Source organism: Artibeus jamaicensis, unplaced genomic scaffold (assembly GCF_021234435.1).
Source record: "Artibeus jamaicensis isolate MK-2021 breed Jamaican fruit bat unplaced genomic scaffold, CSHL_Jam_final scaffold_474, whole genome shotgun sequence".
NCBI lineage: Eukaryota > Metazoa > Chordata > Mammalia > Chiroptera > Phyllostomidae > Artibeus > Artibeus jamaicensis.
In genome coordinates this window covers 42,047,384-42,111,992 of record NW_026522046.1, presented here as the reverse complement: position 1 = coordinate 42,111,992, position 64,609 = coordinate 42,047,384, and the positions used below count along the sequence as shown (strand labels likewise).

General features: G+C 55.4%; 1 protein-coding gene across 5 annotated transcripts; it reads left to right on the top strand.

The window, feature by feature from the left end:
- The first annotated feature begins 5,761 nt into the window (after window positions 1-5,761).
- On the top strand, window positions 5,762-51,256 carry SLC37A1 (solute carrier family 37 member 1). 5 transcript variants are annotated; one of them, XM_037144588.2, is made up of 21 exons: window positions 5,762-5,850; window positions 6,529-6,711; window positions 10,140-10,366; window positions 16,898-16,979; window positions 19,048-19,180; window positions 19,839-19,917; window positions 21,719-21,854; window positions 23,629-23,705; window positions 24,804-24,970; window positions 28,387-28,424; window positions 31,691-31,765; window positions 35,099-35,233; window positions 35,934-36,024; window positions 37,219-37,281; window positions 37,772-37,857; window positions 38,497-38,545; window positions 39,656-39,729; window positions 42,359-42,437; window positions 47,967-48,064; window positions 49,751-49,815; window positions 50,265-51,256. In XM_037144588.2, the coding sequence occupies exons 3-21, from the start codon at window positions 10,311-10,313 to the stop codon at window positions 50,278-50,280; spliced, it is 1,599 nt and encodes a 532-aa protein (XP_037000483.2). In that variant the 5' UTR covers window positions 5,762-5,850; window positions 6,529-6,711; window positions 10,140-10,310; the 3' UTR covers window positions 50,281-51,256. The 5 variants fall into 5 exon arrangements, with proteins under 5 accessions (XP_037000483.2, XP_053513717.1, XP_053513718.1 ...); XM_037144587.2 differs by having other exon boundaries at window positions 5,777-5,873; XM_037144589.2 differs by lacking the exons at window positions 5,762-5,850; window positions 6,529-6,711 and adding an exon at window positions 7,444-7,526.
- Window positions 51,257-64,609: the final 13,353 nt, after the last annotated feature.

The following is a 64,609-nucleotide window of genomic DNA, read 5'->3' as shown; positions in this document are numbered from 1 at the left end:
CTCACGTCCTCTCACAGACGGGCACCGAGAGAAGTGACCTCGATGTCGTCCTGGCCGTCCTCTGGTCAGTGTTCTCACTTGATACCCGAAGTCCTCCCGATTTCCCTCCAACACCAGAGGCCACGTCCCCTGTCTCCACTTTCAGCTGCTGCCCTCTCCGCTGCCACAGTAGGAACCTGCGTAAGGACTCTCAGCTCAGGCCTTTCCCCCTGCAAACCAGTCCGTCTCCAGGTGGTACCTGTTCCTGACTAAGGCTCGTTCCTCCTGACAGGTTTCAGATTCCTTTTCTGCCTTGAAGGGACACATGTCCCTGAACGTGTAGCCTCCTTTCCTGGATGTCCCTACTCCCATCCTCTCTTCTGACTTCTTGAGAGACTGGGACCCCTTCTGGCTGGGACTCCTCGAAGAGATGGAGGATTCCAGGTCCAGAGCAGAGACTGATGAGAACATCTTGTCACAGTAGAAAACAAGGACACTACGAGAGATACGAGGGACATGTCAGAAGCACTCAGATGATTATAAGAGGCTCCCACTGACCGAAGATGGGCAAGTGACATTCAGGAAGGGGCGTCACTGCAGTGGGTCATGACACATCAATGGTGACTCAGTCCCCCAAAGCATATAATAAAATACAAAAGAAAATGCCTAACTTTGGAAAAATACTAGAAACCAACTCATTATTTTTGAAAAGTGACAAATAAAAGAGGGAGTTCACATTTATCCTGCTCTTCCTATGCAAACTGTACCTCAGAGTTAACTAATTGATGTTAAATAACTGAGGAGGAGGAGTTCCTCGTTACAGAATTATGCTAACAGAGAAAGAGTGAAAATAGTTCAGCATAGTTTTACCACTTCTGTGATTTCTGACTTCTCATGAATTAATCAGCTCAGACAAGGAACATCTAAGACTTCAGAAGCAAAGCTCACCAGATGCTGTGTGCTTGCCAAATCTGATCAGGCCTCGCAACTTCATTGCCATGTTCAGGGAAAACAGGGAGAAAGAACATGTTAGACCATGTCATGAAGTCAGAGTGGCACAATGCAGAGCATGGGCAACTGCACAGTAAACGGCTTGGCCTCCCGTTGCTGGGGCGGGCGAGAGACCTTGGAGACACAGCACACGTGTGGCCTGTTTGGAGCCCCACTGTAAGACCAAACAGAGCCAGAAGGTTGACTGGGACAGGGAAGTGAGAACATGGGCTGGACGTTGGATGCTGTTACACAGCCGTTCTTGTTGCCGGGGAACCAGGATGATGGTCTCGTGGTTACATTTAAAACCGTACAGTTAGAGATAACATACTGAAACTTTACAGGTGAAATATTATCATGTCTGGAATTTACTGCAAAATAACCCTGGGGGTAGGGGGAAGAGAATGGGTCAAAACAGAAAGGAAACAAAACTGGCCACGGAGTGATAGCCAGCGTGGCTGGGTAACAGGCACACAGGGCTGCACTGTACCGTTCTCTCGACTTCCGTCTGTTTGCAAGTGTCCATACGCTAAAATGCCCTTCCTCCTCCCCCAGGCCCTCTGCAGCGTTGGTCTCCTCTCTCCTCCCTCCTGACACCGTTGTCCCCTCCATGCTGCCTCTTCTTTCTCACTCCCCGCTCAATCCCCACAGCAGTCTGCTGCTCACCCACCCCGCCCCAGCCCAGCCCACCCTGCAGAAGCATCAGCCCTCATCTTCTGGGTGAAGCCAGCAGACCCTGACTTCTTCCCAGTGCCCAGCTCTACGTCCCACTCTCTCCCCTTCTGGAAACACCGCCTTCGTTGGGCTTCTTGGACGTCACACTGTCCTGGCTTTTCCCACGGGTCCACCTTGGCTTCCAGCCCCTCCTCCCTGCCTGACCCGGAAATATCAGGGAACTCAGTCTAGTCCCCTGCTGTCATTGCCAAACACTCAGCAAGTGCGAATTGATTCCTAGCCCAGCCCCTCCCCAGTCCGTTTGTCCTTTGTATGTTTCCTCTCTTCCTGAAGACTCCATTACCCACTTAGCTGTCCAAGCAGGACACCTGTGGATCAACCCTGGCTCCTCTCTCTCCCTTGCCTGAGGCCTTTCCCTCCCCTTCTAGACCTTTCTGGAATGTGCACTCACCAGCAGCGTCTGGGGTCTGGATCGCTGCAGGAGCTCCCAGCCCTCCCTGCTCCACGTCACACACCTGGCACGTCAGCACTCCCCAGACCAGCTGGCAGCTTGCCTTGTGCTCCTTGCCAAGTCCTCCTATGCTCCTCAGATGTCACCTCCTGTGACCTTTTAGTCTGGGTGAGGGGACCCTCTCTTGCACCCAGTGGAGTGCCCTCTATTATAATACGTAAGGCAGTGTTGGGATTGCTAGTCACCTGTCTGCCATCTTCGCTTGAGGGAGGGGCACCAGTGGGGCTGTAGGTCTCCACCTCCCTCTGGGGTTGGTTGGTGCCAGGGCAGGAGGAAAGGAAAGTCAGGCTGTTTACTCTGCCCCCCCCCTCCATTCCTTCTCCCCTTCCCTGCTGCGCTGTAATTTGACAGCCAGCTGCCTTCCCTACCAAAGACACCCCCCCACCCCCGGCAGTTCTGCTGCTGCCTCAGCTCTCCAGTCCTTGGGGCTTTAGGAAGCTAACGACTTCCTGATGTTGCTGGGGGGGGGGGGTACATTTTCCCCATTAATTTCCCCACACCCTGTTTAACCTGATGTAACAGCTCAGTACTGGGTTAAATAGTGTCCCCTACGAAATTCATTTCCTTCCGGGGACCTCAGAATGGGGCCTTCTTTGGAAACAGAATAGTTGCAGATGTAATTAGTAAAGTTGAAGTCCTCCTGGAGGAGGGGGCACCTTAAACCCAGTATCACTGGTGTCCTTAGGAGCGGAGAGACAGACACACAGACACACAGAGAGAAGACAGTGTGAACACAGACACACAGGAAGACACCACTGGCTGGCAGAAGTGGACCAGAGCGCTGCAGCTACAAGCTGAGACACCGAGGGCTGCCGGCTGCGCCAGGAGCTGAGGGAAAGGCCCGGGAGACACTGAGGCCGGAGCCTGCGGTGGGAGCCGGCCCTGCCAGCACCCACCCGGTCTTGGACTTCTGGCCTCCAGAACTCTGTGACCACACCTTTCCATTGTCTTAAGTCACCCAGGCTGAGGACGTTGTCAGGGCGGCCCTGGGAGATGAATAGAAGCCCCCTCCTCACTGTCACAGCAACTTCCCTCTGAATGGACCACCCGCCTTTTGTTCTATGAACTCTCCAGAGGCAAAGACAAAGACCCCTTGCTGACTTTGAGGTCTGGGTGCTGGCGCAGGGCTGGCCTCTGCGGGCATCGCGGAGACACCTGTCGGAGGGACCGTGCCTCTCACTTCATCTGTTCCTCTCACTGAGGTGAAGTCAAAACAAACTCAAAGCCCGAGTAGAAGTTTCGGGTGGAAGCAGGGTCCCGCCCAGGCAGTGTGTGATCCGGACAGCCCTGAGTCTGGGCACCTGGGCTCACGTCCCTGGGGCCTGGGCCCTGGCTGTGTCCGCGGCCGCGCGAGGGCACACCGCCAGCCTGGCACGCTCTGTCCTGATTTTGAAATATTGAATAGGAAAAGTCCAACCGAGTTGGAAATCCACTTGATTCTTACCAGAAAAATGCGCGTGATTGTGAAGAACGGCTTCAAGCTCTCTCCTTGCGTGGAGGTGTCTTGGTGGTGGCGTCCCACCTGCATCCTGAGTGTGTGTGGCCGTTTCACGCACAAAACCTGGATGCTCATCAGAACAATTACAAGTTTTCATTCCAGAATGTGAACTGTTTTATGTAGAAGTTTACACAAATTTACTTTCTCCTCTAATACATCTTTAAGTGTCTCATAATCATGTAAAAGACTGATATTTGATAAACGGCCAACACCTTAGTCTTTATAAAGTTAAAAGACTAATATTTCCAGCTAGCGAAGATGACCCGGGCCACGCCGGGTGCCCTCTGGTTTCCCCAGCATGCCGCACACGTGTCACCGCTATCTATGTGAGAATACGGAACCGCACCAGGATGCCCTGTGTTGTGCCACACAGTTTGCAAACATGGGTCCTGCCCTCTGAGTCGGGACATGTCCCAAGAATCCCTCCAACCCCTGAGACAGGTTTAGAAACAGCTAGTCCCCACTCACATGACAAGTCAGGATACAGAGGTGTCTCCCGTGCCCCGGAAACCCAGTGAAGGTTGCTGGAGAGGACAGACAGCTGGCCTGGGCCTCAGAGTTTGCACTCACTAGGAGAGGCCTTGTTTTCCAGCTGCTGAAGAATTTGGTCTCATTCCTTCAGGCAGTGGGGATCTTGAAGGGTATCCGTCAGGAATGACAGGATCTGCCCTGCCTTGGGACAGCAGTTGGAGGCAGCTGGAAAAGTGGGTTGCCTGGGGGGCAGCTTGAAGCGGGGAGGCTGACGCCCAAGTTCTGGGAGAGAGGAAGAGCCCTGGGCAGACGGCACCCTGAGCCAGAGACTCAGCTGGGGAAGCGTTGGGAGCCAGACTGGGCTGGCTCGGAGATGGCCAGGAATGGGGCGTGAGGAGAAGGAGTTGGCTGAGAGAGAAGAGGTCCGCGGAAAGAGACCTCGCTAAAGGTGGAGAGAAGCCCAGAGACCCTGGGCCAGCTCCCTTGCAGGATGGGGGTCGGGAGCGGGGCAGCCGTGAGGCTTCCTGTTGCTGTACCTTAGGCCTTGGTATCGTGAGGCCAGCAGGTATCCTTTCTGCGTGAACCCTTCTCAGAAGTGTAAAGAAGGGGTGCATTTGACATGACCCAACTCGGTGTACAGAAAACAGTGTTAGAGTGTTCTAGAAATGGGATTGGTAAAGAGTGAGAGGTCTTCCCAGGCCTGTATGAGGGGCCTCTGAGCTGGGCAGGGCAGGGCAGTGTGCCCACCAGATGCCCCGGGCACTGTCCATATAGACCTTTCGGGGCATTTACAGCCGGCCTTGGATTGGTTGTAGCCATTAAGAATTGTTTCAACCAGGGGCAGTCTTCTGTCAGGAGCTTCATTTTCAGTGTGTCTCTGCCTCCCTTCTCTAGTCCTGGGGCTGGGCCCCCGGGGTTTGGACGCGGTGTGCACCAAGTGCAGGCTGCAGACACTTCAATGCCTGGCTGCAGTCCCACCCTTCCCGGGGCTGCCCAAGGTCAATTTTTGACAAGAAGAGTGGGACTCGGAGGAGGATGGTTTGGGGATGCAAAGGCACCAGCGGGGGGGGGGGGCAGTGTCAGGTTCAAGTGAATGGGGCCAGGCTGGTGTTCTCCAGCACAGCCCTGGGAGCTGCCTGTGACAGAAGATGGTTCAACGCAGCCTCTGCTCAGGGCCTACTGTCACCTAATGGAACGCTGGCGTCATGATTCTGACCCCTGAGAAGGAGGTCAAAGCCAGGTAGTAGGAGTCAAGAGCAGGCAGGGACTCTTTAGCTCAGGTCCTGCTGGGCAATGTGTTGCTTTGCAGCTGTTGGGTGAGTCCTACCTTGACGACACCAGCCCTTGGGGAGCAGCTCCCGGTTTGGCCAGTGGAGAACAAGCCAGTATATGTCCCTGCGCTGGCTGGAGAGCAGGTGCAAAGACACAGGAGCGCGCTAAGAATCTCGGGCAGGCGATGGCGAGTTGAGAGCTGGGGGTGGTGGATGGCAAATACCAGCCCACACGGGGGCGCCCCCAGGGCTTTTTGGGATCCTGGGCTGGCTCCGATGGGGGGTGGGGGGAAGGTTCAGGGAGGAGATTATCGGGAAGGGGAGGGGCCCAGCCTACAGCCACCGCCTGGCCTGGCCCCCCACGGCAGGAAAGTGAAAGGGCCGCGGGGCCTCTGCACGCACCGCCCCAGGAAGTCGCGAGCAGGAAACGCCCATGGAGGCCCGGCAGGGCTGCGGTGAGTGGGCCCGGGCAGCGCAGGTGAGGCGCAGGGTCGGCGATCGGCGGGGACCCTTTCTCACCGCCCACACCTGCGGGGCTGCGGGAATAGGGCGCCGCGGCCATGCCGCACCTGCCACCAGGGCCGACAGGCGGGGTCGGCGGGGGATGCCCATGGGGACCGGATCCCTGAGCCCTGCTCCCCCTCAGCCTGTCTTTGTGCTTGTCTCTGGCCTGGGCTGGGCAATCTCGAGCTCCCCCGGCCATAGGGAAGTCTTCGGGATAAGGGGTCTAGAGGAGCGGCCGGGCGCCCCTTCCGGCGTCCGGCAGTGGCGGCGCAGGCGTTCCTGGCGAGTGGAGGTGGGGGAGCCGGCGCTGGGCCGGCAGCCGCCAGCTGGAGCCCTGGGCAGGAATGAGATGAGCTGTCCTGCCCGTTCTCCTCCCCAGCCGCTCGGGCCGCCGTGATGACAGCTGGGTGTCTAGGGATGGGGCCGGAGGAGACCCGCTCATTGTCCGCCGCGCCGTGGGGATGTGGGCGTGCCCGCCGGGTCCACCTGCTCTGGGGACCAGCCAACCGGGAGGAGCCGGCGCGCGTCAGCACCCTGGGCCTTTGGGTTGTTTGTCTGTTGGGCAGCTGGTTTCCGAGCCCGTGAGCTTCATTGCCAACTGGAGTGACGGCGACCTTCTGTATTTGTAGGACTTAAGGCACCAGAAAGTCCCGCAGCCGTCGGCCACCGCCATCGGGCACCTTTTTCCTCTTTCTCCCGTCCTCCTGCTCTCCAGGCGGTCTCTTCTTGAGCTGGTGGCTGGAGCTCTCCTCCAACCGTCAGGATTTGCATTTGAACGGAAGACACTGGAGAGCCGGTCACCCCACCCCCAGGTTTGAATTTCTAAACGTGGTTTCTTAAGCCTGTCTTTCCTTTGGTCTGCCGGAGGTCACTATCTGGAAGGGTCGTCTGCCCTCGAACTTAAGTAGTGTGAGGTGGTTTGAGTGGGTAACTAGCTGGGATCTCTCCCCTTGCTCCCTGGTTAAACTCTCCTGATGGAGCTTGAAATCCTGCCGCTCCAGGGCGATGTCTCACCGCACTGGCGGGGACTGTGCTGGCAGGTGTTGGGTGCAGATCAACTTCCGTCCCCTGCTGGTCCGAGGAGAGAGGAGTGGCTTTTGTGTGTAAGCCACAGGGTGACCCTTGTCATTCATCTTTCATGCCGATTAGAGTGTGTAAAGCAGGAACCGTGGAAAGTGTTTTGCTTTGTTTTTTCCTGGAAAGGGAGTTGTTTCTCAGAGAATGTTTTGGGGGGTTTACATTTCCCACCCACTTTTGCCTTAAAATAAGAGCCACTTTAGAGAATTTTTGTTTAAGTATATTATTTAAAATACTCATGAGGTTGCTTTGATTATTCTGGAAAGATCCCTTCAATATTACTCTGACTATGACTTATTTATTTTTTTAACTTTTACTGACTGGGGGGTGGGGAGAGAGAAAACATCATTTGTTGTTCCACTTATTTTCCCATTCATTGGTTGCGTCTTGTATGTGCCCTGACCAGGGATCAAACCCGAAACCTTGGGAATGGGGATGACGCTCTAACCAGTGGAGCTACTCGGCCGAGGTGACCATTACTCAAGGCTGAGTCTCGTTATTTTCACCTCTGAAGAGCACAGGGCTGGTCTAGGTATCTCAGACCACCAGGGTGAGTCTGAGGGTAAGGCTCTGGGAACGCATATTTTTCTCTAGTCATTCGTAACGGTTGGCTGGGTTGGGCCTTCAGGCAGAAGAGTTCAGAGGCGTGTGTTACACAGACTTCCATAAAGACACGCTGATGGGCTGTTTCCCGGGTTGCCGTCTTTGACAGTGGAAGGAAACCGGATCTTCTGACACGTCTCCTGTTTGGGTGGTGAGGTCCAGTGCCGGCTAGTGAGAGCCATTAAAAAAAGTCTTCTTACATACCTGGGCTGTGTGCCGAAAAGAGGATTAAAGCAAGAGATTGGATCCAGTTCTGCTGCCCTGCCTTTGAAGGGGCAGGGCGGGAAGGAGTGAGGTGGGAGGGAGGAGGGGACGGAGGGAAACTGGCCTGACCTGCTTTGGCCCCATGGACTGAGGTCCAGCCACCGGCCTCATTGTTCTGCTGTGAAGTGAGCGCAGCCTCTCTCTCAGAGTAGCCGTGGCTCCCACAAGGAGACCTCAGATGGAGGGACTCCAGTTAGTGGAATGCTGTTTGGTGGGCGCTGCCCAGGCTTTGGAGGAATGGGCCTCATGGTGCTGAGCTCTCAGCATCCCACATGGAAACCCACCATCTTCGCATGTCCTAGATGCACTCACCTGGAGAGGTTATAACACTAACTCCCCCCCATTTCCTGGGGGGAGGGTCGTGCAGGGGCAGGACGAGCCTATCTCAAAGGCACTGGGGACTTTCTTCCCGTCGCTTTTCCAGGGCCTCCTGGATTGTTGTTGGTGCTATAGCTTTTACCAGAACTGAGTTGAGGTTGATTGATTTATTGACCAGTCGGTTGATTTAGTAGATGGCAGTAGAGTATGTCCAGATAAGCTGTGCCTCCAGAGGCAGTGTGGGGACTCAGGAAGACGCTGGACTCTGGCCGTCCTCGGTCAGACCCTGTAACACCTAAACCAGACCCTTTCCTCCGCAGTCCCCATCCCGGGATCATTTCCTGAAGTCTATTTACACCCTAAGAGAAGCCCACTCGTTTTGAGCATTTTAGTAAAACATACTTTAAGGCTATTTTAGAGATTTGAAGAGTTGTAGAGATTTATTCAACGCATCTCTTGAGCACTCACTCTGTGCTGGGTTCTGCACCAGCTCACAAGGCCTCACCCAGGCCTTTCCTGGGTGCATGTTTACTGAGCACCTGCTACCCACCGAGCTGGTGCGAAGGGCTTTCTGTGGATAGTGTCATCCTCTTTATAATAACCCTACAGTGTAAGTGCCGCCATTCCACTTTTTAGCAGGAAAGAGAGCCAAGGTCAGCTGTAGGGGCTGGTGACCCTCCAGGTAGAGTAACAGCTGAGGCCATGTAACCGTCAAGGCCCTGGTGGGGCCCAGGGGCCTGGCTGGTGGGATCAAAGGGGTGGCTCTGGCTGGAGCAGAGGGGCCCTCTGCACTGCCTCCTGCCCGAGGGGAGGCGCTGGGGTGGGGGTTGAAAGCTTGGCAAGGATTTTGAAGTTTTTTGATTTGGTATAAAGGAAAATCATTGAAGAGAGAGCATTTTTTGAAAGCTCACTCTGGAGGGAGGGCTGGAATGAGCCTGGGGAATGGTTCTAATTGGGAAGACAGGCACTTACCAATCAGTGTAAATCCTCCAAATCTGAGCTGTTTGTCACTACTTGTCCCTATCCTAAGGAAGCTGTGTGAGGACATTAATAACGTCAGCTTCTTTAAATCAAGATTAACATTGACTCAAAAGTAACTTTCTTTTAAAACAATTACGTGACCAGCGAATTTTCAGTAAGGATGAGACGGAACAATCCATGCTCTGTGTATCCCGGAAGTTGTGTTATTTAACGCATTGGTCAAAAGATTCCTTGCTGCCAAGTGTAGGAGAAAAACTGAAAAACAAGACAAGTCATGAGGCTGGCTTTGGGACAGGAGGTGTGCCGGGGCCCCTTTTCGGTTCTCGGGTCCCCCGCCCGCTCCTGGTCTTGCTCTGCCTTCAGCTCTGACTCCAGAATGGGGTCATTTCCCTGGCCTCTGAGGGGCCACAGGAGATGGGAAGTGGGGAGGCAGCTACGAGGTGAAGTCCATTCCCACAGCATTAGGTGCGTTTAGGTCCCGTTGCGAAGCCACAGCTGAATGGTGGGTTTGATGGCCTGCCATCTCACCCAGGCCTGCGTTCCTCTCTGTTACTGTGGCTCAGCCCTGGGCCGGTCGGAGTGGGTGGAATGGAAGACGTCTGGTCCCCTGGTGTGCTCTGCTGATGGAGCACGTGGTGTGACCGCTGGGCACAGACCAGTCTCACTTAACGTTAATATTCCGCAGGGCATTGTGGTTAAGGGTGAGCGGGTTGATCTCTAGATGCCTTCCAGGTGAAGATGAACTCAGTGGTTCCTTTCCTATCATCAGAACATCACATGAAATTCCTTTCAGTGATCTCCGAACAAGCACCTCCCACCCCCGCCCCAGGGCAGACACTGCTGCCACCTAGTGGCCCAGTGGTGGGCATGCCCGAAGTCCTGGAAGGCCAGCCTGGGGCTGGGCTGGGTAACAACCGAACAGGGAGTATGTTCTGCTGGGGATTCCAAGGTACCACTGCCAGAATACCTGACTTTCAACTCCTCTTTCTCATCGTAGAGAGCTAAGCCTCTGCAGGAGGGAAGAGGGGACGAGAGACCCAACAGGACACCTCTACTTACGTTCCAGCCTACGTGAGTGCTGGGGCAAGTGGGAAACTCGGAGGCAGGGCTACCAACCTCTTTATGAAGCGTCTGATTTCGTGACCAGAGCTCCGTGGTCCGTGTGTAAATGGCTCGACTCCCTGCCGGCATTCGCTTCATCATCTCATTCTCCCGGGATCAGTGGTGAGTCCTGGGCCGAGGGTGGGTGAGGACCACTGTGCCTCTGGCTGCCCCCCCCCCTCGGGTTCGTGACAAAACGCACACGGATGGTGGCCTCCCCGTAACCACGGAATCACTTCTCAGTGGTGGAAGTTCTGAGGAGCATGGCCGAGTTGTTCTCCGTCTCTGGCTCTGGAGATGTCAGGTAGCATGTAGACTCCTTCCAGGTCTCCAGTGTTTTCTGTAATCACAGCGGCCCCCACAGACCGCTGGCTGCCGGCAGGACTCTCACATGCCGGTGAGTGAAAGCAGTACATGAACTCTGAGCTCAGCGTGCGGCCCAGCTGGGGCAGAACTTCAGAGAGAAGGGAACATCCAAGTAAGTTAGATGCCGACCAGAACACAGCTTTCTGCTCCGAGAGCACCTCTCTTGCCTGCTCTGTGAGAGCCCTTCTCTGGGGAAGGTGGCGGGGGGTCATGAACCCCGTCCTCCTTGGAGGAAGCCAGGAGCAAGGGCAGAGTCAGACTGGAGCCGGGCTCTCTGGCCTCTGGCGTGTACCCTCAGTGGCGTCTTCCCTGCTGATCTCAGTCGGGAAGGGTAAAATTTTCCTGTGCTCTCTTAGGTTCAATAATTGGGGGCATGCAAATTAAACTGACAAAAGAAGAGAATTGAATCACGTTTATGCAGGAGTTTACAGAAAAACATGACTCACAGCGGCTGTTATGCCAAATTCTTGATGGGGGGAAGAGGAGGAGAAAGCACTGATGGGAAAACAGGTTTGGAAAGGCAAATGGGCCTTAGGACGACACATGAGCGCTGTGTCACTGTCCTGACGGTGGCTATTAGGGTGCGGTGTGGACACTTCTGGTCTTCAGTACCGAGTCCGCCTCCCTGGTGCTCCCAGGGAGCCACTCAGAGCAGCCGAGTTCTTGAGGGAGGCTCTGCTTTCAGACGGAGAAGAGATTCTAGGAACGCAAATGCTTTCTGCTCAAAATAATTTTTACACCATAGCGGCCCATTCTGGAACCCCTTCGTCTCCGTCACAACCACCCACTGGTGGCCGCCACACCCTCGGCATCTTCTCAGGCCCCTCTAGATGGTGGAGCACCCACTGGGTCTCGTTCTTTCCAGAGCTGTTCCCTTGTTGACTCATTTCAAGTCCGCTGCAAATCTAGCCACAGGTGTTTAAACACTTACCTTTTATTTCCAGAGCGTTCATCTTTAGCTTCTTTGTTTTACAACTTTATTTTGATGCAGTTTTCAAACTCACAGAATTATGAGAATGTTACAAAGAGCTGCTGTAAAATTCCTGTGTATCACAGACTCTTATTTTTTTGAGGTTGAGAGCTACAGAGACAGAGCAGTGCATCTCGAACTTGAGCGAGCGTGCGACTTGCCCTGAGAACTCGTTCGAGTGCACGTTCTGACTCAGCGGGTCTCCGGTGGCCTGAGAGCCTGCGTTTCCCAGGTGGTGGTGCCCTCAACCTGCTGACCGCATTTGGCGTAGGAAAGACACAGAGTTTGTCTTCATTCCATTCCCTCCGTGCCTCCAACTTGCTCTTTGACCTTTAAAACTTATTTTTAGCTGAGCTTTAGCAACCCTAAAGAGACTGGCGTTAACATTCCTTGGAAGGACATTTTTTGTGGTTCCACGCAGCACACCTGCCTGTTCCTGGCAGCATTTCGCGTTCCCGTTGGGAACTGACTCCCCCCTCTGAGTGCGGCTGGGTAGGCAGGCGAGTCTCGGGACTCCCGTCTCACCGCGGCAGCTGGCGGAGGCCCTCGAGGTTCTGCTCCCAGGAGCCTCCTGGAACAACGCAGGTCCAGCGGGAGGCAGGGTGGGAGGCAGGAGGGGCTGCAGGGCTCCTCGTGGGGCTTTGACTCTTGAGTGGGTGAACCAAGGGCAGAGAGGCTGTTAGCGTGCGTGTCATCCAGCCGTGGGGCCTGGGCCGGGCCGGCAGACGAGTCCTTAACATCACGCCTCATTTCTTCTCCGTGTGCGTGCACACACATGCACATGTTTCTTAACAAACTGTCTGAGAGTAAGTTACAGGTGCCATGTCCTTTGATTCTAAATTCTTCAGTGTGCATTTCCTCTAAACAAGAATTCTCACCTAACTGCATACAAGGACCCAAATCAGGAAATTTAACACTGATACAATGCTACCATCTAGTCTGAAGTCCACATCAGAATTATATTGGGCGTCCCCTAATGCCTTTTACGGCCCAGGGTCCAGTCCAGGGTCACGCCGCCCTGTGGGCTTAACCTCCTTTCATCCGAAACTGTTTCTTGGCCTTTCTTCGTCTTTTATGACCTTGACATTTTTGATGGGAACAAGCCATTTTTTTATGGACTGTATTTGGTTTTGGATGTGTCTAGTATTTCCTCATGCTTAGGGTCAGATTACGCATTTTTGACGGGAATACACAGAAGGGAGCCAGCTTCTCACTGATGGCGAGGGAATTAAAAATATGGGGAGGGGAGGGGCTGAATGAATCACATTGTATTGGATTGGAATTAAAGAAAGCAAAAAAAACTGGTGAGAAATCAGGGGAGAAGTGGCTGTGTGTACGTGGTATGTGTGTAGTAGGTGTTACCTGTGTGTGTAAAATACCACACCCCTGCCCTGTCCCTGCCCACTGAGAGACCCTGGGGACAGCAGCACCTGCAGCAGTGAGCACGCCTGGTGCCAGATCTTGGTTTCTGTGTGCCGTCCCCACGCAAGGAGCTGGCGTCTTCGGGGACTAGGTCAGCCCTGGGGCAGGGGAGGTGAGAGGATCCGGGAATATCTTGTGCCAGAAAATAAGGAGATGCTTAAAAATGAAGGGACTCTCACCGTCACATCTGGGATGATTTGAGATCTAAAATAAACAACACTAGTAACAGATTTTAGCTCACTGGGTACATTCTGAATCCAGTGAGTCCACACAACTATAATTCAGTGCACAAGTAGGAGAAAGTAAAGCTCTTCCGCACAGCAAAACACCAGCTCCTTAGGAGAGCAGGAGCGTCCCTCAACCTCGATAGCCTTCCTGTCACCGTCAGCAGTGCTATTTCGGTGAGGGTCACCGAGGGAGGGACGCACACTGCTGTGGGAAAGTTGGAGCGACCGGTTCTTCATCTGCAAGTGTGTTCCCACAACTTCCTCATTTGCTGTTTAGAGGGGAAAGTTGTAGCTTCCCCGAGGGGCACCTGGCCCGCAGCCCCTTAACCACGTGACCAGTGCTGAGGCCACCCGGGCCCCATGCCTCCCCTCAGGAACTCTGAACAGGACTCCGGCCCGGCTGCCGTGGGTGCTTTCCTTGTTTCTAAAGGAGGGGTATTTCTGGGCCAAGTCACACTGCTCAGCACCTCTCGTCCACAGCACTTGTTCATTCCTTATTTGCATGTGACTGAGATAAATAACCTTCCCAAAAGGACACGTATTCTGCATGGAGTCTTTTAATTTGCCTCTGGGAACATTTCTAAGGAAGCTTTGAAGGTGCACAGCGACTGTCATTGCCAAGATAGGCTTTCTTGGCTGGAAACTTGAGGTTGGCTCAAATGCTCTTGCTGTAATATTGGTGGATGCGAAGAATGCCAGAGTCCGACGTGACTTCAAAAAGTCGGTGAAGCACTAATGAAGGAAAGCATTAGGTAGTTCATTTTTAATTGCGTTTTCTTAATATCCACAAGCCTGAATGTAATACCAAACACAAAAGGTACAGGATTGTGTTAGTTTCCGAGGGCTGCTGTAATAAAGCGCCACACTCTGGGTGGCTTAAAACAGCACATTTGTTCTCACTGTTCTGGAGGCCAGGAGTTTGAGATCCAGGCGTCAGCAGGGCTGCGCCCCCACCGAAGGCTCCGGGGAAGAATGCTTCCTGCCTTCTCCAGCCTCGGGTGGTAGCTGGCAGTCCCTGCGGCTCCTTGTCTGGCTGGGCCTCTGTTGACTCCTGGCCTTCCTCCCCGCCTGTCTGTGTCTTCACATGGCTTTTATAAGGACATCAGTCACTGGATTTATATCTCATTGGATTCGTGGTCACACATGAGTTAAATATGACCTCAACTTGACTCATTACATCTGCAACACTATGCCCACATTCTGAGAATTTTAGGGGGATGTGACTTTAGGGGGATGGCATCCAATCCAGTACAAGGTAAAAGGAAACAAACATCATTTAAAATCCTGGTATCGTACATGACAAAGGCAGAAAGAAAATGAAGAAAGAATTACAATACGGGCAAAGGACTTAGGAGAGTTGTTTAGGACTCTAGTCCCTTAACCCAGGATGACCCCGCAGAAGCGAAAAGGTTCTCTTTGGGAACCTAGCAACCTGCGGGCCGCCGCCTCGAGGGATTTCACTTCCACAGAGAATGAGCTGCAGATTCAGTTCAGCGTGTGCTGCTCCCCTCTGCCGCCCACGTGTGCGCGGAGTGTCCCTGGGCACGTGCTACACACGGCACCCCCTGCCGCCCTGCAGCACAGCCCTGGAACCCCGTTGTCCCCCGGCCCAGGGCCGGTGAGCGGTCCTGCAGAACCAGCAGTCAGAGAAGGGGCGGGGGCCCAGGAGTGGTGACCAGGTTCCCAGAACCTAGACAGCGAGTCTCCCTGAGAGTGCTGGTATGTGAGGGCCCGGGGCTTTTCAGATGTCTGGACAGATGGAGGGGCTCTTTATTTCCGGGTCATGTATTCCATTTTGTAAATATGGTAACATACTTGAAAAATGAAGTATTTATAACTAGAATGTTCTGTTTCCGTCTTGGTAGAAAGCATGAACATCTATCTTGGTAGAGAGCATCAACCCGAGGTTCATTTAAAGTGAAGCTACTTTCTCAAAACCCTTCTCAGCTGGGCGAGAGGACATTCGGATTCTCCCAGGGGTCATATAGTGGCGACTGGTAGTGCACCGCTTCCTCGGGGGCTGCAGATCGCCCTCCGTACTCTGAGGTGGGAAGGTAACTCCTCGTGGAGATTGGGAAAGGGACCCCTGTGCCCAAATGGGGACAGCTCAGGGCTCCCCACAGACTGTACTCGCCCCAGTAATTTACATTCGGTGAGGCACCAGTTGGCCAGCGAATCCACCTGTGTGTTGGAAATTTGGGTATTGAAGCTCACAGAGTTCCAATAGTCTATAGACTCTTCCTATGCTGGCAATTTAAGGCACCAGTAGCAGTGCGTGGGGTAACAGAGCTTTCAGCAAATAATTGAGAGACTTCCATTCTCCACCCCAACAGACGGTTTTCAGAACCACAGGACAGAGGCCTGGACTTTATAACTAAACCTCTGCACCTGCATGGTCTCTGCTCCTTGGGATAAAATACACACTTATTTATAGATTTACTTCTTTCCCACCTGGTCACTGGCATGGGCTCAGAAAGCAAAGACTGCCAGGAAAGCCATCAGTGCTTTTGTGATGAGGAGGAGCATACGGGGTCGTTTCTTTACTCATTTATCCAGTACTTCTTGGTGCCTGGCAAGTGGGTTTGGTGTTTTCCTTTCCCTAAGGTGCAGGTGTCTGATCGTCTCATCAGTCCTTTATCTCCCACCTGAAATAGGATCTTTATTTTTTTTTAATCTAGAAATATTTATTTCTGTAAAGAAGCCAAAGAGGTAGGCTCCCCTAGAGTTCTGTGTGTTATTCACTGAGCGCTGGCTGCCCTTGAGGAGTAAAGCACAACGTGGACAGGAGACTGAAGGAAGGGTTTCCCTGTCCCCCCAGTGTCCCCACCTGTCTCTGTTCGTGGGTAACTATCAGTGCCAGCCATCGCTCGACTTGAAAGTCATTGGCCTTTTCGGGCCAGATATGGGCCAGGTGACTCAGGGTGAGAGGCAGGGTCTCAGGACATTGAAGAACCTGCCCCCTGGTGGAAGCCCCTTGTCTTCACCTCCTATCAAACTCTTTTTCTCCTGACTTTTTTTTTTGCCTTAGGAAATATTTTTCCATAGTGTGGTTCAAATTTTTAGACTGGAATAAACTTCCGTTTTCTTACTAAAGAAGCTTCTTTCCTTTAGACTTCCATATATTTCAGCACCTCCCCCTTACTGCTTTTCTCATAAGCCAAAAAGAACAGCTGGGCTTTAAGCCAGCATTTTTATACCGCCGGCCTTATTCATAGCTTGTGAGCATCACTGGGTTTTTCTCATTGAGGTCAGTGAGATATTTACGTTCTTGCCTCGCTCATGTGCTTCTGAAAAGTTGCATGGAAACTAAAAAGGGAAAACTATGATCTTAAATGCCCAGAATGGCAGCCTTACAAGAAGCTTGCAGTTAATTTTGCTTCACACTAAATAATCCTGTCTTGTCTGCTTTGTGAGCATGTGTTCATCTTCTGAGTCCCAGGTTTCTCTTCAATTGTAGTTCTTTTAATGAATGTTTAAATAGTTTCAATTTGGACAGAAGTCCCACTTTGTTCATATAATAGTACAGTGATATTATAAATAGGGTGAATAATTGATGTAGGACTGGACGAATAATACACAGTGTAAGAAAACTTAAGAATGACAGTCACCGTGGATTCTTCCTGCAGCTCATTCCTGGCTTTCGTTTTCTGCCCCGGTTTTGTGTTTCAGGTACAGAGCCTTCATTTTTATCTTGACATTTTTGCTCTATGCGAGTTTCCACTTATCTCGAAAGCCTATCAGCATAGTTAAGGTAAGAAATCATAAAACACTCCGTTTCCTATCCTGACTGTAATCTCGATAATGAACTTGTTACTTTACAAGGCGACTGATGGGGGCGGGGGCGCTGGGGGGAGCGGGGGCAAGCTGAGTGGAGATGCTTTCAGAGGTAGTATACTTTCAATTATATTCCCTGACAGTTACAGAATTCTAAAGCTTAATGAAATACATACATATTCCTGTCTTGTGTGAATTTTCTCTCCAAAACATCCAGTCTTAAGTTGTCCCAAATGGCTTCCACGCCCGTCACGTGCAGATCGGAGTTGGGCTGTGGCAGTGGGTCCTCGTTATTCTCGGAACTCTGAGTCTCTGTTCGAGTGACGGGTGGGAGAGGCTGTCAGACAGGCTCCCGCTTAACGAGACTGAGGAAAGATTCGAGCAGACGGTCCTACACAGTAGCCGGTTATGACTGGGGGGAGCAACAAGATTTTCTGACCCTCCTTGGAATTACATCACTTAGCCTAGGTTGTCAGCAGGCCTGAACGGCTTTGCACTCTTGACTGTGGGAGGAATAAGGAATTGTCTGTTGCTGAAGGTAGCTCCCATACAGCGCATCATCTCCCCCCCCCCCTCACTTCTAGTCGTCAGCAGGGACACGGACCCAGGGCGGGGTTATACTGGGTTACACTGGCTGAGTACCTGGCGGTAGAGAGTTCCCGTGACTCAGTGGAAGTCCGAAGCCGGCCCAGGGGCACCGGGCTCCCAGCCTAGAGCCTGAGTCCCTGCCAGGAAGGACGCGAGGCTGCCTTTTGTCACAGCACAAAACTATACGGAAATGCTGTTCTGCTTGTTTAGGAAATGGACATGGAGCGTGTGTAACCTTTTCTATTTCCCATGGGTGGCTCCTCCCTTAAATGACAACAGAGAATGTTAAAATTCTACTTACAGTCACGGTCTGCCACCTTCCTTGTCCCTTGCTTCCGTGGAAGGGTTGTGTCAGAACCCACCCCAGCCCTGGCCCCAGTTCCCTCCTGTCCGACCTGTAGCTTTGTTACTGAAAACTGACCAGAGCAGCATCCGTGAGGCCTCAGGTCTGTCCAGCTGGGCAGAAGCACCTGACGCCTGAAGGCGAAGAGAAGGAAAAAGTATAAAATCTAGTGAATCGGGGAAATGCTGAAAATGCCAGCCTTAGACAGGGAAGGACTGTGCGCCCCACCACGTCTCTGACCGGAGCTCAAGGTCATGTCCACAGCCCCACTCAGTCACCCTGGCGGAGTGTAAGTAAGCTGAGCACAGGCCAGGGCAAGAGACAGGGCTCACTCACCAAGGGGAGCCCCCAGCCCCTACAGAGGACGAGCTCTGCCGGGGAAAGCTGCTTGGCAAATAGCGACTTTGAGTTTGTGAAGCAGGACCCTCGGCTAGATTTTGAGGGCAGTGTGCCAGTAACGGTGACACAGCCACGTGACCGCCACGCGGCCACGTCCCATGTACCATGCCAGGACAGATACTTACACTTACCCAGGAAATGATCGCCTGGCTGAGAGGTCTGGGCCCTTTTCACCCCCTGAAGGCTGCTTGTGACCTGTCCCCCGTCATACCCACGCCAGGCAACCCCGACTCTCACCAAGGGCCCCACAGAGCCTGTTCTTGAACCTCATACGTGGAAATGGAGTCCACCGTTTGAGTTCCTTTGTGTCGGGCTTATTGTCCTTGAGGCGTCCTTGTCGTTGTGGGGAGCGGGCGCTGGTTCCCTTGTACGGGGCAGCACGCAGCTGTAGAAACCGACCGGATGAGTCTGCCGCCCGCTCTGGGCAGGCGGTCCGAGGGCCACAGGCGGCCAGCTTTCAGCGGCACAGCTGCCCTGAGCGGTCGTCTCTGGTGGCCCTGGACGTGCTTGGGTTTGCTGCGTGTGCTCAGGAGCGGGGCTGCTGGAGCCCGCGAAACCGGCCCACCAGCTGCTGTGGGTCCTGCAGGCAGCCTGCCCCGGCCGTGACTCCTTCCCCAAGGCCGGAAAGAGGGGCGCTGCTGGTACTCTGCCTCCTGCTGAACTCACCTGCTGCGCTTCCTCTCTCTGGCCTCTGGCCTCCCTGTGGATGTCCTAGGGTGAGCTCCACAGGTACTGTGCTCCTGTGAATAAGGGCAGAGTCAGACCCGACGGCCAGAGCCAAATAGCCAGCGGTGTCGCCACTCACCAGCTCCCAGACAACGAGACCGACTGCGGCTGGGCCCCGTTCGGTGAGTCCCCTGTCTGCACACCTCTGAAGCCGGGCGTCCCTGCAGGGCTCTGCACATGGGAGGGCCAGGAGGCTTCAGGCGCGGCCCAGCTCTCCTGGCCTTGCCAATTGGGCTGCCATGTTGGTGTTCCTGAGTGGGATCGTGTCTCAGGGAGCAACTCTGTCCCATCCTGGGTCCCACTCTGCCACTGCTGCTGTGTCATGGGGCCTGTGTGTGCCAGGGTTCCACCACCTGAACGAAGACCCTCCCCGTGAGGAGGTCTGCTGAAAACAGCTTACAGGTGGCGTGTGTCAGAGCCGAAAGTCAGGGCGCGCAGAGCAGGAACCGTGGGTGGAAAGGAGAGACCCGTGTGGGGCTGGCCTCGGCGGGGCGGTGAAGGAAATGAAGAAGCTGATGCCCACTGTGAGCCACGTGGGTCCATTCCCACCAGTAACGTGTACTTAGTGGTTGTTCGGAATGTGGTGGCCGCATTTTCCTTTGCCGAGAAGCCAGCGGCAGGTGTGCTGCCGCATCCTCTGTGTCCCTCCTCGGAGCCCAGCGTCCAGCACCCACACCCAGAGGGCAGATGCCTGTATCTTCCCGCCCTGCCCACTCCAACACACATACAGTGTTTGGTGGGGATGAAGCGCCACTCCGCTCTCCGCCTCCACCCGTGCAGATCAGGACAACTACCAGCAGCTGCTCGGGGCCCTGGACTACTCCTTTCTGTGCGCCTACGCCGTCGGCATGTACCTGAGGTAGGTCTGCTCCGCTGTGCGAGGCCCTGGCCGGTTACTCCGCTCAGTGCAGAACCGTCTCTGGTGCGCCGAGGTGCACAGGACGCGTGACACGAGCCCCACCCGCAGGTCACTTACTGTCCAGGCTCTTCTCAGGGACAAGGAAAAAGCAAGAGCCAGTGTGCTCTGCTGTGTCTGTGAGGACATGACCACAGGGTGGTTTAGAAGACCCGGGCACTGCGCTGCTCAGGCGGACTGTTCACAGGTGGCTTTCCTGGCCCTCGGGTCTCAGACGCATGTGAGCCCTGCCGGGGTGTGGTCCCCTGGGCACAGGGCACTGGTGGCTCTTGGCGATGCTCAGCGGAGCACATCCTCGGCCATGGTCTCAGGGGCCGCCATCTGTTTACGGTCCCAAGTCACCAATTCCACAGTTTACAAGTGTGCGCCGGGTGTGTCCACCTGGACAGCCCACACAGAGCCCCTCAGCTGAGCACGAGGCCACGCAGTATGGTGGCTGGGGCGCGCGCAGAGACACTCTGCTGTGACCTGAGCTGCCTGCTCCTGTGGCCGAGGGCAGTTCTCTGTGGCTCTGCAAAATGCGGGGAAGGTAGTTCTCACCTCGCAGGACTGTGGGGGGGATTTGACACACACAGGACACTCAGCACAGTGCCGGAAGTGGTGTGTGCCCAGTGTCTGTCACATGTGATTATTATTATCCTGGGTTCTTGATCCTATTGAACTGACCTTGACCTGAAGGTGTAAGTGTAGAGTGAGTAACAGGACATGCGTTTGGCAGGTTAAACACTGGTGTTATGTCAGTCCAGCCAGGCTGGGGAAGAAACGGCATAATAGGGACAGAGCCCTTTAACTCGAGAGGCTTCTGTTCAGAGACTTAGATCTTGACAGATTTGAGAATCTCCCTGAGGCCTGGGCCCCGCCCCAGCCCCGTGCCCTGCGGGTGGTTGGGCCAGGCCGTCTCTCTGGAGTGGATAGCTTCCTTCACTGTGTTGGTATTTGCAAAGGGGGCAGTGGCACGTCCAGAAGCCCGAAGCGTGCGGTGCCCTGCAGAACATGGGCCCGACTGACGGCAAGTGCCATGGAGGCCTCAGGCTTCCTCGGCCTGGGAGGCAGCCGGGCTGCACCGTGTGCCTTTTTTATTTACTTATTTTTAGAGAGAGGGGAAGGGAGGGAGAAAGAGAGAAACATCGGTGTGTGGTTCCCTCTCTTGCACCCCCTACTGAGGGCCTGGCCTACAACCCAGGCAGGTGCCCTGACTGGGAATCAAACCAGCGACCCTTTGGTTCATAGGCCAGTGCCCAATCCACTGAGCCACACCAGCGGAGGCTAAAATTTCTAAGCAGAGCTCAAATTTGGGCCCAGTTAATGCAGTTAATGTGGGTGAGTAACTTAATGACAGTTTAGAGGCCAAGAGACTGGCTCATGGTCACAGGTGATCCCTTTTTATGACATTTGTCTACAGGTTGACAGTTGAAATTGTAACTTGGTGTCGTTTATATAAAAGCAGGATTAACTGGCAGGACGAGTTTTTTTAATTGGCAGCCATCAAAGTGTATGAGGTTCATTATTTGACTGTTAGTGACTTTTGCCGGAAATAAAAAGTCTTAAAAGATGTTGCCAACTGACAGTTTCTGGTTAATAAATGCTCATTGGGAAATAGTTATGATTAAATGTTCTTGGAAACTGTAGTGTTTGGAGTTCTAGAAGCTCAGAGAACAGCCTGAAAATATCCGGAAAGAAAGTGCATGTCGTTTACATTACGGTGTGTTTGTTTGCTCATATTTGTCTCTTTCCTTATCCGCAGTGGCATAATAGGGGAGCGCCTGCCGATTAGGTATTACCTGACTTTCGGAATGCTGGCAAGTGGCACCTTTACTGCCCTGTTTGGGTTGGGCTATTTCTACAACATCCACAGTTTCAGCTTCTACGTGGTAACTCAGGTATGGTCCAGGCCCGTGGCCCACCGCATGAGGGGTTTCCATGATGAGCTGGACGAGGCATTTATGTCTCAGGTCCCTGCCTCTGCCAGGAGAGATGAGGGAGGAGATGGAGTCGGGGTAGGAGGGCGTGCACAGTAGACTCGCGTCAGTCTGACGTCAGGGTCAGTGCTGACAGGTAAAGTCTCTCTCCCATCTTCTCTGAAGTTCCGGCCGCCATGCAGTTTCCCTGAAGTTTCAGGAGCTGCCTCATAAGACCCAGTTTGTCCCTACCCCTCAGGGGACTGCAGAGCCAGCCCCTCCGCCTTCACCTGGAGGAGGTCTAGGTGTCCCATGTGGTGACAGATTGGACCACTCAGGAGTCAGAGTGATGTGGGGCGTAGCGAGGGCAAGAGGAAGGGAGGACTTGGGTGTCACTGGCCGTGGGACAGGATCAGAGGGAGTCGGAGGGAGGGGAGAGCCTTACCGGCTCCAAGGCCAAGACTGGCCCTGCAGCTTTGCCCTTCCGGCTGGGCCCAGCCCTTCCTGAAACTCTTGGCTACTGCCCCTCCCAACATCCCTGTGGACAGATATTTACTAGAAATGGAAAATGGCAAAATGATCAGCTTAACTGCCGAGGCTCTGCCGATAGCCTAGTGGGGAGGTATTATAAAATCATCAAAGTAAATTGCACACACTTTGCGTTTGTTAAAAATTCTCACCTGAGGATAAGTTTATTGACCTTAGAGAGGGAGGGCAGAAGAGAGAGAGAGAAACGTTGATGTGTGAGAGCAGCATGAATCAGTTGTCTCCTGCGTGTATGCGCCCCAACCAGGGATAGAACCTGCAGCCTGGGTGTGTGCCCTGACTGGCATCAAACTCACAGCCTTTTGGTGCACGGTACAATGCTCCAACCAACTGGGCCACCCAGCAGGGCCACAGTTTTCTTTAAAAAAGTTTGCCATGGGCCTTGAAAAAGTTTGACTGTTTTAATTATAAAAGTAACTTATACTTTATAGTAATACATAAAATTAGAAGGAAGAAAAAAAACAATTCCCCAGCATCCCCCCACATTTCTGAACGGAAAGGCAGCCCCGGCTGGCCCTGAGGCCGGTGCAGCCCGCGGCCACCAGTCAGTCTCCTGGAGAGCCCGTCCGGCCCGGTCATGGTTGTGGGAGGCACTAGACTGGACCTAGTTGTCTTAAAAATTTGCCTCTGATGCTCCTGAGACTCAAGCGAACCAGTTTGCCAGTGCACTTGCTAAATCCCTCCTTGAAATATGAGCTCAGGGTCCTCTTGGAAAGGAGGAAGTGCTTTCTGCAGGCTTTGTAAAGGTCAAGGTTAAGCTCAGTTCAGAGAGCCATTAACAATAGTACCTTCTTCACGACCTGAGACGTGAAAGAGTGCTGTTTACAAGCTATAATTCATGGTACAATCACAGTTCTATAAAAAGAAGACAACTCTTTTCTCTTTGTATGAAGTTCAGATTAGACAGAGATTGGAAACTCTGGCCCCAAGCCATCCATCTTCTGGCAGGGGATTTCCTTTTCTTTCTTTTCCTTATTTATTCTAAAATTTTCACAGTGGGCACATATTACGTTTGTAGTTACGCGATGGTTCAGAACACAGCTTCAGCCTTTGGGGCTCATAGCGGGTAGGGCCTCCTCCTCTGTGGGCGGGTCCCCGCTGTGCTCCCAAACTTCCGAAGGACGGAGAAGGGGAAGCTTCTGTGGGCCCCCCTGGAAGACAGGGGATGTGTTTTCCCCGAGGTGAGCCCTCTTTTTGTCCCGTGTCACAGATCATCAACGGACTGGTGCAGACCACCGGCTGGCCCAGCGTCGTCACCTGCCTCAGCAACTGGTTTGGGAAGGGAAGGTGAGACTCTGTGTGTAAAGTCCCTGCTTGTCTGGCCACCGAGCTGCACACCTGAAACTCAGACAAAAGGGCTGAGTGTCCCACTGTCTTCCCACCACGGCTGACACCGCCGTGGTGGGAAGACAGTGGTTTTGAAAAGGAAGGTGAGGAAAGGCCACCCTGCTTTCAGCAGCGTTATTTTTTAAAAGATGTTTTTAGACTTTATTTTTAGTTTTTCTTTAGATTTATTGTAGAAAAAAAAAACCACTTTATTCTGTGAACTAAGATAACGAAGACCTCTGGGACTCGAGGTTCTGAAATTCAGATGGCCTTTGTCCCAGGAGACGCCCACCCTGCCGTGGGCAGGGTCGAGTCTGTGTCCCCTGCACCGCTGACCAGCAGCTCGGCCTTCCCTGGCCTCCCAGGACCTGGGAGGAGCGCAGAGGGCAGGGCCCTGCCCTGGGCCTTCGACAAAGAAGCTGCATCAAAAACAGGACGCAAAGGCACGTGGACACGTGCCAGGTCCTGACATGCTGCCCAGCTCCTGGCAGCAGAGGGGCACTCGGCCTCTGGTGGTCTGACTGCAGTCCAGGCGCTGCCGTAACATGTGTGATACACGGCTTCAGGCCAGGGTCAGGGTCAGAGCCAGGGTCAGGGTCAGAGCCAGGGCGGAGAACTGCTGGGAGATACTGCCGATGGGGAAACTGAAGCAGGAAACCAGTGCAGGGAGCCTCATTTAGATACTCCGCCCACCTGACGGGTCTGCCGCAGAAACTTGTGTTAATGGGATATTTCAGCCAATAATTGGATTGAGTCTGCAGAAGCACAAATTTAAATTTGGGGCCTTCCAAGAATTTCAGGAAATGGCCTCCCTCCTCTTTGTAATCATAAATAAAGAAGCTCTGAAAGAGACATGTAATGATACGCACGTACCTCCAAGGTGAAGGGAAGCCCCATTCTCTCACAAGTATCTCCAGGCCTGCGTCTGGCAGAAGTGCCTGTGCGGCCCCTGTGTCCCCAGGCCAGCGCTGACACGGTGCACGCCCTGCCGGGCCCTACACCACAGACCCACGGAAGCTTCCTGACGCCACTTGCTGCCTGTGTCTTGTTCTGTTGCAGGCGAGGCTTGATTATGGGGGTCTGGAATTCCCACACCTCCGTGGGCAACATCCTGGGGTCCTTGATTGCTGGCTACTGGGTGTCCACATGCTGGGGCCTGTCCTTCATCGTGCCCGGGGCCATCGTGGCAGCCATGGGGGTCGTGTGCTTTCTCTTCCTTATCGAACGTGAGTACCCGGGGCCCGGGAGGGGACTCCCCCCTGCAGGGCTGTGGGGGCAAGTTGTTCTGCTTCTGCTTAGGCCTATGGAGGTGTGTGGTTTTCCTGGCTCTCGCCTCACCAGGTGGCCACGCTCCTTCAGGTATAGACGTGCCCATTAGCTGTTTCTCCCCCGGTCATGCTGTATTTCCTGCCGGTTCCTGATTTCTGGAGTAGCCGATACTGAAATGCCTTCCACCCTGGCCTCCCCCCACAGATTGGGCATGCGTGGTTCTCCCCAAGTCTGGGAGTCTCACGGCTCCCTCAGGCCTGCCTGGGCCAGGCAGCTGCAGCTGCTCACTGCAGTCTTGCTGCCACCCGCCAAAATGCGCCCTTCCAGCTTGTTCACTTTCTGATAACATACGTCTTGGACAGTGTTGTGAAACATGGCTCAACTTATAACCACGTGTCTTGATTAGGGGAGGAGTGTCCATTCTGGACTCTACCAAACTTGTTTTAATTGAATTTAATTTGTAAAATAGAGCTCCAGCAGGCCAAGGATTCTTAGTCACACTAACGCTGGACAAGCTGGTGCTGCCACAGCTGCTATATGTCAGGGTGTTCCCATCCCACAAGCTTTCAGCAGTACCTTGTCACCGGAGTTCTGGGAAGGGTCATTCTCGTCACCTGTTTTCCTCTAGGCTGGCTCCACAGCACCTGGCGCTCTTGTCACCTGGGCTGTCCAGAGGGTTCCTTACACATTAGTCACCTGGAGTCACACTTCCTCTTCTCTAGCGCAGGGCTCCTGGGTGCCACACACGTGCTCTGCCCGAGGTCCAGAGCCCACAGGGGCTCCTACTCTCTTCTCAACTTCCGAGAGACTGGTCCTGGGGGTGGAGTGTGTGGCAGGGGACGTGAGCTTGCGTGCTGGCCTGGCTTGGGGTCTCAGTGCCAGTCTCCACTCGGCTTGGTCATCCTGGCTGGGTCTTGTCCCTACTCAGGGCGGGATTTTCAAGAATAAGGAAGTTTTGGTTTGGTCTTTTGTGATAAAACGAGAGCCTCTTTCCCACCGAGCCGCCACCGCTGCCACGCTACTGCGGGGTGAAGGGTTGGGGAGCGGAGCAGATGCTGAGTGTGAAGCGTGTGAAGGGAGGGCTCTCCCGGAGCCGCCTCCCGTCACTTCACTTTCGGTCACCTCCTGTTCCAGGGGTCCCCCTGCTGGCTTCCCTCTCCATGCACTGTGGTGACCTTGGAGCTCTGTTATGTTCCTCCGTGCTCTGCTTGGGACAAAAATGCCATCTCTCAGCTTCCCTGGGCCCACCAGGCTTTAAGCAGTAGACCATGCCTGGATGGTTGTCCCAGGAAGTCTTACTGACATGGAGGGACAAGGGGCCACATCCGGACCTGGGCTTGTGCCTCCTGTGTCTTGGGTTGTCCTTGGCGGCACCCTGGCCCTGGCGGGGAGTTCTGAGGCACCGCAGGCTGGGACTGGCGGTGCCATGGGGCCGAAGGCCTAGCCGCAGAGCTTGCCCTGCCCCGTCCTGTCTCTGCTCTCTCACCCTCTGCTGGGTGGGTTTTCTTACCTACAGTCATAGGCTCCTACCTTATTAGTAATACACTCAGAGCTCTACCAGATCCCTAATGAGATCCTGTGCCTGTTCTTCATGGTGCCACCAAAAACTCCTTCTCACTGCCCCTCCTTCGCTGTGCACCCCTCTCCTGACCTCCCGGCCTCGCATCTTGTGCGCTTTGGGGAGCAGGGTGCTCGCTGAGCTCCAGTCTCCCGCCACAGCCCTGGTCCTCCCAGTGCATCTCACCCAGTACCTGGCCTTGTCACACTGCTCTGCCTATGCCCCCTCTGCCAAGGCCGGTCCCAGTGCCTGGTTCTTGGCCCAGGGACACCTGCAGGACTTGGCCATTCTCAGCCTTCCCGCTTCCCGCTGAGGCTCCCCCTTTTCAGGCCTCCCTCTCTGTGTCTCCCCCTGGGTGCGGCTCTGCCTCTGAAGTCGCGTCTATACCTTGTATTAAAGTCTGAGGTTGTCTCTTACTTGTACCGGAATTAAGACATCTCTCAGACTCTTCCTAATAATTAGTAAGCACACTCCCTGAAGCTATTCTTCTTCCCTGTCACAAAGACATTTGATGGGGGCAGGTAGGGAGTGACTTCTCATGTCCCAGGCAGGGTGTCTGACTCCTGGATCTCCAGGGAAAGTGCATGAGGCTCAGGGTGCAGGCTGACCCGCCCAAGGTCATGCAGTAAATGGGGAAGCGTGACCACGTGCCAGCTCACCCGTGCAGATGGTCTTAAATTTGGCTCTGGACCACTTGATTCTTTGGGGTAGGTTCTTGTGGGTTCAGTTAAAACTAATTTTTTTCATTTAAACGATAATCTTTTTAATTTTAGTTTTTATTGATTATATTGGGGGGCATTGGTTAATAAAGTTACATAGGTGTCCAGTATACAGTTCTATAACACAGCATCTGTGTATAGCGTTGGGCGTCCCCCACCCCATCGGTCTCCTGTGGGCATCTCCCCTGCCTCTCTCCTCTCTGCCCCCTTCCCTCTGGTGGTCACCATAGTTGTCTGTGTCTGTGAGTTGTTTTTTTTGTTGTTTTTCCTTAATTCCTTCACCTTTTCACCCACCCCGCAACCCCCTGCCCTTCTGACTATGTCAGTCTGGTCTCTGTAAATGAGTCTGTTTTTATTTTGTTTTTTTAGTTTATTTTGTTTACTAGATTCCACATACACGTGAAATCACATGGCACTTGTCTTTCGCTGACTGCTGCAAAGTAAGATTTCCTTTTTTTTTATAACCAAGGAGCATTCCATTGGGTGAATGCACCACAAGTTTTTTATCCACTCATCTGCTGGTGGGCACTGGGGCTCTTCCAGGTCTTGGCGATGGAAATAACGCGGCAGTGAGCACGGGGTGCATGCTTTCTTTCAAGTCAGTGTTCTGGGTTTCTTCAGATATATTCCTAGAAGTGGATCGCTGGGTCCGGAGGCAGTTCCATTTTTGGTTTTTTGAGAGAACTCCATACCGCTGCCCACAGTGGCCGCACCAGTCTGCATTCCCGCCAGCGGTGCCTGAGGACGCCCTTTTTCCGCGTCCTCGCCAGCACTGGCCGTTGTTGGTTTATTGACGATGGCCGTTCTGACAGGTGTGCGGTGATCTCTCATTGTGGTTTCGGTTTGCATTCTCTGACCAGTGACTTGGGGCATCTCTTCCTGTGTCTGTTGGCATCTCTGTGTCCTTCGGAGAAGTGGCCGTTCAGGTCCCTGGCCCATTTTTAACTGAACTGCTTGGTGGGGTTTTGTTTTTGGTTTTGGTTTTGGTTTTTGTTTAAGTAAATGCATCAGGTGGGTCTTGTTTTGGTTTTAATGTTTGTGTTGGTGGGGACACCCAGCCCTGGGTTCACACGTGGTCGCATGTTTGGTATTTCAGATCCGAAGGACATAGCCTGCTCTCCCACCCTGGTGGCGGTAAGGACTCGCTCTCTGCCTCGTGTGTCTTCTTGGACGATGTGTCGTCTGCCAGGTGTCTGATGACTGTCACCAGTCTGGTCCTGTCTGCACAGTGTCAGTGGGTAACAAAGAGTGGATAAGGGTCCTGCCCCCCAAATATTAGCAGTTTCAGTCTGGGTTAGAGACCTCCTCATGGAGGGCGACCAGAGGCCGTGCCTCAAGAGCAATGGGGACATCTGGCTATCCCCTGAGTGGACGTCACCGTGTGACCGCAGAAGGATGCAAGGGGTGAGCCGGCTGCTGCCACTTCAAACTGCTGCCTGCACACGTCAGGTGGGCCGTCGGGACTGCCCAGCACACCAACCACCTCTCTCTCATCAGTGCAGCGCCTGCCGCCACCTGTCCCCTCTGACCTCTGCTCGTGCCTGGCTGGGAGTGACCGGCCCTGCGCTCTGGGTTACTGAGCACATCCAGGCCACGAAGGACACGTGCCCCGCCCCCACACACAGCAGGTCTCTGCTCTCCCCCAGTCACTCCGGGCACTTCCCTGCCTGCCTGGGCCGGTTCTCCCTCTCAGCAGGGGGCCTCGCCCCCACTGTCCCCCTCCTCAGTGCTGTCAGCTTCCCTCTCTCCCGTGTCACTCCCAGCCCGTGATGTCACCACCTACCTTGGGCGAAGCCTCTGTTGCCCTCACACCAGGCCCCCTGCTTACCTTAGAGCACCCTCCCTGACTCCCCTCGGACCACTCCCCTCCCCTCCCCAGGCCACCCCATTGAAACCTTGAGCCAAGAGCCCCAGGAGCAGCAACTGACCACATGTGGTCAGTGCTCCGGCTGACCCACTCGACCTGTCACTGGCATTTGACACAGTTCCTCCCACCCTCCCTGAACCACTCTCTTCCCTGGCTTCCAGACGCCCAGTGGCCAGCCCCCCGATGTGGGGCACCCCCAGCCTGGTGCTTGGCCTCTTCTTTCCTCGTTCATTCTTTCACTGTAAGACATTCTGGGCCGACATTGTGGGTCAACATTGAGCCCCGGCTGGAGCCCCCAGTGTGGGCCCCTCCTCTGAGCTTTCTGGTCATGGATTCTACTGCCTACCTCATGTCCTCGGAGATGCCGGCTTGTCTTCTCAGAGTGACCGTGACCAGAGTAGATCTCTTTACTTCACCCCATAAACTTGCTAGGCCCGTGGCATCTGCGGCCTCAGGGAACCCCACCCACCCCGTGGGCAGCCCAAACCTGGAGGGGTTATGGGATAACTGGGGCTCTGCCTTCCATCTGCCCCTCAGCCTGTCCACCACCAGGTCTCTGTGTGTGTGGAATGGAAACCCTCTCGTCACCTCCACTGCCCTGGTCCAAGTTGCTAGCATCTCCTCTGGGCCACTCGTCAGCCCCCTAAAATGGCTCCCTTCTGCCCGTCCAAAACCTGCTCTTCACACTCCACCTGGAAAGCCTTCCCCAAAACAGACATCAGAGCATGCCGCTGCCCGGCTTACAACCTCTGGCAGCCCCCCAATACACTCGGCGTAAAATCCAGTTCCCCTGCTGCCGGTCTCCCCGATACAATTGAGAGCCCCCAGGCAGGGCCCCATCCTGTTTCCGCCAATGCCTGGCTGTGGGGGCAGCGCCCACCACTGAGTAAAGGAGGGGCCGGGGTCCCTGCTCGGGCCCTTCGTTACCGCTGCAGGCCTCTGAGTGCGGTTACTTTGCAAAGAAGGATTCTGGTACCTGATAAAAATAGGAAAACAAAATCCGCTATGAAAATCCCTGCCTTCAAGAAAATTATTGCCATATGATCCTTAACTACAGCTGACATTTTAAAATGTTTTGAAAGCCATGTCTCTGCCATGATCTTGAATTTCAACATCCAAAGCTTCTGTTGACCCACTTTCGGTCGTGCTGTGGGACAGCCTAGAGGTGCGGCGGCCACCTCTGGAACTGGTGCTGGGACAGCTGGGGCTCGGAGTGCAGAGCCTGTTTAACCCCTCTTCACGCTGGGCATGGAAATTCAGGTGGTCAAAGACCTGGCTGTGAAAGCTCAAACTGTAAAATTCGTAGAAGATGATACTGGTATATTTTAATGACCTTGGCTGAGACAAAGCCTTCTTTTTGTAGATATGCTACCAAAAAAAAAAGGACAAGGGCCAGAAGAAAAAGTAAATTGAATTTAATCTGAATGTAAAACTTTTATGCTTCTAAGCACAGCTAGAAAGTATAAAGACAACTCACAGATGGGAGAAAATATTTCTAAATCATGTATCTGATAAGGGACTTGTGTCTAGACTGTATAGAGAACTCATACAACCCTGAAATAAGAAGGCAATTTAGTTAAAAAATGGGCAAAGGACTTGAATAGGTATTTCTCTAAAAAAGATACACAAATGGCCAATGAACATATGAAAATCTCTTCAATATCATTAGCCATCAGGGAAACATAATCAAAACCATAATGAGATTCCACTTCACATCCACTATGACGGCTGGAATCGGAGACAGATAATGAACCGAAACCCCTGCTCACTGCGGGTGAGGATGTGAAATGGTGCAGCCGCTGCGGAAACCAGCCCGCAGCTCCTCACAAGCCTCGGGTGGCCTGCCACCCACCAGTTCCACTCCTAGGTGCACATCCAAGGGGAATGAGAACGTGCTCCCGTAAAAACTTATACACGAGTACTCATCAGAGCGTGAATCCTAGTGGCCAAAATGTGGAAACAGTATCCACCAGTTGACAAAGCCACTTACCCATGCAGCGGGTTATTTTTCAGCAGTTAGTGGTTGAAGTCCAAGGGCAGGCACCACAACATGGTGAGACTCGAAAGCATGAGGCTGAGGGAAAGAAGCCAGTCCCAAAGGCCACATGTCACAGGGCCCCAGTGAATGCAGCGCGCAGAGTGGGAAAACTGTGGGGTCGGGAAGCAAGCCAGGGGTCAAGGGCAGGTGTGGGCAGGAGGAGGACTGACTGCTCATGGCGACAGGTTTCCTTCTGAAGGATGATGAGAGGGTCCCTTGGTTGGCTTTGGTGGTGGTCACACAACCCTGAAAACCACTGAATTGTGTACCTGGGTCTTGGGTTAGTCCTCAAGAAAAAAGTTTATTTTCACCTTCTATTATCTGAGGGTCTGGAACCTTGAGATTAACCAAGTTAGTCTGTTTTATTTCACTCATTTGTCTTTTTGCCCTTGGTAGCATTCTTGTGACAATAGTGAGCATCCCTGTCACAGTGAAGTGAGGCATGATTTCTGGCTGTTGCCTTGGTAACGGCTCTGATTACATTTTTTCTTCCAGCACTCAAAAAGCTATGAGAATGGCACGCACAGATTTAGACTGCAGAAGCCAGCCGCACCGGACGAGAAGCTTCTGGTGAGTCGCGCACGTGCTGCTGCAGAGCAGGAAGTCGGGGTGGCCGCCTCGGGGCCTCCGCACAGGCATCCGGGGTCTCGTGTTTCTTCTGGGAAACCTGAATTCGCCCTTGGTAGATTTCTTCGTATAGTAGGCTGAGCTCACTTTAAATGCGTAATTGAAATCTGAAAGTCGTTCATTGGTTCAGCAAGTATTCGCAGCATTGTGTGCCGCGGGCACTGACCAGGGCGGTCCCCACTGGGAGTGCCAATGACACATCTCGCTCCCATGGAGCTCCCATTCTGGGGGGCTGGGCTGGGGTACAGACAGAAAACACGCTTTCTACAGCAGCCAAATGCCAGGAAGACAGAGTCCACTGGGAGAGGAGTGGGTGGGCACTAGTCCAGGCCTGGTGGTGGGAGCCGTCCCCGAGAAGGTGGCCCTGGATAGAGCTGCGAGGCAGTGAGGGGCGGGGCGAGTCTGCACACACCTGGGCTGTGGGGGACTCGAGAGGAGGGCGCTCAGGAGGCTGGGAATATGAGGTGGCCCAAGAGATAACACAGAAAGTCATCTTCTAGCCCTCCGCCCTTCCACTCCCCATTTTACAGCAGAGGAAACTGAGGCACAGAGATGCTGGGACCACATTGCAGCCCAGTGGTTCCCACCCCTGCCTGGGCCTCCACCCCCTGCCCCCGCAGGACGCTTCCAGAGAGTTCCTCGAGTCACCTCTGCTTCACCGACCACACCAAGGCACAGGGCACTTTAGATTTGGCTATAAGTGTTGAAATTCTAAGCTCTTTCCTTTTTAAATCACGTAGTTTGAAGGATACATGTGGTAAACAGGCTTTGAACTTCTTTTCATTTCTGGAGTCTGGGAAGTCTAAGGTCAAGGTGCCAGCACATCTGGTACCTGGTGAGGGCCCGCCTCTGGCTCGCAGACGGCAGGGAGGGCGGGGAGAGAAGAAAGCTCCTGTGTCTCTTCTTGAAGGGCGCAAATCCCAGCCAGAGGGCCCACCTCCAAACACCGCTGAGGTAAAGATTGGGCTCAACATAGGGATTTGGGGGGAACTCAAGTATTTGGTACATAGCATCGGACCTTATTCGATGTCCAAATGGCTTAGCCCTCCCCAACTGTTGTTGAAGATTTACTTTTTCCTTCGGTGCAAGGTTTCAGGCCCCGTGTTCTGGTGCAGTTACTGACCAGTAAAGCTGGCACGTCTTCTGAGTGTGGTGTCACTCCTTCCTTTTCTTTTCTTTTTTTTTTTTTAATATTTTATTTATTTATCTTTAGAGTGGGAGGGAAGGAGAGAGGGAGAGAAACATCAATGTATGGTTGCCTTTCATGCGTCCCCTGCTGGGAACTGGCCTGCAGGGAACTGGCCTGCAACCCAGGCATGTGCCCTGACTGGGAATCAAACCGCGATTGTCTGGTTTGCAGGCCTGCGCTCAATCCACTGAGCTACACCAGCCAGGGCTCCACTCCTTCCTTTTCTGTTCCTTCTGCGAACGCCTGTTTACGAGTCTGTGACCAGAGTTACACAGTTAGAGGCCCCGGCAGGTCTTGTTTCAGTCCCGGCCACACCTCCATGCGGACACGGCCGGGCAGTTGTCGGCCCTGGTCCGTTGGTGTCCCTTGCCCAGGGAACTCTGGGCACTGCCCGGGCTCCGGCCCTTGCACTCGTGCAGCCGGGGAGCTCGCGCACTGCAGCGGCCGGGCCGGCGGGCAGGGCTCCCCACCAGCTTAGCAGGATGCCCTGCTGCCCCCTTTCCCTGAGTGACCCAGCTCAGGCCCCCGGGGCCCGAGGCGAGTACTCCTCAGCCCCTGACCACGGCCACCTTTCAGAGGGCAGCCCTTCTCTGTGTGCCAGGCATGGTTCTCGGCAACTGCTGAGGACATACAGAAGAGATGGGGTGGGCGAGGGGGAAATACAGGTGACGAGAAAGGGGCTCTGGCACCACTCAGCCACGTGATAGACCTTCTTCCAGTCCTTGTGGGTTTTATGATGATTATCTTGGGGATGGTGGAAATTTGTCATCCTTGTAGCCATGTGACCTTGTCACCCTGGCTTCTCGGGGGATCTTTCTGTGGCTGTGATTCAGCAAACGTGGAATGAGCACCAGGTGGGTGTCTTACTACTAAGGGCGATTCCGCCTTTGGTGCAGCAGGGACCACGACTCCCCCGCAGGGATGAATGGCTTCCTCACAGAGGACGGGGACCGCCCTCACTGGTGCAGGTGCGGCCTGCACACCTGGGCTGCTCAGAACCCCGCAGACCCTGGGCCGGGCCAGGGTGGAGAACTGTCGGCGCTGAGCGTGTGCGGACCACCGGTGCCGTCCCCTGCCACCCGGTTTTCCAGATTCCGTCTTTCTCTGGGGGAGGATTCCAAATATCGAGTGACAGATGCGGCTTTTAATTAACTGCGTTTGGAATCCCACTGGCATGAGCTGTATCGACATGAGAACAATGCAGGCTGTTTGATTTTGTGGAAAGTCTCAGATACAGAGAAACGCCTTTTAAGTCCTTGAGCTTCTTAGTTCCGTCCTGAGGAACGGGTTTCGATCGTCTTGCTCTGACTTGGGCCCTGCCCCCCGTTGCAGACCACTGTGCTTTTACTTCAATAATGCAAATGTGCCCATTAGGAATGTCCGAAATCAGGATTTTAAAACATCAGAATTGGTTTATGAATTTTTAAATAATGTACTTCTGCTAATGTGTGTCCATTGTGAGTTCCTTGGAAAATACAGGATCATGAAAAAATTATTGATGTTTTCCTAAAAACTACATTCGATTTCATCATTTGGTGATAACCATTGCCCCTTTAGAATTTAGTTTCTTTCTATGAATACATTCTATAGTTACCTAGTTACATATGTATATAGCCAACCATATAAATATATTGAATATGTTATATATGTATATATTCCTTGAGATCATAGTGAAAATGCAGTTTTGAGTGATATTTTATATTTAATGTGTCATAAACATTTTCCCACGTCATGAAAATCTACAACTTTATTTACAATTGCAAGATATATTATTAATACGGGTGGACTTTACCACAAAATTGTGTGACACTCATTTTATTGTACAAGTAGTTTTTCGTTGTTCAAATTATTTCTCACAAACAGGTTCCTAGAATGGCTGGGTCAAGGGTTTTGCGTGTTTAGTTAGCATTTCCTAAAGCCATGGGGAAGCTCACGAGTATGAAGTGACGACCCTGGTGAGGATGTTCTCCAAGGTGTCCGGATGACTTTCCGTGGGGCACCCAGTCGTCAGGAGGTCTGGCCCGGTTCCGCCAGATGGGCTGGTGACCTCTCCTGTTCCTTTGTCTTTTCATGGGACTCTTCCCCAGGACCCGGAGACACAGTGCTTGCTGCTGTCAGACGGGAAGCGCGCCATCCGTCAGAACCACGTGGTCCTCCTCCCCGCGGCCGAAGGTGGGAGCAGCATGGCCGCCATCAGCTTCATGGGGGCCTTGAAAATCCCTGTGAGTACTTGTGCCTGGGGAGGGTTTCTGAAAGGGGCATTTGTGTGCCCTAGGAAAAGAAGCTGGCCTATTGGTGACTGAGCTAGCGTGGTGAGCGTGCACTGAGTCGCACGCACATCCTCACACTGGGGGCCATGCAGCATCACTTACACGGACTGAGTGTCCGACCGAGTGTCGTGTCTGCACCCCGTCGAGGTGGGGGTCCCGAGCACACAGGGTGCGGAGCGGGAGCGCTTCTGCACCCCCGTGTGATCCAGCTTCTCACGCAGATTTCCCAGGCCGTATCTGGGTTGCCGTCTCGCAAGTGCCACCTCTTTCTAAAAGGGGACCTGCCGTGGAACTAGGAACTAGGTGGCTCTGGCCTACGCCCCACGCCCCTTCAGCAGCTAGGGTTTCAGAGCGCTGCGGTGTGAGCATCGCATTGGTGCGTACTTTTCCCGACTAAGCTGATGGAAAGATGCGGGACTCCATCTGAAAGGGGAGCCGTGTGCTGTACCAGCCTGCCAGGCAGTTGTCCTGCGATCCTGCCTCCTAGGCTGCTCTGCACGGCCCCGGGTGCCCTCTCCCTGCCCACCTGGCAGCACTAACACCAGACCAGAGCCGTGGGTACCTTCAGGGAGTCAGGGAATCTGCGATTCTGCTGCACACTTCAAGGAACCGTGAGTACACCTCTGGGCTAAGCAGCCACTCTCTCCTTCAGGGTGTGGTCGAGTTCTCCCTTTGTCTGCTCTTCGCAAAGCTGGTCAGCTACACGTTCCTCTTCTGGCTCCCTCTCTACATCACAAACGTCGGTGAGTGCCTGCTGCCGGAAGCACAGGCGTTGGGTTCTGTGCAGTGGCCGGGATTGGTGCTCCCTTGGCCTGCAGTTCTACAGACTTGGGAAGAAGAGACACGCGTGATGCATGATGATGTGAATCCAACCACGCGATTGGTGGAAATGTACAGACAAAGAGGGAATTGGGCCAGGCATGTTTTGTTGCCACAGTAACAACCTCAACTGGGTTAAAGGGATGACATGTTACACCCCAGCTGTGGCTGCCAGCTCCGCGCGGCTCTTCCTGCCCTGGGGCAGCCAGCACTTAAATGTGGGCACCATCGGACTTCGGGTCGGAGCAGCAGGTGAACAGGAGCAGAGGCCCTGGGGGCTGAGCTAATAAATGCTTTGTGACCTGACCTGGAAATGGGTTCCTAGGGAGGAGCTCTAATTTGAGGGAAGAGCAGACAGTTTGTCTTATTCCCAAAGCCCAGTGGGGCTGAAGCTATAGGTTGTGACTGCCCGGGCCAGCTCCATAGCAGCAGGAAAGACAAGGGGGGTCCAGAAGTTCTCCAGAGAAGAGATCCTTGAGTCCAGGGGTGGCACCCTCTGCTGTAGGGGGACAGGGATGGCCAGGATGGGGTGGTGGCGGAATGGTCAAGAATGAGGGATGGTCAAGGAGGGCTCTGAGCTTCTGGGTGTCCCCTGAGATGCAGACTCTGGTGAGTGGGACGGACAGGTGACCCATGGGATGCAGGTCGGCAGAGGGCAGACCTCATGTTTCCAGCAGCGTCCCAGGGACCAGCAGAGACAGACGGAAGCCCGAGACAGAAGGGCTGAGTCTCTTGGGGATGGAGGCCGAGGAGACAGTGAGGGGACCGACATGTTCGCAGGGCCTGGGCCTGTGGGAGGGCCAGGGGCCAGGCTGGAGGGAGCTGGGGCCATAGGTCCCCTCCCTGCCTGGGACCGCACCTCCACCCTGTGCTGCAGGTAACTTTGCTCCACGGAACCAGAGCCGGTTACTAATTGGACTCGGCAGGACCGTCCCTCATTGCTGGGGTCGGGAGTGTTTAGCAGTTGTCATCTTTTCTGAGTGTCCACCCACATGGGGGGCTGCTTGTTTTCTTTTACCCTGAGTTAACTAATTGCTCCCTGCTGCAAATCATGCTTATGAAACAGAAGGGGGTGACATGGGGACTTCCTCTCAGAGACACTCCTGTCATTCAAACAGATCACCTGGATGCCCAGAAGGCAGGGGAGCTGTCCACCCTGTTCGACGTGGGCGGGATCTTTGGTGAGTCCCTCTCTGTGGGCTTCGCTGCCATAGAAACGTGTGTGTGAATACCCGCGACCCGGGCTCTCAGAGTGGTCTTGCTGCTGAGAGGAGATGTGTCCTCCAAGGGAAACGTGTTCCCCAAGGTGTGTCGTCTGAGTGGACGTGTCCCCTCCTATGTCCTGGGCCCGGACTCTGTCAGACGCCCTCAGTGGGTGACAGACTGGTGGTGTCAACGCCCTAACAGGTGAAGGGGCTCGGGGGCCGACCAAAACCAGACCCCGAGACACCCTCGCCGTCTCCCTGGGAGGTGCCCTCCGGGTCACTCACATCTGACCTGGAGCACACAGGCCTGTCCGGAGGTGGGGCATTGCTGAGGCGGCTTCCTGCTGCAAGGGGACTTGGGAGAGGACGTCACCGTCTTCTTGCTGCTGCACCTGTATTCCTCCTCCCTCCATGGGACCCTGCCCGGGGAGGCGAGCGCCCCAGGACCCACCCCTCCACTTTGCAGGTGGGATCCTGGCGGGAGTCGTCTCCGACCGACTGGAGAAGAGGGCCTCCACCTGCGGGCTGATGCTGCTGCTGGCCGCCCCGACGGTGAGTCTGCCCCACCAGCTCTGCCTCCTGAAACGGCCTCGCACCCCACCAGCCTCCCCACCAGCACAGGCCCTCTGGCCGGGCCCGGGCTTACTCTGTGCTTCTCGGTTTCTGGGGACTGCCCATCACCTCAGAACCTCCCTCCCCAAACCTGCGGGCCTGCAGAGCTGCAGGGCAGGGCCCTCCCTTAGACATTTCTCATCAACTTGCGCGGCAATTGTTTGCCCATCAGCCACTGTACTGGGCTGTGATTGTCCCCAGAGTAAGCCTAGTTTTCAGTCATCTTGGGGTGGTGGGCACCACCCCACACAGACACTGAGAATTTCTACTAAAGAACTGACTGTGTGTCTCCCCACCCCCACTCAGGCACAGCCTGAGGGGGAGATGGTTACACTGAGAGAGAACTGCCCCAACCATTCCTTCCGAACCCCAGGAGCTCAGAGAGGGAGGCGCCCAGGGTCCTCCAGCTCAGCGAGTACCCTCAGGACCCGAGTGTCTGGGACAAAGCTGGTGGCTTCTGTCCCAGGACCGTCCCCCCGCTGGGTGGCTGCCCGGGCATCACCTGCCCGGCGGTTCCCGGGCAGTCTCTCGGCTGCGCATAGCAAACCATCGCCGTCCCCCTCTTTTCCCCGCTCACAGCTGTACGTCTTCTCCACCATCAGCAAAATGGGCCTGGAAGCCACCGTAGGTGAGTCCCCAGGCCTCGCTTGCCTTTCACACTTGTTTTGACCAGACAGCTTGAACTGAAATGAAAACTTAACAAACCAGCATTTAGCCCATGTGACTGGCACATACGGTGTGGCTAAAATGGTCCCCGTGTCCCTCTTTGGGTGGGGCCGCTGGGAGAGGCCTCCTGCTCCCAGGCACAAGGCCTGACCACCTGCGAGTCTGAGAGCCTGGGAAGGTGTGGGCCACCTGGCCTGGGGTAGTGACAGGCCTTGGGTGCCCAGTGGAGGGAAGCCACTCCCAGAAGCCAGAGGCCACCCCCGAGGCAGCAGGCTGCACCCCCCGGCAGGTGAGGGCAGGCCAGAGTAGAGCGGGTCAGGCGCCCAGCCCGTCCCCCCAGCTGGCCCTTGTCGGCGGCCATTCAGGGGCAGTTGCGTAACACAGAAGGACTATATTTAACTTCGGGCCCTGACGCTGAGACATACTGTTTCCGTCCTGACAAGCCAGCGGTGGGGATCAGAAGGGAGGCCGGCCGGGTGAGATCCTGCTGAAAGTTCCCCAGAAGGCAGGTTGCCGATGGGGCTGGGGGTGTATCACGGAGTCTCCTGCTGCCCCGGGCCCCGAAGCTGCTGCACAGGGGACTGTGAACTAGACGGTCTAGGAAAGTAGCTGCGTTTCAGAACTAGGCACTGCCGTCCTCCTCGGGGATGTCGCTGCGCTGGGTGGTCCCCTCGAGGTCACAGGGTGGAAGCCCTTTCCACTGCAGATAAGGCTGTGTCTGGTGGCAGCCGAGACAGATGACAGGGAGCATCTGCTGGCCCAGATCACACATGTGCTTATACACCAGGTTCTCACCCCCTCCGCGTGTCAGCAGCTGCTGTCCGTTGAGGGGGAGGAGTGCAGTTCTGGACTGTGACTGGACTTGCAGAGCTGTCTTGGGGCAAGTCTGAAGGAAGATGCCTGTGACAGTGGCCCTGGTAGTGAGCCCCATGGAGTACGGGGGCCACCTTCCCAGCATCCCACTGGGGCCAGGACCCACTTGTGATGACAGGGTGCCCACCTAGGGGGTTGCTGAGACAGTGGAGGCTCTCCCTGCAGTGTCCCCTAAACCCCTTGTTTCCGGTCCCCACAGCCATGCTGCTCCTCAGCGGGGCCCTGGTCAGTGGGCCCTACGCGCTCATCACCACCGCCGTCTCTGCTGACCTGGTGAGTGGCTGCTCGTGCAGAGCTGGTGGGGGGTGGGGGCCGGGGCGGGACAAGTGCTGTGGTGATGGTCACCTCCTCCACTCGTGACAGTGATGGTCTCTGTCAGTGGGTGGCGTGTTTATAGAAGCCCCATTTTTGAAGTGAGCAGTATCTGTCCTTTTAAGAATTTTCTAAGCAAATAAGGAGGGATGGAAGTCCCCATTCTACAGACAGGAGGCTGCGGTGAGAGGGAGGGACCCATCTGAGGCCAGGGCTGTGGCTCACCGCTCTGTGCTGTTCCCGCAGGCCCGGGAGGCTTGGGATTGAACCCCCGGAGCCTGGCCTGGGGTCTCGGCAGAGCAAGGTCGGCCCCTGCCCTGCACCCAGGCCATTCTGGGTGCCCGCTCTGCCCGGCCCTCTGCTGGTGTGGGGACTGCAGGCGAGCCAGGGAGGGTCCCAGCCCCAGGAGGGCCTGTGCCAGAGAGGACACTGCCCTGACAAAGAAATAGTCACTGTGCAGGACAGTAGATGTCCACACTGTGGTGGCAGGGACCCTCCACGGCCTCGGGAGCGACAGGGACTGCTGACCCTTCTTCCTGGAGGAAGAAGCTGCTGACGGGGTGACTCCCGACTGCAGGGACCCCAGTTCAACCCCAGAAGAGTCAGGCCCTGCTCAGCTACCTGACACAGAGGACAAGCACGATGGTAGTCACCTGGAGGGAGCGCGGCACCAAACAAAATCCCCGCCTGAAAGTGGTTTTCACAGATCAGTGGAGAGAGGAGACGTCTCCTGTACAGAGGGATTCATGCAGACACCTGCCCCCCAGGAGGGGGGCAAACTCTTCCCGGGGGTGGGCTGTGTGCGCCACCTCCTTCCCCAGAGGACAGTGTTGGTCGGGGAGAGTAACGTGGCTCAGAGAAACCCAATAGACCCGGCCTCTGCCGGCCGGTCAAGGTCAGCGCCAACAGTGAGGAGGCACATGCATCCACATGCCCTTGTTAGGAAGTGCCGGAAGGGGCCCCTCACATTGGCAATCTCCTTCCCAACACCTGACCACGCTCAGACTGTCGAGGGCTCAGTGACAAGGGGACAGGGGCAGCTGTCACAGCCAAGTGGACCAAAGGAGACATGATGTGCATGTCCAGTGGTTTCCTGGATGGGATCCTGGGGCAGAAAGAGATGAGGTTGAACGTTAGATAAGAAAACCAATTATATCGGAACAAAGCGTAGGTTTTAGTTAGTAACACATCAGTATTGGATGGTTAATTACAACAAATGCAGCCTAACAATGAAAGCTACGGACAGGGCAGCCAGCAGCACCGGGCAATGTCTCTGCAAGTTTCTGTGAATCAGGACTACCCTACCACTAAAAGGCCCCCGGAAGTTTATGCTCGTGGGCAGGGTGGCCAGGCTTCTCCACCTCTGGGTCCTGAAACCCTGGGACCTTCCTGCTACCTCCAGCTGGCTCTTCTCTTTGCACCACTCCAGTCCTCCTAGAATCAGACCCAGAAGCCCTGCCTCCCACTCATCCTGCTGCTTAGAAACCACAGCAGAACGGTCCCCCTGCAGTCGTCACGCAGGCCTTAGGGCCCCAGCCATGCTTCTGCCTGCGCTCAGCCCCCTGCGGGCAACCAGCCACTCTGACGGCTGTCCTGGGTCCTGTGGGGCACCAGGGGCCCTGCGCCCACCACAGTCAGCAGGGCAAGGCGGAGTCCACAGGTGCTGGGAGCTGGGCTCTTCTCGTCCGGGTCTCCGACCTGCAGCTCGCTGCTGTGTCGAGGGAGTGCTCCTCAGACGCCCTCTGTGGAGTGCATCCTTGTTCCTGTCTACACGAGCACAGAAAGTTCCAGAAGGGTCTGCACCAGACCCAGAGCAGTGGTCTGCCCCGTGAGATCAGAGGGCAGAGAAGGGACTTTCGCTTCCTTCCCAGACTCCAGAAAATGCAGGTTGTGGGTGATTACCCTGTACGTATACACTTTCATCTGTTTTTATGAGCTTTGATTTAGTCTTGCAGTTTAGGTTTCCGGGCATTGTGTTTCCCGACTTCTTTCCTTCATTGTCCCCAGTTCGTGCTTCTCCCCCTCCCCCCACCTTATTTATATGTCTGGATTTTTGCAAAGCAGAGCTCATGCTGGCGTGTCATATGGGACTTGTGTCCCCTACGTGGGTCCTGCCCTCTTCCCCAACCCCCCAGCATTTGTCGCTAATAGGTTTTTAGGTACTGCCGAGCCATCTAACGTGTCACAGAAAGCCCCCAGCAGAAGCGTGGCGGTGGACAGTAATGCTGTCCTGGCTTAGGGATGGGCGTGCAGGCCCTTCGTCCCCCTGTCTTCCTTGGTGGCTGGTGCCTCAGTGAAGATGATTGTTGTGCTGAGTATTTGTTTATTTGGAGGGATTTTGAAGAGTCCTTTAAGCTAGAATATGTTTGAACAAGTATTTCTGATGATTTCTGACTCTAGAAAACCCCGGAAACTTTGCCTACCATTCCCAGGTGAGTTTGGGGAGCAGACTTTGTTTCCCATGGAAGACACCCCGCGTCCCGAATTGCTCTGCAGAGGCGCTTGTGTAAACTGCCCTGTGGAGGGCATGCCTTCCACTTCCCCTCCGATGCCGCTGGGGCAGGCCTCACACTCGACCTTCCTTCTCCAGGGGACGCACAAAAGCCTGAAGGGAAACTCCCACGCCCTCGCGACCGTGACCGCCATCATTGACGGAACTGGGTCTGTAGGTACGTGGATACTTTTAGCTCTCAAAGTTAATTGTGGTCCCCGGGGAGCCACGTGGTCAGGTCCTAATTAACAGATGCCACGATTCCGATTGCTTTGATGAGATTAGGGTCCACTGCCTTCCTAAAATATGAGCAGGTCAAAAGCGCGTGCAAACCCAGGGGATGCGGGTGTGTGGCACTGTCCTTGTTGGTCCGATGGTTCCAGAGACGACATGGCCGTGGGGCGGTAGGAGTTAGTTCTCGTCAAAGCCGTCAGTCAGACACTACAGCCAGGCCCATGGCCCTGGTATCCAGTGACTCTTTATCACTATCATCTCCAGGACAGAATCTTATTTAAATACAAATGACAGGCCCTGGCTGGTGTGGCTCTCTTGGTTAGGCTTTGTTCCATAAACCCAAAGGTCGTGGGTTCGATTCCCCATCAGGACACCTGCCTGGGTTGCAGGTTCGGTTCCCCTGTCATGGGGGGCAGTGACCAATCGATGTTTCCCTCATACTGATGTTTCTCTACCTGTGTTTTCTCCCTCTCTTCCCCCCTCTCTGAAATCAATAAGCATGTCCTCAGGTGAGGATTTAAAAACGTGTAAATGACAGGGAACCTGACGGGTCCCAACGCAGCCAGATTCTGGGTGGTAGCAGCCGTGTTGAGGTTCTCAGAGACAATTCAGTGTTACAGTCTGAAGGGCAGAAAGGCGCTAGAATACAAAACTCACTCTCAGAGGGGCAGGTGGGAGCTGGCAGTGTCCTTGACCTTTCTCAATGTCCATGACCTTTCTCAAAGTTTCTTGTATACCGGGACCACTCCCTGCTGGAGGTCCTGGAGTGACTTGAGCAGGCCCTTGACCGCCCACTGTTCAGAAGTTCAGGCTCGAGTTTCTGTTGTTCCCCAAGTCACAGCAGCCCCATTTCTGTTTTTGTCTTTAGTTCCTTCATTTTGCTGGACCCAAAGGTGACTTTGAGTTTGCTGGATGGTGTTCGCGGTCACCTCTCTTATGTTTATTCTATTTTATTACTTTTTAAATTTATTTTTAGAGAGAGGAGAAGGAAAAATAGAGAGAGAAGCATTGGTAGAGAGAAGCGTTGATACCTGAGACAAACATGAATTGGCTGCCTCTCACACACCCATGTGCCCTGACCAGGAATAGAACCAGCGACCCCTTGGTTTGCAGGCTGGTGCTCAATCCACTGACACGCACCAGCCAGGCTCTGATGTTTATTTTAAAGTGAGACCATTCCCTTTGTGGGGGACCCTCTTGGGGCATGCAGACATGTCTAGAAAAAGGGAGGTGGGTGCTCTGCCCCACGACACCTGCAGGGCAGCAGACTACCCTGCGTGGAGCAGCCCCGCTGTCCCCGCCGGCCGTCGTGGCCCACGGGGACCTTCCCACACCTGGAAGCCACTCACTGAGTCGGAAGTCAGGGCCCCTGGGCTGAGCTCTACTCCAGTGGACTGGGACTGGGCGCAGCCTGCTCTCTGCCTCCTGTCTGTGCGCAGAGGCCTTTGTGAGCCAGCCCAGCCCGCCCCCCACTTCTGTGAACCCCGTTGTTAGTGCTGCTCAGAGCTCAGCCAGCAGCCCAGGTTGCTGTTGGAAAGTGAAAGGGGGGCTTCAGAAAGAGGGGAGGTATGACTTAGGTGAGAAACACATCTTCCTTCATATTCCCCAAACCAGATGGATGCAGCAGCACCTGGCTAAGGCGGTTGGGGGAGGGGTCACTACATCTGCAAAGGCGCCACGGCTCTGAACACCCTTCCCCCACAGAGGACGGCCCGGGGTGCCTGGACCGTGGCCGGCCCCTTCTGACCTCCAGTATGACCTTATGTGGTGGACTGTCATGCCCACACTGGGAGGTCCGGCAGGGACCCAGAGTCCTGTCTTTGCCAGTTCAGTGCACTCTGCCCAAGGGCATGGTTGCCATGGAAATGGCACATGCTTGCCCACCACTGCGTCTCCATCATTATTTCTCTCCAGAAGTGCTGCCCAACTAGGCAGAAGTGGAAAAAGGCTCAAGGGGAAGCGCACACTGTTCAGCACGATCTCCCACAAGACAGTTCACTGGTGCCTTTATTAAATGATGTGACTGCTGGTTTCAACGGAGGCAAAGCATCACTGATTGTGACAGTCAGTGCCTCGTCCCGATCCACAGACTCACGCTGCCCTAGTGACCCCAGTTCATTGGCTCTGTGGGTCAGCACTGGACTTGCGTCCCCGGGAAAGCGAGGCACGTCGCCTCTGTGTTTCAGGCAGAACAATTAAGTGGAGCCCTGAATTCGTCCAAGTTCATTTTTATGTTATCCAGGTAAAACATACTGTAACTTGAGAAGCCAGATAGGCTTACAAGCTTATTGTTCTGCAAATGAAAGTCCCTTGTCCATGTCCCCTCAGCCCCCCTTTCTAGAAGCAGCCACTTCCAGCTGTCCTTCCTGATCTTGTGCATGCATGCACCAGTTTTCCCCACGCATCCATGTGTGACTGGGACGGTCGGTGTCCTGGTGGAGGGGGGTGGCGGGGAGGGGTCCTTGTCCGCACCCACGTGCTCTTTCCTCATCCTCATCAGTTACCCAGTTGTGTTAATATCCTTCATTTCTGAGTCCAGAAAATCTTTAATTTATGCTTCCTAATATGTACATTTTTGTTCTTCTCCAAACTACCAAATGCCTCGTTTTTCCTCTTGTTTAAGCTTCTGTTGCAGTTGTGCCCGTGTGCACTGTCACCCTCAGACCCTCCTCCGTGCCCCCTTCCACTCCATGCACCCTCCACGGCCACGCATCCCACTTCCCTGCTCCAGTCCCCAAGTGTCTGAGCAGCTTTCAACACCTCCCAGATTCCCTTTCTCTCTCCCCCGCGTTGGGCCCTGGCTTTCCAGATCCCGTATTTGCGGCTTCTCATTGTGGAAGATGACTTCTAGTCGCTTCAGAGTAGTAGTGTTTTCAATTTTGAGAACTGGAAAGGCTATGGAGTCTGAATTCTGCTGTCATTTGGGGGACGGTTTGTCAACACAGAATTCAAGACTGAAAGTCCGTTTGTTCTGGTTTCCCTTGTCACACAGAGAAGTCCACCATGGTCCTTAGCCCAGGCTTCCCTTCTGACCCTCATCGGGTTCACGTCTTTCTTTATTTCCGGAGCCTTGCTTCACCCCCTGTGCCCTGGGCACCTGGGGCCCACTCTGTCTGCTCACACCTGCCCTCCTCTCCGGGCAAATGGGCTCCATTTTACTTGATAAGTTGTTTCTACTCTTTCCTATGTATTTTCTTTCTGGAAAACATTCAGATGTTTAACTTTCTGGATTAATCCTTCAATTTTCTTTTCTTTCTTTTTTTTTTTTTCCTTTCTACCTGTACCTTTTTTTTTTCCTTCTACTTTCTCAGATGTTCTTGACCTTCCAGCCGCTGTACTGAGCTTTGTACTTTGGCTCTCACAACTCTGACACTCGTGGGTTTGTCCGCCCACTCAGTGTGTGCTCTTCCACTTGTGGCTGCCGTGCGCTGGCCGGGTCGAGCGACACTGCCCACACTGGCGTGGCGTTCAGGCACGAGAGCAGGGCCCCTGTGGTTCGACCCGATTGCCCCGTAGTCTCCAGGGTGTCGTAGCTTCCTGGCGTTGTCTTCTCCCCAGTTTGTCTGTTTCCTGTGGGTTCCCGCCCTCCCGGTTTGTTTGCTTTGGTTGAGCTTCCTCGGATACAGGCCGTCTCGGCTGGCCCTTCGCACGTTCATGCTGAAGGATGGCGCCTGTCAGACGCCCCTCTGCGTGGGAGGGCGTGCCAGCTGCTGCTCTCCACAGGGGCGGGGTCGCCTGGAGTCTGGAGGAGACGCCCCCAGTGCCCACAGCGGGTGCAGGCCTCGCTGCCAGCATTCGTCACGTGTGGGAGGGCAGGTGGCGGCTGCTGCATCCTCGCTCTACCCTGGCTTTGGTGTCCGGAGCATCTGGTGCAGATCCTCCGAAGGCTAAGCTGCTGCTCTCCTGCAGGGCTCGGGGCAGGGGTGTCACCGAGGTAGTGACATTGGAGGGAAAACCTGGATCAGAGGGGAGTAGAGGGGCGTATCGAACGGTGCTTCGTACAAGACCACAGCCAACTCCCATTTTCCTCCCCTGCCACCCTCCCTGCCTCCTGCGCTGGGATGGGCTTGCCTGAGCAGCAGGCCCTGGCCGGCCTCCTCCGGGCAAGGAAGGCAGCGCCCGTGTCTGTTGTCACGCCCTGCAAAGCCCGTCCTCCAGGGACGGGTGCCTTCTCCTGTCTGCCCCTCTCTTTGTGGGTTTATAATTTTTTTAAGATTTTATTTATTTTATTTTATTTTTAGACAGAGGACAGGGAGGGAAAAAGAGAGGGACAGAAACATCAGTGTGTGGTTACCTTATGCACCCCCTACTGGGGACAACCCAGGCATGTGCCCTGACTGGGAATCAAACTGGTGACCCTTTGGTTCGCAGGCTGGTGCTCAGTCCACTGAGCCACACCAGCCAGGGCTATAACTCTTTAAATTCAGTCTCGGTCCATTTTGTGGTATTTGGGCGATACAGAACCGTCTACTGTGTTTACCAGGAAGCTCTCGTCAGACTTAAAAGCAAACATGCAGTTGCTTCTCAGATTACCCAGATGGAGAGTGCCCCTTGCAAGCACTCAGCAGAGCATGGGTGCATGAGTAATTAGGGGAGAGCGCCTCGTCGCCCCGTCTCTGAGATCAAACCTCAGTTCATGGCCTGGCGTGGACACTTCACACTGCTCCCCACGCCAGACAGTGCACCACCCACACACACGACTCAACTCAATCCAGTCTCCTGCAGGAAAGTAAATCACAAGACCACAGCAACCGACATGCTCATGTATCTTTTGGCGTTTTGAGGAATATTTGCTTTTTTTATAATTTTATCATAATTTCAAACTTAAGAAAAGTTGCAAACAAGTACAAAGAATTCACGCTATGTTTGCCTTATCCCCCCCACTTTCTGACACACGTGTTTATAGCACACATATGCACACACGTGCGCATTTATGGCTACACTTGCATATTTTTTCTGAACCACGGGAGAGCACATCGCAGGCCTGCTGCCCCTCTCCCAGGAGCTGATTGGTCGGTGTGTGCTCCCCAAGAACGAGGGGCTCCCTGACTCGGCCACCGCACGGCGATGGGACTCAGGACACTGCGGCCGATACAGGATTAGTGCCCCCAAACCTCACTCAGCTTCTCCAAATATTGTCATAGCGTTAGATTCCAGGGTTTTTTAATGACAGCATTTTGAGCGGGATGATTAGATCAAACGAATGAACATTTTAATGTCAATACGTATTTTAGCCTCGCTGCTAAGAAAGAGCTATGCCAATCGCGCCCTCAGCAGTACCGAACATAATTAAGCTTTTTACCCCCCACCTGTCTGACAGGTAAGAATGAGGCAGGATTATTTTCATGGCTTCCGCTTAATTGTCAATGAGGGTGCGAGCGCCATTCTGTGTCTCCGCCGGGCTTGGGTGCTTCCGGCGGTCACGTCGCGGACGGCTCCTCACGCAGCAGTGTGCCCACTTGCCTCGTTTCAGGAGCCGCCCTGGGCCCGTTGCTGGCTGGGCTCATCTCCCCATCTGGGTGGAACAACGTCTTCTACATGCTGATGCTGGCGGATGCCTGTGCCTTACTGGTAAGTCGCCTGGCTCCTTCCGGCAGCCTTTCACGGGCATCTCCGTGCTGTCGGCCAGACTCTGGTGACCCCTTTTTCCCTGGGCCCCAGCGGCTCTGCGGGACAGACCCAACTTCCCTACATGTCCCTGTCCGAGACCCTTTTTCTTTCTGGTTAAAGCCAAGAGCAGAGCAGAAGCAAGTCATCTGCTACAGGCCGTTGCGGGCAGGAGGGCAGAGGGGCAACGCACAGGAGCCCCAGTTTTGGATCCCGGCCCTGCCACCTGGCGGCCTGGGGGACTGTTCATGGCACGTGGTTGAACCGGGTGGCCAGGCTCTCACATGCATGGGCTGTCCCTCACCAGTTCACACTGACCCAGAGCTGGCGGGTCCTGCCCTGTCAGGAATACTGCCCAGACCAGAACTTTCGTCATGTTTCAGGAACTGAGCTTTGTCCTTCAGAATCATCGCTGCTGTTTCTAGCTTATCCCGTCCCTGCCTGGAACAAGCAGTGTCTTCCTGTTTTTCCTTTCTCGTAATGATCTGCTTTTTATAATTACGAGCATCTTCCTTCTAACACTTTCCACATTCGGGACTTGTTAGATTTGATATTGATAAGATACCAGCTTCCACTCAGCAGGCCATGCTGGTAGCTGGAGATCAGGGTTCAAATTCATGCTGATCAACTTCTCTGACAAAGTGATATCGCTGCTGGCCCTGCTCTCGGCACCCGGCCCGCTCCCACCTGTTGAGCGCTGCCCTGGGTCAAGCATGGCAGCCGGCCGCGTCTTGCCTGGGGAACAGCTTCTTCCCTCCAGTCTGAGCTCACGTCGCATAGACGGGACCCTGAGCTCCACCTTGAACCTGAAGCATCTAAGGAAATAAACGTCCTGGCTGAGGCTGGGTCCTACACAGCTGCATGGGTTCAAGTCACCCCTCCTCCAGCCCCTGCTGCCTTAGCCTCCGAGCAGAGGTTCCTCCTGGTGGGAGGGTACACACTGCATCTAAGAAGTGGGGCCACCAGAACCAGGATGTCCTGCAGGGGTCGTTTCAAAGCCAAGAGCACTGCCCACCTTGGGGGCGGTGGGATCTTCTCAGGTGGCTGGGGTCACAGGGGAAAGACCAGGGAAAGGCTCCCACAGGAGTTACATGTGGGGTGGGCTCAGTCGTGCATCCGGACCTGCAAGCTGGCTCTGAGCCCCTGCAGCAAGAAAAGGACTGTGAAGGGAAAGGAGCCGACCAAGCGGAGGCGCCAGCGTCAGTTTGCCCCCAGCAGCAGCGGCTAGCCCAGGGCCCCAGGGGGGAGGCAGTTCCAAGGACAGCCTCCTCAGCCTCCCAGGGCCTGCGCCCACTCACCTGGCTTTCAGAGTCACCTGCGCAGCGACCTAGTCCTCCCCTTGTGCCACCGTGGCTGGGGGTCACCTTGTCTTTAGTCTCTTTTTCCAGTTTGGACGTCTTATGATTGGACTCATTTCATTTTGAACATTCCTCGCACCCGAAGGGCATGCAGGCTAAAATCTGCTCTGACAGCCTTATTGTCAGGGCACAGCCCCCACAGTGACCCACAGGGCTTTGTCATTGGCAGCCCTGCAATGGGGACAGGCTCCGACCGCTGTGGGCACGCGGCTGCAGTGGGGACAGGGCTGAGCCTGCTCGGTGACCCAGGGTGCTGCCCTGACGCGGTGGCCTTGTCTCTGTTTGGGTGCAGTTCCTCATCCGCCTCATACACAAGGAGCTGAGCTGCCCAGGGTCAGCGACAGCAGACCAAGTTCCGTAAGTCCCCCTCGGGCCCCTTCTTCCAGTAATTAAAGCAGCCCAGCTTCAGAATGCCACTCAGGCTTATCTGCCTCCCACACCTGGCTGTCCCTCCAGGAAGGAGGACGGCTCCGCGGCTTCCCTTTCATCCTCCCTAATAAATACCTCTGTGGGTATGATCCAGGCAATCTCTCCTCCAGATCTGAGAGAGATGGGGAGGGAAATTGCCTCCTTTGTTCCCCCTGAGCTTGGCTTTCTGACACAGGTGGCAGCAGCACGCTCAGCCCAGTCTCCCCTAGCTCCTGTGTCCCCCGAGGCCAGGGCGGGGCTGGGGAGCAGGCAGGAAACTGCCAGGGGAGAAAAGCCGGCTCTGGGCTGGCGGGCCGTGCGCAAGGCAGGGGTGGAGCGTCTGCCCTCAGACCACTGCCGTCTGTGTCACCAGCTGCTGTTCCACCGTTTTCTCTCAGGTTTAAGGAACACTGACCACTGGGGTCCTGTGGAGGGGGCTGGGCCTGCCCTCCACACGCTCTTTCAAGGGAAAGTTCAAATAAAGAATCCTGGGTTCGTGTTGAAAAGAATGACTTACTCTTGCCTTTTGCACATGCACCTGGAAGAGACACAGAAGCCACCTTGAGAATTCCTGGTACTTTTTAGACGAGCCCTGGTGCTTGGGACAGTGCTGAGGACGCACTGCCGCCGTGGCTGAGCCCAGCCCGGGCAGCGGGCACCGGGCAGGGGCTGCTGTGAGGCTCCCAGGTGCCCTCCACCCCTCAGGTATCTGGCGTAGTCTCAGAACGGGGCGAGTGCCATGCTGGCAGGAACTCCGATGACACTAGGACATGCCGTGTGGAAGACGGTCAGGGCACAGCAGCCAGCAGGGAGCCACCTCCCGAAGGACAAGAACCTGACAACTGGATCAGAACCCCGCACAGAACCTAGACCCGCCCCTCACCTGAGACGCCGGCACTTCCTCCTGCTCTGCGCCCACCTGAAAACCACGGCGACGCGTGAGCAGCAACGAAGCTGTCCAAGCCTGTGCGGGTCAGAGGCACCAGGACACCAGCCCCGGAGCCCCCGGGAGATTCCTGCCCTCCCAGCACCGAGGGCCAGGACGCTGCCGCTCCCCCGGGGGCACCCGTAGTGGGCAGGTGCCCAGTGCGGAATTCGTTCCACTCCACGACGCGCCAGACCTGGAACTTTGCGCTGTGCGGCCCCGAGTGATTTATTTATTGAGCCGTGTGCTGCGCTGCGGAAGCCCAGCTACACACGTGGTGTTATTTATTAAGACCGACCGGCCCGTGGTTCTGTGGCCACTGTTTTCTTGTTGTCACCTGGGAAAATCCTCATCTGCCCTTGGAAATAAAATGTTTTGGGTTTTTAAAAAAAAACTCGGAATGTTGATTGTTCCTCCTCCCGTTTCCATTATTTTAGTAAAAGGAGACTTTCAAATAGAACTGGTCTTGGTTTTCCCAGTTTCCACCGGAGCAGGGCCCAGCCACCCAAGGTCACTTGGGCGAGAGGTGCTGGGACTCAGCCCTGGAGCAGCCCCTGTCCATGCGGAGGCCGGAGGCCACGCATGCCCCAGACACAGGATGTTTTGTGAAGCATGCAGTGTCAGGCACATCCTGAGATCGTCCTCAACAGGGAAGTGTCACACCGGGAGCAGCGGCGTCACTGGACGTCACACAGACGAGTGCAGGCTTCCGAGCTGTCTCGGGTGCTGCACCTTCTAGTCCACAGGGCGCCCGTGTTTCTCAGGCGGAGGCCGTGTGGCAGCGCTCCCCGGTCACAGGGAAGGGCGGGGGTCGGAGCGCAGCCGAGGTCACAGCTTCACCCCCTGAGGGCCAGAGAAGGGCCGGACAGGATGGGAGTCCTCTGACCGGCCGTCGTCCTCACCAGCAGCCTGGCTCTTTCTGATGATATGCGGCCCTGACACAGTCAGAAGTTCCCTGCTACTAAAAACAGAAGCTCCACAAACACTAAGTGGGTTGGATACCGTTGCTGGCACGGGTTACTCAGCTCACGGGTGTCCTTCCCCATCCTGAGTGTTGTCTTCCACAGCACCCACAGTCCAGTGGCTTCCCTCTCCCGGGTCCCTGTCCCTGGCTGTCAGCTCCCCTCCCCGCCTGGCCCTCAGGGGTCTGCGCCCCTGCTGGCTGCAGCCCCCACTCACCACACAGCCCCTGTTCCCTGTGTTCACTTCCGAATCAAATCTAATAAACAAAGGGAGGATGAGACATCAAAACCGGCCATTCAGTAACGCGTGGAGAATTCTTTTCGGTTCTCGGTGACCCCGTCAAATGCTTGTGTCCGGTGTTCAGTAGCCACACTTCATTTTTGCCCCTTCCCAGGAGAAAGGCCGCTATCTGGTTCAGGGACCGGCAGCCTGAGGTAGGTCACGGTCGTCATCGTCTCCTGAGCTGCTGTAATGAAGACAGTCCCACAACCTGGGAGGAAGGGAGGCCTTGAGAAGTGGAGAGTCGACCCTTTTCGAAAATGAGGACCAACAGCTGTTTTTAAAGCAGGTTAGCCGAAACACACTCTCGGTCCACAGCCGGGAGATTTCCTCATGACTTTAAGGGGAAAAGTATATGATTTGAATACAAACATGCTTCCCTTTATCCAGGGCAGTAGCTGGGAGGCGTCCGTCCCTCGGCAGAGAGCTCCGTAGGATGCAGGGGGCTTGCGTGCACGTGGGAATGTGCCTGCCTCTCCCGAGTTCGTGAGGCTCTGAGAGTCTCCTCGGAAGACCCCCACACAGTGCCAGGGTGAGGGGGACTCGGGCTGGAGAAGGGGCGGCGAGGACCGCCGGCCGGACCACGGCCTCCGGTGAAGCTCTGAAACGAGAGGCACCTCCAAGTCAACACCCAGAACCGCCCCTCCAGTCTGCAGCTGTAGAATCCAATGAAACTCAATTACTAGAAAAAATGAACTGAAAAAAAAACCACACGTCCTAATTTTGTATCATTAGATCCCACAGACGTAAAACCCAGCTCTGCCCGACCACTGCAGAAGTTGGTACCCGTCCCCTCCAGCTCTGCGTCTCTGGCTGTGAGGGGTCACTGTGCCCAGCCCAGCCTGCAGAGCGCGTGTGCGTGTGGCCATGTTGCTGCGGCGAGGCTGGCCTGGAGGCTGGCCGTGGGTGTGCGGGAGCTGCTGTGACTTGCTCTCACCTTGTGTCCTGTGCACTGTCCCCAAAGAGCCTCAACAGCCTTTCTTCAGGGCATCGGTGAGCTTGCTAAGCCCAGGGACCGGGCAGCCCCTGTGCAGGCTGGTTGAGCCACAGGCTTCCGGGTCTCTGACCAGGAACCTGTGTCACAGGCAGACGTGGTCCCCTCTTTCAAAAGGCTGGGAACAGTGCTGTTCGAGGTACTGAAATGTAAAATGTTTCCCTGACTTCCTGGTAGGAGAGAGCAGCTGGGGCTTGGCTCCGGTCCCCTCCCCCCCACATCCCCTTCTCGGTCCCACCTGTCACTGACAAAGCACAACGAAGGAAGGACAGGGTCAGAATTTCAGCACAGCCACGGCAGAGCACGCAGGCCCAAGTGAGGGCCTTCCTGAGTACAGGGCCCCCTGTGACGGCAACTGGCCCCGAGCACGTCCTCCTGCCACAGACGTGATGGGAACCGCGGGCCAGACTGAGAGCCTGGCTGTCCTATCAGCGTCCAGAGCCCGCGCCAGGAGGAGGGGGCCGGTCCACAAGGTCTCTCTCTCCTGCTGGGCCCTCCATATTGTGCAACCAGTTGAGGGTAATGGCTGCCACGTGAGCTTCCTTTTCTGGTGTGTTCCAGAATGTTTTCTACAGGAGACCAAATGCACTTCTGAGCTCCTCCTCCAAAGCTTTGCACAGGTGGGGCCAGCCTCGCTCTCCAGCTCCAGCCATCAACTCCACTGTTACCCTTTCGCCAGCCAGCTTGGGCTCATGGTCGCCCGAAGGCTCACTCTTCCTGCTGTGCTTCTAGGGAAGCCCGGGTCAAGGGCTGCTGGCCCCGTCCCCATCACCGTCCCGGCTGTCCCTTCCGGCCCCTGCAGAGGGATGCTAACCAAAGCAGAGCCCTGTACCAAGTCCCCGTGGGCGGAGGTCCTGAGCACAGTGGAAACTTCCAGTAGGAGCCAGACTCCATCGTGCCCAAAATAGAACAGGAGTTGGCAGGGGTGACAGACGTGAAGTCACAGTCCCCGCTGAATCAATCTGGTGACAGAGCAGGAGTGTCACCCCCAGAACTCACTGCATGTGAGTGGGCACTGCATGAGTTGTTGACGGAGGTCCTGTCCACGCTGGGCCAACTGCAGGTGGGACACCGAGGGCAGAGGGGGGCACATCTGCAGCTGAGAAGGCAGGGGAGGACAGCGGGGCATAGGCGTCCCCTGGCTGGCACTGGGCTGGGCCCACCCCTCCGCTCCACCAGGGGAGAAAGGGACAGAGCACGTGCCCTTTCAGAATTTCCCAATCTTTGGGATGCCCCCCCCTCCTGCTCCAGGACACCCTTCTGTGTGGTCGTGACCAGAGCAAGCCACCGGGTTAGTAGAGAAAGGGCTCAGTTGTTGGTCAGGGCAGGATCCCCGGGGGGGGGGGGGGCTGTTGATGAAAACTGACTGGGAATCGAGCCCCCTGAGCTTCTGTCCCCTTCCTCCCTGACCTGTGAGTAACCACAGCATCCCTGCCCCTTTGGGAAGCTCTGCCTGCGGCCTGGACTGGCTATTCTGTTACTTGTCAGAATACAGACTGTCTGCCTCTGGGGCACTGTGGGTCAGTGCATGTTGAGTGGAAGCCAGGCCAGTCAGATGGGCTTCTGTGGGGTCTCTGCACCCACAGCCTAAAGAGGCTCAGGGCCTCCCTGCATGGCAGCTGCACCCCAAAACGTCCTCGAGTCCCTTGGCAGGAGCTGGGAGGGGCCCCGCGCAGCCTCTCCTGCTCTCCAGAGCTTTAGTGTGTGTCGGGCAGAAGTACGCACAAAGGACACATTCATTCTAAAGCGCACCCTCGGGTGCATTCACTGCACGATGCACCCGCCCCCATCCAGTCCCAGCTGTCCTCCATCACCCAGGGGGACACCTGCGCCCACTCAGTCACCACGTCATCTTCCCCCCAAGCCTGTAACACTTAAAATGAGGGTTTTCAGAGAGCTCGGCGCCAGGGCACGTTTTAGCACAAAAACTCCGGAGCTCAGTGTCTGGAGACACACTCCTTACACTGACACGGCCTCACCGGGACAGGACCGCACACTGAGTGAACACCGTGCCTTTGGGCTGCACGGAGTCTATGGGACACAAGACTGAAGCCACTGCCAGCGTGGCACAGCTATTTGCTGTTTTATAACCGGCTTTATGCTATGAGCAGAAAGAGCACACCCCAAAGTGACGATAGGAACTGTATAGTGAACACGTCAACCACTAACACAGCCATCTATCATTATCATCAGGGGCCACGTATCTTACACAGTTGTGTGTGCTGCACTTTCATACACCGGACGGTGCAGCGGGGTCGTGGGCACCAGCGTCTCCACCCACGTGGGAGCAGCACCCTGTGCTACGAGGTTACGGTAGCCACACCATCCCTGGGGAACAATGTCCTCCAGCTCTGTTATAACCTGTGGGACCACCATCACTAGGCAGCATGTGGGTGCTCAGCCTTGGCCTGTGCCTTGCCTGCCCCTGTGAGCCCCCCCTGGAAAGTCCCAGGTACCCCTGAGGAACGGAAGGGGCGCGGGCTGCAGACGCTGATGTCAGACCGCCATCCTCAGAGCCTTTCGGCCGCGGTAACGCAGGTCTGCAGGTCAGCAGCTTCCTGTCGCCAGCCAGCTGGGGGCAGTAAATGGCCCAGCCCCCTGGGGGCTGAGAAGGCAGTTTCCCACCCATCCAAAGGGTCTTCCTCTTCGCTCGCCTCTCAGGGAGCAGCCAAGGGGGAACCGTGCCCAGACCCGTCCATGATGCTCATATTCTCGCATTCATTCTCCCCTCTCCATCCGGAGGCCTCTGTGGAATTGCTCTGAACATCCTTCCCTCTCCTCTGCCTGTCGGGTTTGTTCACTGGTGGTTTCCTGACGGCCCCCAATGGCTCGGTGACGGCTGGGACACAGCACAGGTCCGTGTCGGCACACACAGACCCTCCAGGATTACACACGATTGGTTCGGACTGCCTTCTTACCACTCTGAGTCGCAGCCTGTGGCCCAAGACACGCAGCTAATTCTGGCCAAAACGTGTTTCTGCCTTGAAGTGGATGCAGCTGAGGGCCACGGCTCGGCTGAGTCTGCGCCAGGAAACCCGGGGGCTTCAGCGGACACCCGAGAGTCCGGCAGCTTGCCTACAGGCCAGGACTACAGCGTTTTCTCTGTAAACATGTCTGACCCCCAAAACTGAGGGTCCGCGTCGCCTTCCCTGCACCCGTCACAGAGAACCAGGCCCTGGCCCGGGAGCCCCCGGCAGCTTCTATGCCCAGTGGCTATACATGGCCAGCCGTGCGACCCAGTATCCAGGGCCAGAGAGAGAACGTGACCAGCACCCCGGAAATGGGTCCTGGGCCCTCCCTGTCCTTAGAAGTAAACACGGCTCTGACCTTAATGTTTTCTGTTTAACTCAGTGAGCAAAGGCAGGCGGCTTCCCATGTGTCTATGGGCCATGTGGGGCTTCTCTTCTGAGCCATCGTCTTTAGCTCGGGGGCCCCCCTCCTGCTGGGCCGCTTGTCTCTATCCCTCTGATGTGCAGAGCACCTTCCAGGCTTGGCTCATGTCTGCGACGGTGAGTTTTCGGCCTGGCCGGGCCGGTCCCTGCGGTGCCGTCCTCAGTCTGCGGACTGTAAGTAAAGCAGAACAGCTTTGGTGGCCCGGCGGGCCTGACTCGATCAGCGCAGAGGAAGAGGAGGCTGCCTGTGCCCTGACATTCTCACCCGACGGGCTGCCCTGCAGATCTCAGGCCTGCCGGCCCGGCCCTGCCTTCACACGCTCACCACACGTGTGGCCAGGGCTGAGAGCGGGTGTGGGGACAGCGACACACAGGGTGGGCACGGTCCCTGCCCTCATGGAGTCGCCTTCTAGTGTGGACAGCAGACCACCACAAACAAACAAGGGAGCAGGCCATTTCGGGGAGCAAGTCCTAGGAAGAAACTAAGCCGGGGCGTGGGGCAGGAGAGGGGAGATGGCATTTTGTGTCTGATGGTCGTCTCTGAGGAAGGGCTGGCTGTGCAGAGAATTCAGTGAACCACGATCTGATGGAGCCAGCCATGCAGGGGAAGAGCTTGCAGACCCGGAGACTGGAACAGGATTTTTCCAGACAAGGGGGGCCAAGGAAGGAGGAACAAGCGAGGGGCAAGGGAAGGGAGCAGCCTTCCCTCGAAGGCCGTGAGAGCTGAGCAGGACCCTGGGCGGGTGCAGAGGTAGAGGAGGACAGCAGCTGCCGTGGGCTCAGGGCTGAGGACCCGGTGGCCAGGGGTCCTGGGAGCAGAGGCCCTGGAGATGGGGCAGATGTTGCACAGGACAAGGGCCGTGTGCCGGAGGGGACGCGTGGGGCGCAGGGAAGGGGAAGTGGGGGGAGTGCAGAACAGGAGACACCGGGAAGAGCGGCAGCCGAGAGCCGGAAGGAAAGCAGGTTTGGTCAGAGAGTAGCAACTTCAGAGCTGACGGTGACTTCAGAGGTCACTTAACAGTTGAGGAATCTGAGGCCCAAAGAGAAAGACACCGTGGAGGCCAGACCCAGGCGTGTGGGCTGCTGGTCTGTGTTTTCGTCCCATCCGGGGTATGTGCCAACTCCAGCTGACCTCCGCCCTGGGTGCCCTGGATGCAGCCACCGTGCCTCTCGGGACCCCCAAACTCCAGGGGCCATCTTCATTCCAAGACCTCAGCCCCCGCCTCGGATCTGGGGCGGGTGCCGGGGGTGCTGCAGGGTCCAGACAGGGGCTGTGCCACCATCTGACAGAAAACAAGGGGCCCCACTGTCGGGAGGTCTGCGAGCTGCACCTGCCTGGTGTCTGAAAAGCAGAGGCCGGGTTGTTTCCTTTTGTTCTAGTATCACCCACATCCTTTTGCTGCCACCAGAGGGCCCCCGAGAGCCGAGTCACAGAAGGACCTGGGAAGGACAGCACCCATCGACCAGGATGTCCTCTGCAGGGAAGAGCCCCCAGGCCTGGGCTCCCACACCCAGGAGACCCCCACTGCACCTCCCTCAGGGTCGGGCTGTCAGAGAGTCCGACTGCTCTCTGGGCACATTTAATGTGGTACAATGAATGGAAGGGCAGGCGCTTTGCTGTGGGATCACCACCTGGACAAGGGGAGAAGGAAGGAGGGTGGGGACAGGGTGCAGCCCAGGACCAGGGACAGTGAGCACGGAGGGAGGCTGGCCCCTAACATGTGTTAGGTTCCTGCACAGGGAAGCCCTTTCTCACTCATCCGCACGCACTCCTGCCAACGCTTCCCGTGAGGCCCCGTTACCCATCCTAACTAAACAGATGAAGGACAGAGGCCCAGGGGGCTCGCCACACTTGAGCCCCGTGGCCCTTTGTGGCCAAGCCAGAATCAGCATCGGCTGCGCCTGCAGCTCACTGTCTGTCTGTCATTCCCCAGCTGGGCCGGGAGGCCCAGACTCACCTCCTCTGACCCAAGATGCCCCAGCAAGCCAGGCGTCCCTGTGATTTTTGTCTTGCAGCTTTCTTATGCTTCTTATGGGAATTTTTATGCATCAAAAAACAGACAACATATTAAGGTCCTTGTGCCCATCACCTAGCAGTTAACAGCACCTTAACTGCTTCATTTTGACCTGCTATTTCACTCTTATTTTCCTCTTAAAATATGTATTTTCAAGAAAAGTCCAGAGTCCTATCATTGCACCCCAAACAACTTTGCTGCCTGAACAAGACCTTTTGCTCAGCCTATTACAGTGGGAACAAAGGTCACACAAGGTCATCGGAGCCCCAACAAGCCAGGTGACACCACGCAGCTGTCCTGCCAGGAGCAGAGCTGGGAGTCCCTCGGACATGGGTCCTGCCTGGCAACCTAACCCAGAGCCAAAGGGGCGAGCCCCACCTGTGCCGGAGGTCACACGTGTGCCATCTGGAATGAAACAGAAGGTGGCCATGAGTGACAAGAGCGGACCTGGGCACTCGATTCTCTGCTCACTACCTCAGCATGGGATTTTGTAAGTTGAAAGGGAAGAGATATGAGTAAGACGCTTAAGTTACCGCTAACTTTATTTATAGAAGCTGCAGGATGAAGTGGGAGATGAATGTCTCGGGAATACCAAGTAGGGGGAGCGGCAAATCGAAGCCTCCAAATCATACGGAGTGCAAGAAACCCATCCCAGAGCCAGTGACTCAGAGCAGCGGGAACGGGATCCGATCGGGCTGGGAACCTCTGGAGGGCTTTCGGTCCAGCGACAAACTGATTACACTCACGCCCCCTCCAGGACAGACCCAGCTCCACTCCCAAGCTGCCCAAACCATTTGTGAATGCGGCATAGGGAGCAGTGGACACGGAGTATTTCCAGGGCTCCCAGGTGAAGGTGGAACAAAAATCCAGGAGCTGTTCCCAGAACTGGCTCCCTGGGAGGGTGGCAGAGGGAACGCTGAGGCTTTTGGGTAAACGAGCTGGTGCTTGCCCGGGTTTGCCGTCCCCCAGACGTTGTCCTATGTGCAGCCAGCATGAGCCGGAGCAGGGGATGGATCGAAGCACTGGCGTGCTCACTTTCCTGGCCAGCTTGGCCAGCCCGCTCCGTAGGGCTTGTCCCCCCGGCCCTGGATGCTACCAAACGGGCTTACGATGCATCACCCTCAGTGAGTCCCCCACAAGTCCTCCCGTATCTTCGGTCCTCCATAGCAGTCATTAGCAGTTTTCTGCCAGGCATTTCCAGATCTCACCCCTTTAAAGCACTGCAGTGATGGTACCGCCAGGCCCCTGCCTTGTTCAGCCAACAAACTGTGACTGGGGATGACGTGTCCTTTCTGGGCTGGAACACTGAATTGCCCAAGTCTGACCCTGCCCCAAGCTCTCTGCCCTCTGCCATGGGGCTGGTGATGTCCAAGAAGGTAGCTGCTCTGTAAGTCTGGCTTAGATGTGACCCAGAGGCCCTGACTGTCCCTGACGGTCCCCCAAGGTCCCAGCCGTGTGGCCGACAAGACAGGAGACTGGTGGGAGGGCAGTGAGGAGACTTATCAGAGGCAGGGAAATGGTAGCTTGAGGTAGGCAGCGGTGACTCACTGAGTACAACTGTCACCTGCGACTCCCTCCCCCTCCGTGGGAGTGGATCTTACACCTCAGGAAACCGTAGCTCCAGGGGAAGTGGCTAGAAATGAGATCTAAGGAGTGCGTGTTGGTTGCCTTGGGCTCTGGCGGAAAGATGCAAGAAAGGGATGAGCTGGGAAAATGATGACTTGGTTTGCACGCAGGGATGAAAGAGGAGGGCAAGTGAACGTCAGAAAGAAGCCGCTGCGTCTCCGACACCAGCAGCCAAGTGGTGAAATGGAGGGGCACCGGGAGCAACAATTGCAGCGACTAACCCAGCCACCTGACAGAAGGAAACCAAGCCCCGGACTTACCTCCCTGTCTAACACCTCTGACAATGAGGCGACACCCAGAGAATCATTTCAGAAGGACAGAGCAAACGGCCAGGGCTGGGGCTCTGCTGACTGAGCTCCAGGCTCAGGAGACCGGCCCTTCTCTTTCTTCACTGCAGCCAGAAGACACCTGCGTTCCTATGAGATGGGACCACGATGGAAACCGCTAACCTGCAACAAAACAGACAAGTCTCACGATGCGCAGCAATTATGTCCTGGAAAGTGTGCGTGAACACTGAATCAGCAAAACAGACTCATCGCTCCCAGGGGAAGCACAGGGTTACGTTTTTACAAGCCTCTCGTGGCAGCATCTTTGTCATGGGAAAAAACTCAGCCAAGCTTTCTAGCAAGTTCCAAAGCTCAACTACAGGCCGACCCGAAACTCTGAATAGGTTGCATCCCAAGTTAATTTGTGAGTGATTTGTCTCTAGTCCAGAGCGTGTGTTCCCATAGAGGACAGGCTAGCCCTCAAGAGCCCCATCGTGGGCTGAACCGCTGGGGCCACAGCAGTGGCCTGAATTCTGTGCTGCGGAATCGGGGGTGCAGACAGGACAAAGAGATGTGACCTGCCCCCTCTTCACTGGGCCTGAGGGCCCACTCTGCCGTTGGCACTCGTCTGCCTCTCTGTGTTCTAAGCACTGGCCGCCAGGCATCACGTGCCTTTCTGGGGTCCCAGTACCCACGGGAGAGTCCCACCCCTCCTGCCCCCCACCCAAAGTGCTCCTTACCCCCAGTCCAGCTCATGGTTCTCTGTGATAATGAAATCTCAGAGTCCTTTTCCACAGGGCATCTCAGCTCCGAGAGGAGGGAGGGAGGAAGCCGCTATGGTTCATTCACACTGATCCCTTGCCTATTTGTTTGCAATTTGATGGAGGCACCTATTCTAACAGGTGCCTATCACCCCAGGCAGCAGTGGCAATGGCAGGGAGAGCGCCTGCAGGGAGAGTCAGCGACATGACTGGGGGGGAGGGACGTCATCAGGGAGGTCCCTGAGGGTCCTGTGCCTTGTTCGTCCCCTCAGGGAGGGCCTGCTCTCCAGCTGCTTGCCTCTCCGTAACTCCGCACCCTGGGGGTCCTCAGGGTCCAAGTCCAGATATTTCCCCGTCAACCCTGGGGTGGGCCAGCATTCCAGTGCATCCAGAGTGGCCATGACATGGGAGATTGGGACAGGCAAGGACAGGGGCCACCCTGGGCGTCTGGACTACTTGTATTTATGTTTATAGCACCGTCATCTGTCTGCCTGAAGCCCTCTGGAGACATGTTTTTTAATTTTTTGCCTTGGGTGAATCAAATACCTTCACATGCTGTTTTGCTGTTCTTTTTTTTAACTTACTTTTTAAAAAGATTTTATTTATTTATCTCTAGAGGAGAAGGGAAGGAGAGAGGGAGAGAATATCAATGTATGGTTGCCTCTCATGGGTCCCCTGCTGGGAACTGGCCTGCAACCCAGGCATGTGCCCTGACTGGGAATCAAACCGTAATCCTCTGATTCGCAGGCCCGAGCTCAATCCGCTGAGCTACACCAGCCAGGGTGCTATTCCTTTTTTTAATTATCAGTTAAAACACAAATCGGAGTCAAGTGCATGTTCCTGGCAGGCTGCGGCTGCCCATGCCTGCAGCTCATGGACCAGCCTGTTGCCCTCAGTTTCTCTGCAAATCAGAAAGCCTCTGAGTCCGTTGTAGCCACAAGACCATGCGTGCGCCCGGAGTGGGTTCAGCTTTCACTGCGAGCCCAGCCGGACCCCCACACCCTGCACGGTCAGTGTGGCTCTGCCCAGTTCGCAGGTGAGGATGGAGGCTCATGGGAGACAAGTCCTTGCTCGGTCCCCACCGCTGGCCAGCCCAGGGCCACTGGCCCAATGCACTGGCCCCTGGAAGCTCAGTGGCACCATTTGCCATTCTTGGGGATGTCTGTAGGCTGCCCACTGCCCACTCAGGCCCTCTTGCAAGTAGACCAAGGGACAGAGAAAGGCGCCATGGTGTCCGGAATCATTGATTCTCATTGTCATGGAGGTATTAGGGCTGCCGGTACTTTAAGGAGACTGCCTGGCACCCACATAAGACCCAGAGGCACCTCGTTTCTCCCACAACCCATTTTCATCGCAAACAGACAAGAGCAGCAAACAGCCTGATGAGGGACAGTAGCCCCCAAGGCTGAGTCTGGGTGTCTCCCTGACAATGGGGGGCAGGCTCCTGGCTCTCGCCCAGGTGACTGTAGGAGCAATAGAAAGGTGAGGACCAGTGTGGCTGAGCGCAGCAGTGGAGAGCAGGGCGCTCACGACGGCCAATGTCCCAGGGCCGCAGCGTTGGAACCGACCCTCCCAGGGACCATCTGACCGCTCTGGGCTGCTGGGCCCCCTGAGTCCCCGCCCTCGGCTGGGTCTGCTCCTCCAGCTTCCCCTCAGTTCTGAGCATATTGGTTGTTCCGTGGGAGTCAGTTCCTGCCGTTTCCAAACGAGAATCCAAGTGGGTACTCACGGCCGGAACGCCTGCCAGGTCCCCCCACCGAGTGTACACAGGCTTCAGAGCCACAAATGGTCTCACGACCTGCGGCGGTAATTAGCTCTGTCTTTATTTCTAGGTTGCAGCCCAAACCAGAAGACATGGTCCATATCTTTTACTCTTCTGTGAATTTATTACGGAGATTTTTGTCCTTGAGGAGGCTTACTGCGATTGCTGATTTTTCTCATTGGAAAGAGAAACAGCAACTGTCTGTCAAATGAGGAGCAATGGGCCGAGTCCCAACCTGCTGTCCCCACAAATCACCGCCCATTTCACCCGCACCGCCCCCCCTCGGTTCCCCAGCAGCCCATTACTTCAGAGTGTGTCTTGGCACAAAGGCTGGAGTTTTCCACAAGACACTACCCCTTCAAGAACTTTCACAAGGGAGACAGAAGGACTCAAGTGGCGAATGAACGAACGAGGGTTCCCCAGCGCAAGCCGGTGCGTGGTGTCCCCAGGGGCTGCGAGATCCCTCCGCCGGGGGCAGGTGTCTTCCACGTGCATCGGTGCTCCCGGTGCGCGCGCACTTCTTGTCCTGTGCATCCAGAAAAACAAACGTTTTAAATTATTTTCAGTGACTGCCTTCAAAACAGCAGGGTCTCACCCCTCAACAGGACCTCACGTGGGGTTCAGGAGCTTCTGTTAACGAGAAGCCCGAAGGGGCCTGTGGATTCACTCGGGGCTTCTGAAGTCAGGGAAACCTGCTCATGCACCTCTGAGGAATGACCTAGGGGTCATTCTCCCTGGGCCCACCCGAACCCCCATCCCACCACCACCAGCAGCAACACGACACACCAGGACACACCGGCTACTGTTCTCTTAGGAACGGCACCGAGATGTGGCCTGCTGTCACAGTGGGGTGGGATGGGATGGCCTGGCGTGGAAATGCCGAGGTGAATGTGATTGGTTCAAAGCAGATGTTCTGGGAAGCCCGCGTCTCTGCCCAGAGGCGTCGGAGGTGGAGGACGGCTAGGCCAAGGTCCACCAGAGTAATTGTGAACTTGAGTCGACAAAGCCTTGACTGCAAACCTCCCCGGAAATTGCGCTGTAGGACACAGCTGTGCTCGGAGTCAGTTCGCCTTTCCTCCTCGCCGTGTCTCTGCGTCCTGTGTGCCGAATGAGCGGCCTGCTTCCGAAGGCTGCAAGGCTCGGGGCTGGCAGCAGAGAACAGGGAGGGAAAAGCGAATCTCAGGAACACACGGGAACACCTGCTGCAGGGAATGCCATGTTCCACTGGGACGAGGGAAAGCAAAGCGTGGCCAGAAACGCAGCCAATCCTCTTTCGGGTTCATATTCCAAGGAAATGCAACTAAAAGCTAGAAATAAGAAAACGTCCACCATGAAAACAAAGACATTTTACAAGGCAACCACGAGCACCCCAGCGTGAGACACAGGCGGGCCTGGGTGGCGAGTTCGTCGAGTGCTGGAAAGAGACACGGGTGAGACAGGACAGGCGGCTGAGTTGGTCGCAAAGGCCCTGCCCGCCCCCTCCAGGAGCTTACACTGTGCTTGACCTCGAGGAGCCCAGAGCGGGCCTCCTGTTCCCACGCGGACGGGTGGTGCTCCGGCGTTCTGAGTGGTGTGGTGGAAGGCAGACGTTTCCTTTTCCTCCTCTGTAAACTGGGAGTCCAGCACTCTGGCCTGACACTTCCACGGCCTTCAGCTCCCCGGCAGAGCTCTGAGGACGCACGTGCCCCACCCCCCAAGGCCCTCTTCCCGCCCCCAGCTGCGGCAACAACAGCACTGCTCAGCTGGAATGGAGTGCAGGA

Excerpts from the sequence above, each read along its gene's own strand:
- SLC37A1 (XM_037144588.2), top strand. The coding sequence starts at position 10,311 with ATGGCTCGACTCCCTGCCGGCATTCGCTTCATCATCTCATTCTCCCGG. Across the intron at positions 35,234-35,933 it reads TGGGGGCCTTGAAAATCCCT|GGTGTGGTCGAGTTCTCCCT; the intron begins GTGAGTACTTGT and ends TCTCTCCTTCAG. Across the intron at positions 36,025-37,218 it reads TCTCTACATCACAAACGTCG|ATCACCTGGATGCCCAGAAG; the intron begins GTGAGTGCCTGC and ends TCATTCAAACAG.